A 72,089-nucleotide genomic window follows, 5' to 3' on the forward strand; every position below is an offset into this window, starting at 1 on the left:
AAGTCCAATCGGTCTGAAACTTGGGGGGGTTAGAGAGGGGTTAGAGGAAGGTCCCCACCAATTTTGGGCTGATTCAGTGGGAAAATGCCTCCCCCAGACGTCCGGGAAGACGGAGGCATTTTCCCATTGAAAAAGACGAAAGCCGAAAGCCGAAAGAAAGCCGAAACAAAGCCGAAAGCCGAAACGGCTGGCCGTTTCGGCTTTCGGCTTATTCGAAAGAGATTCTTCTTTCGGCTTTCGGCTTTCAGCTTTAGCCGAAATTTTTTGGCTTGCACACCCCTACTTGTCACCAAAATGGAGGTTATAGTATGGAATGTCTTCTAAAAGCAATCGAACCACATCAGAAGCCTGAAAGAAAGCCTTGACCACGTTGCAGTCTCACAAACATCATTACGACACCTTGAGGCCTTGGGAAAGATAGTTATCTGCCCTATAATTATTAAAATAACTAGAATTATATATTTTAAGACCTATAGCTATACTGCATTCAGTCTATAAAAGCAAGCTGTATCTCAGAGATTGGTGAAATTAAATTGCATCAGGCTGGATCTGTCATACGTTGCTTTCCTACTTGATTATTCATTCTTTATGCCTACATTAAGTTGATGGTTGTCTGCTCATATTGGATAGAAGGCTTATATTGGCTGCCTATGGATTTTCTTTTTCAATTTCTCATCTTTGCTGTTTTAAATAACAGTTAACATTTTTCCTTTCCTTTATGTGAGCAAAATTTCTGATTCTTAATTTCATATCTTTTTCCCTGCTCATACAAATTACAGGTGGAGATTTTGAGTATACTTCAGTAATTAACACTGTATATTATGCATCTATTATATATATTTATGGCAGAAACCCTATGTATAATAAAGCCATACATTGCATACAAACGTATATAGCCTGTGTTTACAATACAAAAGTATCTATAAATCCAAGCGCAAAAGTGGAAAAGCAAAACAGACATAGGAACAAAAAGTTACAAGGCAGACAATTGCCTGGTCTCTTTCTCAGACAAATGAGCAGATGCATGTGAGAAAATGAAGGACCACAGCTGGAAGTGGATCAATATTTATCTAGCATTCAGATGTATGTTGCTGTTGCTATTCCTCCTGCCGTTGCTGCCTTATACTTTCAGCAAGAATTCAGAATCTGTAAGCAGTTGGCAGCCAGGCATTCCACAGTGTTGGGAGAGCTTTGGAGAAGAAATTATCATTGGAGAATGTGTATCCACTGTACTCCTTCAAGTGTTTTTATTCACCTTTACAGAGCCACCGAAGTATGGCTCAGCAGGGTGGTAAGTAGCTCTTTATGGTCTAAAAGGTCTTCATGGAGTTTTAAAATCATTCTCATGTAATTTAGACTTGAGAGTACACAGTGGAGGAGATTATGACTGTGAAGGGTTGTTTCAAATTCAGCACTTGCTAATGGGGTCATCAAGGTGCAAAAGCAAAATTATACATCTAACACCAAAATTGGAACTTCCATATTGTCTTAGGTGATTTTCCTTAATTTTCAGTGTGTCCACAGAATCCATAAATAGTTATTTATAAAAACATAAGGAACCATCCGCCTGTCAGTCCGTATGGTCATCCATATGTCCATCCATCCATCTGTTAGAACCACTAATAATCACAACCGGGCGACAGGTAATTATTAAACACTCATCAAGCAAATGTTTTTGTTACAATTTTTAAATTTTAAGTTTGTGCAAAGTGCAAAGTGTTTTAACAGATATAATAAATACTATAAATGCTATAAATACAATAAATACAGTAATAATAAAGGATCAAGTCCATATGGTTAAAACTCCAACTGGTGGGAACCGGAGTGCGATGTCAATTCCATGGTCCATATGCTTTCAAGCCACGGATTGAAGACCATCTTTAGTGAACACAAGAGCTGGTATGTCCATTTTACACACAGCCTTTTTTTTTGGTTACAATTTTTAAATTTTAAGTTTGTGCAAAGTGTTTTAACAGATATAATAAATACTATAAATGCTATAAATACAATAAATACAGTAATAATAAAGGTTAGAACTCCAACTGGTGGGAACCAGAGCGCAATGTCAATTCCATGCTCCATATGCTTCTAACCATATGGACTTGATCCTTTATTATTACTGTATTTATTGTATTTATAGCATTTATAGTATTTTTTTATATCTGTTAAAACACTTTGCACTTTGCACAAACTTAAAATTTAAAAACTGTAACAAAAACATTTGCTTGATGAGTGTTTAATAATTACTTGTCGCCCGGTTGTGATTATTAGTGGTTCTAACTGTCCCGGGCGGTACCCCGTTGTTGTCTTAGTCTTCATCCATCCATCTGTGGCAAGCAAAAGCAAATCTACACGTCTCAAAAAGGGAGGGGGCACCTTGATAACTTCCATGAACTATCAAAGTCTGTCTTGTATAGCGGATAGAATTTTGAACTAGGATCGAGAAAATTCAGGTTAGAATCTGCCGCCCCGTTCTTTCACATAAGGTTACTGCCTGATTTTGGCCCAGTCACTCTTAACTAGTCCTACTTCAAGGGGTTATTATGTGCAAAAAATGGAGGCCATGTAATTCCTTTCATTTTAAACCCCAAACTTAATAGTATAATGTGTTATGCAATTCCATTCATTTCTGGCACTGCAAGTCCCTTGATCATCCTAAAGGCGGTGGCCAGTCTTGAACCCCCTTGTCTTTATGTTCTGGTGCTTCGTGCCTGGCACAAATGGAGTACCTTAGCTTCAATGAGAAACAGCAAGGGAGGGGCACCATAGAAATAACCTGGGCAAAGATGTTCTGGCTCCCTTCATTTTTGGCACTATGCTCATCATCACTGCACTGTAACATGGTAAACAGGAGAATGCTCAGGCTTATGGGAAGCATTTCAAAATACGTATTTTCAACCCCTGCCCCCCGCCTCCATTCAAAGTATGTTTTCCTCATACAATTAAGTTTGAAAAACAACAATCACCCACTGGAGAAATTGAAGGTTCTCTGAGTAGAGTATAAAATTCAACTTTCCCGAATTTTCAGGATACCATTACTTGTGCATGTCAGTGTCTGTAGGGCAGTGCTTCTGCTAAACTCATGGTGCCAGAATCCTGTGTGCAGAAACAAAGCGGCAGATCCCTTAGAGGTTCTTTGTGATCCATCACCTGACAATCCACCACCATTTTGTAGAGTTCCTGCTCTGCTGCGTATGCTTTGATTTGGCCAGGGAATTCGTATCAAGCAGAGCCCTTCGTATGCCTGATCTCTCAACAATCCCGTGGTCTGTTTCTCTCCTCCTGAGGCTCCCATTCTGCTCTCCTGCAAAGGCCATCAATATATTTCTTATATATATATTGATTCATCCACATTCTTATCATTCATCAGTCCTCATATTCAAAGCACTGAGACTCAGAAAGAGATCTTACTAAGATTAAAGTAGTATCTCAACTGCTAAAAGGCAAATATTCTGTAGATGGAATGACTGAATTTCTGAGTTGAAGAGAGTGGCATCAGATCAAATTCTCCTTCTTGGGGGGTGGGGGGAAGCATGGCAGCTCTAACAGGATTTGAACAATATCCTGTGTGTGCTGTTACTATAACTAGTATTTTAGGGGGGAAATAAATGTTGCTTATGATACAGGAGTGTGCAACTATACAAAATTCTCTTTGCAGGTTAATGACTAAACAATATCAGCATATCCTAGCCTTTGTTTTTGCTTTTAATGAAATCAAGAAGGATTCCAAACTCTTACACAACACCACACTGGGATCAGATATCTATGACAATGCTTTCAACCCGCTGCGAAGCTCTCAAGGCATTAGAAATATACTCTTCAGAGGACAAAAGAATTATGTCAATTACAACTGTGACAGGAAGAAGAAAGTAATGGCCGTCATTGGTGGCTTCACCTCCCAAAACTCCATCCAGATGGCCAACATTTTAACAACATACAAGATTCCACAGGTATGTATATTTATAGAGATGAAAGAATACAGACAGAAACAGAAATCCCCTCCAATAACATGTCTCTCTCAGATCACTAAATTTATTCCATTGTTTATGATCCCGTGGTCAATTCTTGAAAGCTGGAATGATACGCCAATATCTTTCACTAGGTCCATATTATCCAGTGCCATTCTTTGCCCTAGCCCTGAAGGAGCCATGATCAGTTGGGGTTATTCATTGCCCTACCTTGCTAGCATGATTAGAACTTTTAAATAATAAGGATCATTACAAATTGTAACATTTCTTAGATGACTGAACAATACTAATTGATATATTTATATTAGTATTATTTGAAGGAAGAAGTATATTTTCAAAAATAAATGAAGATTTTTGGCATATCTCACAATGTCATTATCTTTCTTCTTAGGTCACTTATGGTTCCTTTGACCCGGCAACGAATGAAAAAACTCAGTTCCATTTTCTGTTCCGGATGGTTCCAAATGAATCTCCTCAATGTGTTGGGATTGTTCATCTCCTTCAGCATTTTGGATGGAATTGGATTGGCCTCCTCACATCAGATGATGACAGTGGAGAAAATTTCCTTCAAAATCTGATACCAAGGTTGTACCAGAGTAATATTTGCATTGCTTTAAAAGAACCAATTCCGACAGCAAGAGATTACACTGCAAATACAGATCTTGGTAAAATCATTGGAAGGATAGCTCTAAAAATCTGGCTTGGCAAAATCAACGTCATTCTTGTCTATGGGAATGATCAGTCTATGGAAGGTTTACGAATAATTTTACAAAATTATGAAATTGGTTATGGACTACCAATAGAGCGAGTTTGGATTATAACTTCCCAATGGGATGTAACATCTATTATGCTAGAGAGGAAATTCACACCAAAATCCCTCAATGGCAGTTTGTCCTTTGCACTGCACACAAACAAGGTGCCAGGATTTCAGGACTTCATTAAGACCCTAAATCCATATCAATCTAAGATTTATTTCATTCAAGTGTTTTGGTTGTACATATTTCGCTGTTCACTACCACTGTATAACATTTATGGGCCCCAAAACAAAAACTGTACTGGAGAGGAGAAGCTCGAGAGTATTCCTGGAACTGTGTTTGAAACGGGTATGTCTGGTCACAGCTATGGCATCTACAATGCTGTCCATGCTGTGGCACGTGCTCTCCATGCCATGTATTCATCAAGAAGTCAACAGAGAGTGATGGAGGAAGGAGGTCTTCTGTATGCTCAGCCATGGCAGGTCAGTCATGGTTCTTCTTATCACATTTGATCCATTATGAGAGCTGCTGTAGCATAGTGGTTAAGTGGTTGCACTGTGAATCATCACACTGCTGGTTCAAATGCCACTACTACCACAAGCTCTACAGGGTGCCTTGAGTAAGCCACTCCTCTCAGCACCAGCTCCCCAGCTGAATTGTGGGGATGATAATAACACTGACTGTTCACTATTCTGAGGGGGGCACTAAACTGTCTGGATGAGTGGTATATAAGCACAGTTGTTCTTATATTATATACTAGCAACAAAGCCCATTGTGGGAAAAATACAATGGGCTCTAAAAAGGGGAGGGCAGGCAGGTGGGCATTCTGTCCTCCTCCTCCTCCATCACTGATCCTGGCTGGATGAAGGTGGGAGGGGGGTGGGCATGGTCACTTCCTCTGCACCTGAGTGAGGGGGGCGGGCATTGCCACCTGCTCTGTGCTTGATCCCAGCCAGGTGAATGGGGGTGGGTGGGCATTATCTATTGCTTTGCAACTGATCCCAGCTGGGTGAAGGGCAGGCAGGCATTGCCACCTACTCCACTCCTGATCCAAAACAACAAAAAGAGAGGCACCTCCACCCAAGAAGAGGGATGTCAAAAAGTCACGCCCTGCCGCCTGACAGTCAGGGCTGGCTCTATTGCCTGATGTTTTGTATGTCACCTCTTCAGGGTCGGAAACATATCTTTGATTTTTAATGAATAAATATATAATAAATAGCCAATAAATATATTATACAAAATGTAAGTATTAAGTCACAATTCATGAATGAGAACAGTCAAATACAACAAGTCAAGAGTTGAGAATCAAGATGGCGGCAGTTAAACACCTGGAAGCCCAAGACGAGCTTCTTTTAAAGTGCTAATTTTCATTTCCTGCAAGCGTAATCTAAAGTATTGTCGAAGGCTTTCACGGCCGGAGAACGATGGTTGTTGGGGGTTTTCCGGGCTGTATTGCCGTGGTCTTGGCATTGTAGTTCCTGACGTTTCGCCAGCAGCTGTGGCTGGCATCTTCAGAGGTGTAGCACCAAAAGACAGAGATCTCTGTCTTTTGGTGCTACACCTCTGAAGATGCCAGCCACAGCTGCTGGCGAAACGTCAGGAACTACAATGCCAAGACCACGGCAATACAGCCCGGAAAACCCCCAACAACCATCGTAATCTAAAGTACTATCACAATACATTAATTTATATTTTTAAAGTTGCAATAAACACGAGTTCATTATTCAACCCCTTCGGTTTGAGAGAACCCAAGTGATGTATCCAAAAACACTCCCTCTGTAAAAGGGTTCTCTGTAAAGGACGAGAAGAAACGTGTTGCCCAGATTATAAAACCATAAATTCAAAGTCGTCTTCCCTATGCTTCTGTTGTATAAAATGCTCCATCAATGGGGCTTCTATGATGCCATTCTTAATACAAGAAATAAGTTCAAGCAAGCGAGTCCTTAATGGTCTGGCTGTACTACCCACATACAGTGTTTCACTTCTTCCAACACGCTCCACACCTGTTGAAGAAGAAAGAAGATAGAAGCTGTTATTCAGCTTTATAGAAACTATCCTCATTACCTTCCATGGCTCACATTTGGACTATTTTCCTTTGAAGTTTTGGTCTTACTGGACTTCACCCGTTGGACTATTCACTGTTATGACATTGTACTTTAGAGTGGCTTGCCTTGTGTAGATGTTTGCTTGACTATATTGGATGGTACATTCTATCCGTGTTCACTGTGTAAAAATATACAGTGGTACTGTATTTTAACATTGTTGACTGTTTTGATATTGATTTATTCTTTCCTCCACATACAGTTCATTCTGTTGATATTTTGCTCACTCTTTTTTTTTAAATATTTTTTTTATTTTTAATATCTAAAACAAAAACCTACAAAAAAAAACTACAAAAGTACTAGGAAAGGAGAAAAGGGAAAGAAGAAGGAAAAGGGGAAGGAGGGCTGGAAAAGGGGGGGGGGTTTACATACAAACAATAAACACTACACTACAATGTTTTCCCTTCATACTGCCATAGTTAAAAATTTAAACCTTCATAAAGTAATGATGGAGTGGTTGACCTTGCAAAATACAAAATACAACCCATATTAAATTTTCTTCTTCCCCCCGCTGGGCCTCGGACGCAGTTCTCTCTGAGCAGCTACAGCCACTGCGCTCACTGCCTCCCCCCTCCCTTCAGGCTTCGAGTCTTCTTCATTTTGCATGGTATCTTGCCCGAATTCTTGATTTTTGTCCACAAAATCCCTTAGCTGATCCTCTGAGTTTATCTTGTAGGCTTGATCTTTATAATTAAACCAAATTCCTTCCGGAAAAAGCCATTTATACTTTATCCCTCGTTCCCTCAGGAGAGCTGCGAGCTTTTTGTACTTAAATCTTCTTTTCCAAACTAGAAATGGAACGTCCTTCAGTATCTTGACTTTATTTCCCAGAAAGTCCAAATCCGCATTATATGAGTTAAATAGGATAGTGTCTCGGACCTTCCTAGATGAAAACTCAATAAAAATCTCGCGAGGCAGCTGCTGCTTCATTGCATATTTTGAAAAAGCCCGACGGACTTCCAAAATGGCGCTTTTTACCTCTTCCTTAGTTGCCCTCGCGGGTGATGCCAATAATTCCAAGGCAAGCTCCCTTAGATCCTCGTTTTCCTCCTCTTTAACATTCTGGAGACGCAAAACAGTCTGTGTTCGTTCCACTTGCAGCCCGATCAGCTGGTTTTCCACCAGCTTTAGCTCCTTGTTCGTTGCTCTCATGAGTGACGCATTTTCCCGAGCAGACTTCTCTGCCCCCCCCCACTGCTTCCATAATGGCTTTCACATCGCTCTCAATTAAGCCCACCCTTTGATCTGTTTCATTCAGCTTGTCAACAAAGGGTTTTATGGCTTCGATGACCGACCTTTTCACCAATTCCTCGAGCGACTCTGTTTTTCCTGCAGGGCAGCTGAAATTGACTTGCCCAAAGCAGGACTCTGCTTTTTCGCTGCTATTTTTGGGGGGGGGGGGGGACCGCCAACCTTCTGAAACTCAGCGAGGGGGAAGAAATCCGAGTCTTCTTAACTGCAGATCCCACCACTCCTTCGCATACGCTTGTAATAACAGAAGGGATTCGCTTACTTACAGGCTTCCGCCTAGTCCTGTTCTTTGCCATTTTCCATGGCCCGGCAGCACGCAAGGTGCCATGCATGTCTGCCGGCCTCCATGGGGACAAACGGGCAATTTACCCCCTGCCTCGATTTGCCAGAGGGCTCTTCCCGCAGCGTCCCGGGCCCTGACTCCCTCCCTGGGAGTCCTGGGGGCTAATCTTTGCAGATCAGCCGCCCGGTCAGGCTGCTCGGACGTTTCCTCTCGGACCTGTGAAGAGGAGCGTCCGACATGGCCGCAAAAACAAAACCGAATCCCGATATTTTGCTCACTCTTGATCCCAGCTGGATGAAGGTGGGGGAGGGCATTGCCACCTGCTCTGCTCCTGATTCCAGCTGGGTGAAGGTGGGGATGGGTGGGCATTGCCTCCTTCTCTGCACCTGATCTAAGCTGGGTGAAGGGCAGGCAGGCATTGCCACCAGCTCCACTACTGATCCCAGTTGGGTGAAGGAGGAAGGTGGGCATTGCCACCTGCTCCGCTCCTGATCCCAGCAGGTAGGCATTGCCACCTGCTATGCTACTGATTCCAGCTCGTTGAAGGTGGGGGAGGTCATTGTAGCCTGTATCTCATCTGATGTCGGCCTCGGCTTCCCATTGTGGTGCACTCTCTGGAGGTCTGGCTGCCTCATCTGGGCTTCCCTTCACAGCAGCGCCCTCTGGTGGTGCACCAGCTTAGGACGTAAGTTGTCGTGAATACACTTAGCTTTTTATATAGTAGGATTATGAACTACTTTGTGTGCACGATCTCAAATGTCATTTTAGAGATCCAGGCTCCATTAGAAAATCGTTCCACTTGCAGTGCAGAAACAAAGATGGACACCCTGGTGTGTGAGAGAAAAAACATTGAATAACTGTTCCTCACACATGATAGATATCTTCAATTTGTGTTTATACAGAGGGCATATATCTTAAGATGGCTCCAGTCATGCATGAGCAACATGAGAGCAACCCAAATTCTCCTTTTCAAAAGATGAATCCCTGGGTTATGATTCTGGTAGAATTTCATGTTTAGGGAGTCATATAGTAGATGTCAAATCTATGAGGTTTATTTCCTGCTACATTTTTACTTACGTAAAGTGCTTCTTCCCTAACCTAGCTTTATTCATTTTTGAGAAATGTTCGCTTTAACAATTCTGCTGGAGATGAAATCTTTTTTGATGAAAATGGGGACCTGGCAGCTGGCTATGATATTGTGAACTTGGTCACATTCCCAAATCAATCTTTCCAAAAAATTCAAGTTGGTCGGATGAAATCTAAGACAACTGCAGGTGAAGAGTTTGTGATTAATAGAAGTTTGCTGATATGGAATCACAAATTTCAGCAGGTATTTATGATATTTTTTAAACTTCATGACACTTCTTTAGAATAGAGGAGAAGCTTTTTTGTTATCTGCTCTGTCCTTGAAAAGCTATTAAAGCTGCAACCAGTTGTTCTCCTCTGGAGCCATAAAATAAAAAGCACTGTTGTCAGAAATGGTCATTGGCCAATGTGGTCCTTAGTTTTATACTTACGTGCCATCGGGAGAGAGATGCCACCTGTTTCCTGTGCCTGTATTCTCTTCGATATTTATGCATACTCATGTAAAGATATAATATTTGAGGGTAGTGTAAATGTCTAACACTCACTATATATTAATTCAAATTATTATTATCAAACTATTAAGAGGGACCGTATCCCTTTTGTTGCAAAAATCCCAAGTTGTAAGAAACATGAAAATAACTGGTTTTGATGTATGACCACAGAGGTGTTAAAGAGAAAACTGACCTCAACAAGGAAGGATGGTAGAAGCAAAGTTTATAACAGAAAAAATAGTTGGCATTCAATTAGTCACTGAAAGAGTGGTAAGCTGCAGTACTGCAGCCCAACTCTGCTCACAACTTGAGTTTGATCCCGGCGGAAGCCAGGTTCAGGTAGCCAGCTCAAGGTTGACTCAGCCTTCCATCCTTCCGAGGTCAGCAAAATGAGTACCCAGTTTCCTGGGGGGTAAAGTGTAGGTGACTGGGGAATGCAATGGCAAACCACCCTGTAAAAAGTCTACCAAGAAAACGTTGTGATGTGGCGTCCCCCCCATGGGTCAGTAATGACTCGATGCTTACATAGGGGACTATCATTACCCTTTACCTATTATATATATAGGTAAAGGGTAAAGGTGCTTTACCCAGCTGGTACTTTATCCAGCTGCTCCCCCCTTCACCCAGCAAGGATCAGGTGTGCAGCTAGCAGCCCTGTCCACACACACCCCTTCACCTATCCAGAATAAGGCAGAGCAGGAGGCAATGCCCACTCCCCCTTCCCTTGGCTGGGATCAGGAGTGGACTAGGTGACAATGCCACCCCCCCCACACACCTTCACCCAGCCAGGATCAGGAGCGGATCAGGTGGCAATGACCACCCACACCTTCACCCAAGTTGGATCAGGTGAAGTTGGCAATGTCCACCACCTGCATTCACCCACCTGGGATCAAGAGCCAAACAGGTGGCAATGTCTGCCCCCCACCATCACAAGTTGGGATCAGGAGCAGAGCAGGTTGCAATGCCCCCCCCTTCACAAGGATGGACTCTGGCATGGAACAGGAGGCCATGCCCTCTCCCCCTTCACTCAGCTGTCATCAAGAGTGGAGCAGGTGGAAAAGACCACTCCCTTCACCCAGCCAGGGTCCAGCATGGAACAGGCTGCAATGGCCGCCCCCTTCACCCTGCCATCATCAGGTGTGGTGTACGTTGCAATGCCTGCCTCCCCTTCACCCTGTGCCATGATCAGGCACAGAGCAGGCAACAATGCCAGCCCCCTTCAACAAGCCTGAATCAGGAGCAGAGCCGGTGGCAGTAGCGAAGCAGGTAGAAATGCCCGCCCTCCACTTTCATCAGTTGGGATTATGAGTGGAGCATGACACAATGCCTACCCCCTTCACCTGGCTGGGATCATGCATGGAGCTGGTGTTAATGCCCTCCCTCTCTTCACCCTATCTGGTGCACTGCAGGTGGCAATGCCTGCCCAACACCTTTGCCCAGAGAGCAACAAAACAATGGCACTTCCTGTACTGTAACAGTGAAACTAAAGAGAACCCTCACGGGAAGGAACAACAATTACAAATTAATAAACAACTCTATTATAAGTGCCCAAAGGGCCATATGTATTTCTTATATAAATAAACCAATCAGTGAGATGACCAATTACAATTTATACAATGATTCTTCCTTAAACTTGAAAAATACAAAGGTCCAAACAAAATGTGTCCTGTATCTTCTTTAAATAAAGTAGCATTCATGCACAGCTATGTCCACACATGGCAAGGGAATCCATGGCTGCACACCCAATCTGGGGCCGGCTGAAAAGCTCAGATTTCGTACAGAATCTTCCTCAGGGGTGTGGCCAAACACTGCAAAACAAACATCTTACGATTGGGTGTGCAGCCGTGGATTCCCTTACCATGTGTGGACATAGCTGTGCATGAATGCTACTTTATTTAAAGAAGATACAGGACACATTTTGTTTGGACCTTTGTATTTTTCAAGTTTAAGGAAGAATCATTGTATAAATTGTAATTGGTCATCTCACTGATTGGTTTATTTATATAAGAAATACATATGGCCCTTTGGGCACTTATAATAGAGTTGTTTATTAATTTGTAATTGTTGTTCCAACACCTTCGCCCAGCAGGGATCAGGAACAAAAAAAAGTGGCAATGACCACCCCCAGCCTTCACCTAGCCAGAATCAGTCATGGAGCAGGAGGCAAAGCCGACCTGTCCACTCCGTATATATATTTAATTGCCGGCTTGCTGGCACTACTAGGCTCCCTGGCCATTGCTTTGCTTCCCAATTTCCAGCTTTAGAAGTCAGTGAAGTGTGTTTGTGCAGAACCCCAGCTACTTTGAGGGTTTGGAAAGTGAATCCCTTCATTGTATGGGATTGAAACTTAGATATTTGTTGGATTAGAAGGATGAATGCTTTCCCTGTAAGTTTGGTGGAGTTTTTCTAGATGCACACCTCTATAATAACCTACGTGCCGTGAGTTTAAATTCATTGGATTTCTTGCCTTATACCTTTATCGAGGTATAAGGTCTGTTAGAGACAGAACATTTTGGAGGTCTTTCATTTATAGGGTTGCCATAGATCAGAAATGACTTGACGGCACATAACACACACACAACTTTATCAAATATTACATAGTCTCATGGACACCAGGAGCACTTGGAAGGACCGTACCATGTAGTGATATCTAGCAATCATTGAGGGGAAAGTGCCATCTTGCTCCCTACAATGCACAGAGTGAATGTAGAGCAAATACTACACTAGGATTACAAGAAATAAGACATGTGGGTGGATACTCCATCTTTGATTTCACTTTTACAAATAGCACCCTTTCCCATAATGCAAAAAAAAAAAAGGAACATAAGATGGACACTGAATGGTTCTGAATCTATTGTGATATTTACATTTGCCACATTCCGTAGTACATCCATAATGTATCCAATGTATACAAGAATCCAGAGACTATATTATTCTGCTGAAGTTTTTGTCCTGGGCTCTATAAGCCACCAAGAAGAAATAGGAATGAGCTGGAAGAGACTGCACTGTACCACTACAGACAGAGAGTCATAGTTTCAAATGTTCCCCTATGTGAAAATTCTTTAGAAATGAAAAACTTGTATAAGTTCCACAACAACTTTCTACCTGATGTGTTTGTTTTCTTGCTTGCTGGCAACTTTTGTCTCGAAATATTCCAAACCAGTATTTCCTCAGAACAGGAATTCTGATGCAGGAATAAAGACATTTCTTGCTCATGATGAGACAAACGGAATTTTGGCTTGGCTTTTAATAATCAGAATACAGACGGCCATAGTAGATAGAGGTATAAGTGGCAGAGAATGGCTATGCAGAGGATGAGTAAGATGCACAATGAGGGGTATTTGTTGAGGGGAAGAGAGATGCATATGGAGGACAAACTTGGTCCCTCTTTTTACTTAGCTCCTTCTCTATTTCTTATCAATGTTATGATCTTTATTTGTATACAAGAAAGGAGTACATAATTCCTGATCTGTTCTTGGGCAAAAGGTTTGGAATCAAGAATCATCTTTGTAAGGGACAAGCAGTGTATTTCCCTCATCAACCCCTTCTTTTTGCTTCTCTTTAGCATGTCCCACGCAGCACATGTGTCGAGAGCTGCCCCACCGGACACAGCAGGATTGTTCAAGAGGGGAAGCAAGTTTGTTGCTACGATTGTATTCAATGCCCAGAAGGAAAAATTGCAGCCCAGATGGGTAAGTAAAAGGATACAATTATAAGAGAAAATCTCCAAATGTGTCCTATTTGATCCTACTTCCATTACTAGTCTGTGCACTGAATATACCAAGGGATTTTCCTCCACATTCTGGAAAATCGATAGTCAATGAGAGTTTTATGACCTACTTCCACTTGATGTAAATTTTCACTTTTTCCCTTCTGTTTTCTAATGTATAAACAGAATGCCCACTTAGGACAGGGTTCCATAACATACTTCAGCCCATGGGAACTGTTGGGCTTTTGAGGACAGGTTGTAGGTACCATGATAAAATTACTGTTGTGCCCAGCATGACCAAACGTAAAACATTTGGAGTTTTCAAATCGAGTGTCCTCTTGTGATAGAAGCAGTTGTTTCTGAACAATTGCTTCCGGAAGGCTGAAGGGTGGTGTCTCCAGGGCTCTTCTGAAGCACCAGCGATTAAACTGTGGGAGAGGGAAGCAAGGAAGAGTTTGTTTGCTTTGACAAAGAGATGAATTGAGGAACACTAGAAGTGAGCCCCCACCACTCTATTCTTACACTAACCTTGTTCACATGAACCATGTTGTTGTAATCAAGCCAAATCCTTGGAGAGTCTAATCAGACTCAGGCCCCAACGATACATAACAAGGGATTCTCTAAGCAGTTAGCACATGGAAGACACAATTAAGACTAAAATATATGTGTCAGAGAATGAGGGCCAGTGAAGGTAACATGTGTCCAAAAGGACTGCAAATCATCCCAGGTCCATCCAAAAGTGGGTGCAGTCCAAGCAATCAGCTCCAAGGAAGTGTGAAGACGCATCACAATGGCAATTCTCATTGGTGGGCTCCACTAATTTTGTTACACTAAATTTCTTGAACAACTTTGGGTGCAGTACTGAGAAAGTATTCTGCACTGATGTTAAACAAGGCTTCCTTGTGTAGACTCAGAAGTAGGATTGTTAAGGGGAGGGGAATTTGTTTGGGTGAAATTCATTTCCTTAAAATAGTCATAGATGGGGCCCTTTCTCTGTTACTTCTCTTTGAAAAGACATTATTGTACCCTGTTGTAACTTCAGCCCTGGCAGTTGTTTTCTCTTGTACTGGGCCTCCGCACACCAACCTTGAAGCGCCACCTGCTTGCGATATTTATCAGTAGTTTGAATACTGAAGAAGCAATTCTTCCTCCTGCCCCAAAGGCTGCAGCAATAGCAGATGAAGCCACAGCAAGAGACACCCCCCCTTTTTTCCCGGTTGAGCTGTAGTTCAAATCAGATTCCTAACAAACATCATCACTTGTACTTCTCCCCATTCGGGACTCAAAATAGCTGACATTGTTCTCCAGGATCACCTCAACACAACAGACCTGTGAGGTAGGTCAGGCTGAGAGGGTGTGACCCACCCACAGTCGGTAGATTGAAGGGGGTGGGTATTGCCACCTGCTCCGTGCCTTATCCTGGCTGTGAGAAGGGAAGAAGAGCATTGCCTCCTGCTCTGCGACTGATCCCAGCCAGGTGAAATCATGGGGTGGGCATTGCCACCTGCTCCACTCCTGATCCCAACTGGATGATGGCCGGGGTGGGCACTGCCACCTGCTCTGCTCCTGATCCCAGCAAGGTGAAGGGGGATGGACATGTTCACTTGTTCCACTATTAATACCAACTGGGTTATGGTGGTGTGTGGGCATTGCTACCTGCTCTGCTACTACCTGCTTTGTCAAGGTGAGGGGTGGGCATTGCATCCTACTCAGAAGTAGGCTTGTTAAGGGGAAGGGAATTTATTTTGGTGAAATTCATTTCATTGAAAATAGTCATAGATGGGGCCCTTTCTCTGTGATTTCTCTTTGAAAAGACATTCTTGTACCCTATTTAAACTTCAGCCCTGCAGTTGTTTTCTCTTGTACTGGGCCTCCACACACAAGCATGGAAGCTCCACCTGCTTGCGATATTTTACAGTGGTTTAAATACTGAAGAAGCAATTCTTCCTCCTGCCCAAAGAGCTGCAGCAATAGCAGATGAAGCCACAGTAAGAGCCACCATCTTTTGTTGGTGAGCTGTAGTTCAAAACAAATTTATAATAGACTCTTCTGTGTCTTCAAGAGCTGTGAGCTAGCCATCTTGGTGACAAGGGCATGGAGTGAATGAGTCCTTGTGAACTGGAACACTGATGTTTACAAGATTGAAAATCTTTCATCAACTAATATAGAACATTGGGACCAGCAAGAAATAACCAAGGAAATATGCTCTCAGGAGAGTGGCATTAACCTCGTTTGCTTGTACAGTGGTAATTTTGGCCAAAAGTGCTGGTATGAAGATTTTTGCATCGTTAATAACCCAGATATCAAACTTAGATACAAACATAAATGAAGCAGATACAACATCATCAAACAAAAAATCATTAATCAACGAAATGTGTAAACAGGGTTTAGAGCAAAGAAATCAGAACTATAGAAAGTACAGTTCGTAATACTTAAAAGCATCAAATTTATATGTAGGTTTTTTTACCTCAGTGGAAAAAATATCCAAGTGAACAACAGCTTTATGTTCAACTGTGTGGTAGTCCATTAATATATTTTTCTTCCCCTGGTGGATCTGAAATTATTTTGGGCAAAAAACGAAATCATGAGTCTAAATAAATTGGGTCTTTGAATGTCAAAAAACAAAACAAAACAAATTTATAACAATCATCATAGCCTATGTTTCTCCCTATTGGACAGCCAAAATAGCTGACATTGTTCTCCGTGGTCTCCTCAACATGACAACCCTGTGAGGTAGGTCAGGCCAAAGGGTGTGACCCACCCACAGTCAGGCAACAATGTTCCTTGGCAGTATCTCTTTGATCCTACCCCGACATTCTAACCACAGCACCAGACAGGCTCTAATCACTCAAGGAGAGAGAATATTTTCCACGCCCCTGTCTCTGCTGGCTGCTCATGCCGGTCCCCGGGAAGAAAATCTTTTCTTCCATTGCAATTACCAGACTTCATTTGGGACATAATCTACCTCCTGATATGATTCCCTTCATTTTTGTCGCTGAAAGTCCCACTATCCTCTTGAAGCAGGACTCATATTTTTAACCATCTCGCTTTATTTTCCAGTGAGTTATGCCTGCCACAGACAACCATTACATCCAAAGGAAAAACGGGGTGGGGGGGGACCACTGTGGACAATTTTGATGCTCCTATCTTTAGTTTTGGGTGAATTATGCATGCCATAGATAACTATCGCTTCCAAAGCTATAGAGTCTGGGTTTTCTCTGGAGCATGTGGGCCAGGATGCCTCAATCCTCTTTAGGTCTGGCTCTGCTATTACCATGATCATCCTGAACAACTTTGCCAGTTTTGAGGCTTCAGTCTTTATTGTTGGTTGAGTTCAACCTGCAACAGACAATCCAAACATCTGTTGCAAAAGTACCGGGCACCAACTGCACATAACCTAGGTCAGGATCTCTCCATTATCTTCCTAAGTGGCAATAGGGGGTTCCAGGGAGTAATTGAGTAAAGAGGAATGAAGAGACTTTCTCTTAACAACCCTTCTCAGCAGCATCGTTCAACTGGCACAATTAGGAATTAATAAAATGGGCAACAGTACATTCAAAAATGGTTGTAACAATTATGAATTTCAGATGCAGACCAATGTGAGAAATGCCCAGATGATGAATATCCAAACCAAAAAAGGGATCAGTGCGTTCCGAAATCCATAACCTACTTAACGTATGAGGACCCCATGGGAGCAAGCTTGGCTTCTATTGCTGTTTTATTTTTTGTGGCCACGGTTATAGTGATGGGGATCTTTGCCACACACTGGAACACCCCCATCGTCAAAGCCAACAATCGAAGCATCACCTGTGTCCTGCTTTCCTCTCTGCTGATCGGCTTTCTGTGCTCCTTCCTATTCCTCGGCCATCCTGGGACGGTGACCTGCCTTCTCCGGCAAACATTGTTGGGCATCATCTTCACTGTTGCCATGTCTTGTATTTTGGCCAAAACAATCACTGTGGTGGTTGCCTTCATAGCTACCAAGCCAGGGAACAGGATGAGAAAATGGGTGGGGAAGAGATTGGCCATGTCAGTCATCGTTCCCTGTTGTTTAATTCAAACTAGCATCTGTGTGCTGTGGTTGGCAATTTCACCCCCCTTCCCAGAGTTTGACATGCACTCCCAAATGGGCCATATCATCGTACAATGCAATGAAGGCTCAGACATCATGTTCTACATTGTATTGGGCTACATGGGTCTTCTGGCCACCATCAGTTTCATGGTGGCCTTCCTAGCCAGGACATTGCCGGATTCTTTCAATGAAGCCAAGCTGATCACCTTCAGCATGCTGGTCTTCTGCAGTGTTTGGATCTCCTTTGTCCCCACCTATCTGAGCACCAAGGGGAAAGACATGGTGGCCGTGGAGGTCTTCTCCATCTTAGCCTCTAGTGGAGGCTTATTGGCTTGTATCTTCTTCCCCAAATGCTACATTATTATATTCAAAACTCACCTGAACACCAGAGAGCAGCTAGGAAGGAAAACAAATACCTAGCACTTAACACTCAGATATTTTCAATCAGTTTCTCTTTCTTCTACCTCTTTATTAATGATTAGGAAAAAAACTGAATAGGTGCAGAATCATTGGATGGCATGGAGCCTTAACACTGTGGACAAAGCACTAACAGCAAGAGAAATTTCACCAGTCTTTCTTAATGAGTGTACTTTTTGCCTTCATAACCTCTTCCCTAAGCATTTTGACTGGCATATTTTGGGGGGATACTGGAAGAGATTATGGGTATGGGGCTGTTGCCCCTGGGTGGGGAAGTAACAATATATGTGGGAAATTAAGTCCCACCTCATTTGCTTATTTATTGCATAAGTATTCCATGTTATTTATTTTAAATATATACATAATGTATGTGTAATACATATTATTTACTGAAGCTATGTATACCTTCTTGTTATTATAGCCCCCCCCTTTTACAATCTATTCTTGTATTATGCACTTGTCCTTTTGCTGTTGTGTTTTATGCATAGTGTCTTCTAATAAATCATTTAATTCATTTCAGCAACAATTTTGACACTTACTTTCTGCTAACAGTCCTCATGTACCCACCACAAGGATAAATTCCTGGGAAAGCAGAGTCCTCCTGCTTAAAGAGACCCATTACCAACCTGTGAGGGGCAGGCCTTGTTCCACCATATACTGAGTTAAACTTTAGTTCAGGCTTCATGCCTGTAAGAGATCTTACTAAGCCTGTTCGCTGAGAAAGGCACAGCCACTGTTAATTAGCTGCACCTGCACTGCTTTCATTTCTTGATAAAGTGGCCTTGAGAAGCCCAGTGCCCATCACTGCTCTCATCTCCAAGCTATGCTCCCTAACTTTCTCACTGAGGTAATGTCCAATTAAGTCATGAGCCCTGATTGGTTCCTTCAGTGGGCTGAAGGCCCCACCATTTTGAAGAAGCTTCTCTGTTTCTAGCCATTCTACACTATTCCAGACTGGACCAGCTATGCAACCTTGTAATCACTGCCAGCTACCAGCTACACAAGAAGAGAGCTTCTAGCTTCATGCCAACTCCAGGATGCCTAGAATGGGCTGGCATGGATGGACTTTGGTAAGACCAACCAGCTTTGAAATCAACTTAGAGACTCTTTAGACAGCTAGCCAGTGAGTAGTATTTTAGCCAGAAAAATGTAGATATATTAGCAAGCTGTTATTCGTCTTTGCCTTGCCTAAATGCTTTTATGAGCGGTTTCTGCCTAGCACATGCTCCCATGTTCTTCTTCTAATGCTTTCCTTATATATTTTATCAGCCTGTGTCCAGTGTTGCTTGCTAAGGAGGTACACACACTCACAAAGAACCCAGGAAGCAGGGGTGCTTCAAACTAATGACCAGGGCTCTTAGAGGCTCATAGGGGCCTGTGTGGTCAAGAGAACCAGCAGGGATGGGAGATGAGAGGCTCTGGGTCAAAACACAACCCGTTGAGATAAATATTTGAAAATAGTAGAATAAAATCAATTTTACAAGCTCATTAAGCTGCCATTTCTTGAAGTTCGGGATTATAAAGCAAACAGTAAAAACAACCTGACAGAAGTACATCTGTGGAGGATGGAGATATCAGAAACTGTTTATTTCCCAGGGCTTTGGGGAGGAGAAAATAAAAGGGCAACAAGCAGGTATAAATAACACATTGTGTATATACTAATGAAAAAGTTGTCATAACAGTTCTGTGAGACAGGCTAGACTAAGACTGACTGGCCCAGAGTCACCAAAGGAACTTCATGGCAGTCTGAGAAGAGCCATTAAGGGACATCCAGGGGACCTAGGGTTGCCAACTTTATATTCAGAAATTCCTGGAGGTTTTGGGGTGGAGCTTGAGGAGGGCAGGTTTAAGGGATGAAAGGGGTCTCAGTGGGGTATAAAGAAATACAGGCTATCCTTACAAAGCAGCCATTTTCTATAGGAGAAGTGATCTAGAAAGAGTGTCAGGCTGAACAACAATATCACTCCTTGGTTTCCCCCTCAGTTGCAGTATGGGGGTGAGGGTCATTGGCTGGCAGGTGGGTCAGCCAGTGTTTTTGGAAGAATTCAAGTCCACTGGGCCGGATGGGGTGCACCCAAGAGTGCTGAAAGAACTTTCCAGAGAACTTGCAGAACCCCTGTCCACCATCTTCAAGTCCTACTGGAGGACTGGGGATGTGCCACAAGATTGGAGAAGAGGGAATGTTATCCCAATCTTTAAGAAAAGGAAGAAGGATGACCCAGGAAACGACAGGCCGGTCAGTCTGACTTCTGTTGCTGGGAAGATATTAGAAAAGATTTTAAAGGGATCAATCTGTAAGCATCTGAAGGACTGCTCAGTGATCCAGGGAAGTCAGCATGGTTTTGTTCCTAACAGATCTTGCCAGACCAACCTGGTTTCCTTCTTTGATTGAGTGACCAGCCTACTGGATCGGGGGAACTCTGTTGACGTGATTTATCTGGATTTCAGTAAAGCTTTTGATAAGGTCCCTCATGACATTCTGTTGTGCAAACTGGAAGTCTGTGGACTGGACGATAGGACAGTTTGTTGGATAGGGAACTGGTTAGAGGACCACACTCAAAGAGTGGTGGTCAATGGCGTTTCATCAAATTGGAGGGAGGTGTCCAGTGGAGTGCTGCAGGGCTCAGTTTTGGGCCCAGTACTTTTCAATATTTTTATTAATGACTGGGATGGAGTGGAAGGGCTGCTCATTAAATTTGCTGATGAAACCAAATTGGGAGGAGTAGCAAATACCCAAGAAGATAGAATTAAAATTCAACAAGACCTGAATACTCTGGAGAAGTGGGCAGCTGTGAATAGGATGCAATTCAACAAAGACAAGTGCACAGTATTACATCTGGGCCACAAAAATGGGAAGCACAAATACTGGATGGAGGATACACTTCTGGGCAGTAGTATATGTTGTTGCTCTCTCTTCATTTGGGGAAAATCTGTTCAGTTCAAGATATGTCAAAGATCCCGCTTTCGCATAGCAACCTGGTCTAGCTGAAAGTTAAGCTAACAGACTTGGTGGAGAATGCGGGCATATCTTGGAACTGACAGGGGAACCCGGTGGAAGAGAGCAATTTGCAACAGTAAAAATTTAACCATTAGATCAACATGGGGAATGAGACCTCTGTTGAACCAGAGTCACAGAAATCCAAATTGTTTGCCTGGACAAGGAAGAAAAGCAAACATGCAGAGAAAGATCCACTACAGAAATGGGTGGAGAAAAAAGGGAAAGATGGTTGTTGTGGGTTTTCCAGGCTGTATTGCCGTGGTCTTGCCATTGTAGTTCCTGACGTTTCGCCAGCAGCTGTGGCTGGCATCTTCAGAGGGGTAGCACCAAAAGACAGAGATCTCTCAGTGTCACAGTGTGGAAAAGATGTTGGCAGGTCTCCAACATCATGAAGCCTCCCGCCATTAGCATTCCACACCCTGGGAAACTCTTACAGGATGACTCGGCTCAACCCCACCCCTCCTGAGTAGATATAAATGACCTGCCAACATCTTTTCCACACTGTGACACTGAGAGATCTCTGTCTTTTGGTGCTACACCTCTGAAGATGCCAACCACAGCTGCTGGCAAAATGTCAGGAACTACAATGCCAAGACCACGGCAATACAGCCCAGAAAACCCACAACAACCATCGTTCTCCGGCCGTGAAAGCCTTCGCCAATACATCAAAAAAGGGAAAGTCGGTATTTTAAAACCTGAAATGCTCCAGGGAGAAAATCCTTTGGATGCAGCAAGTTTAACTTTTAAAGAACTGAAATGTTTGACCAAAAACAAACAGCAGTTAGACAAATTTGGAATATGGACACTATGGCTGACTCTCCAAGAGCAAAATAATAAACTTCAAGAGTGCAAAACTAAATTAAGTGACCAAGAGCATCAAATTGAGGATTTGAAAGACAAGCAAGATTTAAGTAATCCTAGCCTTTGTTTTTGCCTTTATTGAAATCAAGAAGAATTCCAGACTCTTACCCAACACCACACTGAGATCAAAGATCTTTGACAATTCAGCCATCCCGGCCAGTGGCAACAGCCACTCAGGCCGGTGGCTGCTTTTGCCTCCTCGGAAGGAGGAAAGCAGAAGGCACACCCTGGCATCCAGGGCTTAGCATTGGGGGCGGAGCCTGTAGCCTTAGCTGGCTTCTCCGCCCCATTGCATTCAGTTGTGCCTCATGCTCGGCCTGAGCAGAGCTCATTTCAAGCTCTCTCAGCCGAGCTCCTCTGAGGCTGGTTTTACTGAGGGGCCTCAGGGCTTGGCAGCAGCAGCAGCCTTAGAGAAGCTGTGCTATTCCCCTGCTTGCTACCATCGGACTTCATGAGGAGAGCCAGGGCCCAGCGCCAGGCTCACTGGTTTGGCAGAGACTTTTTTCTCCTTATTTACATTTGGGGCCTGTTGTCTATCAGTCAGGAGGGATAATGCAGGATTATGCCCAGCCCTTGAGGCTTCTGGCCTACCTAGGCTCCTTCCCCCTCCCCCCAACACTGTTTTACTTCGTTGAGAGAGAATACTTGCAGCAGCAGCAGCAATAGGCTTTGCTGTAGGCCACAGGGGTGAGTTGCAGCCATTTAAGGGGTGGATTAGTTCATACTTTATTGCTACTGGCCTAGCAGGGTGGATTCTAGTAGTCCCCCACCCCTTCCTTCCACCTAGGCTTTATCCCCCCTCGCCATTTACACATACTTGGGAGGGAGTATTTCTAGCAGCGATAGCTCGGCCTTGGCCTGCAGGCAGCAGGAGCCATTTTGCAGTTTATTCAGTGGGTGCAGCCATTTTGAGAGAGGCACTCAGTGACCTTCTTAGCCTGGCAGTGCAGCCATGTTATGAAGGCATCTACAATATGCACAGCTCCAAGAGTGGCCATTTTGAGTGTGGCATTTGTGTGGCCTGATTTGCCTCCTGCTTACTAGCAGTTGCAGTCATTTTGGTGGGGCTTGTGCAGCTGCCTGCAGACTCATCCTTTGAGAATGATTAAGAGACCAAAGGAAATAGGGAAATACTGGGCTATCAGTGTCCATCAGTCAGGAGGGCTGAGGCAGGGTAGGCCCAGCCCCCCTCAGGCCTCCAGCCTATCTAGGCTCCTTCACTCAATTGTTTTACTATATTGGTGAGAGTACTTATAGCAACAAAGGTGGATTGCAGCCATCTGAGGGGCAGATTGCTTCACACCTGGGCTGCTGGCACACATTATTACTTTCTCACTCATGCCACCAATGGCATATTGTGTTATTGCTTCTGTTTTAGCAAGTACTGGGTTTTGTGCAAAGAAAGAGGCACTGAAGGGTGAGAGGAGGTTAACCATTTGATTGGCAGTGTGTGGAATTTGATGAATAACATTTCATTTATAAGAAACAGAACAAATTGATGTTGGAGAACAATCATCATGGTTGTCAGGCTTTGCAGGTTGCTGTAAGAGCACGGTGGACTGCCACCAAAGAACGCTATCCAAAGCTTCTCCAAAGAAAGGGGAAGCATGTATGTGCTCCACAACCAGGAGACCCCGGAAGCAAGTTTCTTCCTCTGCTGAGTACTAGTGGCATCAGGGACCTAGTGGCACATCTAGATGCCAGGAAAGGCCCAGGCCCAGAAGAGGAAGCTAGGTGGGGAATCTTCTGGGGAGGGGGGAGTGCAGAAAACTGCGAAGTTGTCATGTGGGGCACAGAAGTCTAAGATGTTATCTGTCCTTTCTGACAGTTTAGTGCAACTGATGGACGGTAGCTGATCTGAGCTAGCCTGCCTTAACCCAATCCGGTTGCATGGCAGTGAACCGAGTGACAAAGCTGGGTCCATATGGCCTAGGAGGATTGTTCAGCACCCCCGGCAGCGATGAATCTGGCGAAATGTGAAAAACAACATGGATATGGCTGAGGGAGGCTGGTAGCAGTGGCAGTGCAGCCACCTAATAAGGAGGTAATGGGAGCATCTGCCATACTGGCAGTGAGGGAAGCGGATTCCAGACTGTAGAGTGCATGGCTGTGAGGTGGTATCTTGGCAGGTATCCAGTGGTCATTGATGGTAGGTCCATTTGGCCCTGGCTGGGGTATGCTTGGCCATTGGGGGCCTTGTGGGTCAGTCCCTGCCTCCTTACCTCATGGCTCTTTCCACCCAACATGGCCTGGCTAGCACATTCCAGGGTTAGTCCCGACTGGTTATGTGAATGGGCTTATATGGTGGGGTAGCTTAGGTGCTGTCCACTCAAGTTCCTATCAGCACACACACACACACACACACACCCTTCATTGGAGCACGGACTGGCTATGTCATGGCTATCCAGGTCCCTCAGGGATGGCTTCAGTCCACCATATCCTGCCCTAGGTGGCTAAGTGTGGGTGCCAGGTGCTGGTGGATCTGTGGGAAGCCCAGCAGTAGTCTGGTATGAGGACCCAGCCCTATACAACTGAGGGTACCTCGGCAGCATGGAGCATCTCCCAAACGTGCCAATGCCTTGTTTTGGGGAAGAATGTTCCTAGGGATGGGAAACTCCCTCCTTTCTGGCTGGTCTCCCCCACTTTTTGGTCAGGTACCAGACAGCCTGCTGTAGTTCATTCCATTCATCACCCTTCCCACCCAAAGAAGCCCAGTAAATGATGCCTGTGCGGACACATGCTTCGACTGGCCATCAGGTTATCAGTGGTGCACAGTTGCACAGAAAGGTGAAAATGAGTTGGCATTTTGCCTCCTCCGGGGCCTGCCTGCGGACTCTTTGCTTTTGGGTTGTCATTCAAGGACCATCCCTACACGGGCAAGGCTCTGCCAACCGGGTGCTCTGTCTCAGGTGGGACTTTTGGCTGCTTCAGCTCTTTTCTTGAGGGGGCATGTAACACTTACCCGCAGCTTTAACACGGCCATGATTATCCCACGGTTTTCATATCTCAGTTTTAGGATTACAGCAGGCATGTGGGAGGACCTCTAAGTATGGGGGGTTCTCAACTCCTTTACCTGAGTCACTTTATAGAGTGAGGCCTGTTGTTAGTTGGTGTGCTTCAGGCCTTCTCCGATGTCTGCTTGAAGGTCTTTGATGGTGGCCCTAGTTAGTTTGCCCTTGAGGCCGATGGATCCCTGGCCTGGATTCCTCAGGAGTTCCCCCTTCCCCAGCTTGGAAAGCAGAGGTGTACAGGGCAGTCTAGTTTGCCATTTTACTCAGCACTCAATGGGCTTTCAATACTGCTGAACACCTGTTTAGGTCGAGGGGAGGCATGGCAACTTTGGTTTAGTGTGCCCCCCAGCTTTGATGTGAAACTTCTTTCAGCTGTTCTGCCTTGTTGTGGCCTAATCCCTTAAGGATGGGTCATGAGGAGCCTTTATGGCTCATGACACAAATCTTACAGGTGTCAAGTTTGCAAACAAGCCAACGGCAATGGGGCTTAGGAGGCTATTGGGCCCCAGGGTGGTTGGGAGCTATGCCCAGGGGTCCCCTTAGTCTGTACGTGGAGGTCCAGCGATAAGATGCGACTGTTCTGACATGCATGGCACACCCCCATCTCAGAGCCCGAGTGGCCTGGTGGCTGGAAGGGAGATGTAGTTCTCTGCCTCACCTCCTGGTCATATAGGTGTGGTCCTCCGCCTCATGTTGGTCATTCACTTTGTGGTAATGACCTTGTCTCACAGGGCATGGCTCTTTCCTTACAGGCTCACACAGGCTTGCAGCACCCGGGCGAGTAGTGGCCTGAGGGTTTGAGGGGAGGTTCCATCCTCCACCTCATGTCCTGGTCATTCACCGTGTGGTGTTGACCTGGCTCACAGGGCAGGGACTTTTCCTTACAGGCTCGCACAGGCTAGCAGCGCCCAGGCAAGTAGTGGCCTGATGGTAGAGGGGAGGTGCGTGCCTCCATCTCACATGCTGGTCATTCGCCGCGTGGTGTTGACCTTGTCTCACAGGGCATGGCCCTTTCCTTACAGGTTCACACAGGCTTGCAGCACCCAGGCAAGTAGTGGCCTGATGGTAGAGGGGAGGTGCGTGCCTCCACCTCACATGCTGGTCATTCGCCGCGTGGTGTTGACCTTGTCTCACAGGGCATGGCCCTTTCCTTACAGGCTCACACAGGCTTGCAGCACCCAGGCAAGTAGTGGCCTAATGGTAGAGGGGAGGTGCGTGCCTCCACCTCACATGCTGGTCATTCGCCGCGTGGTGTTGACCTTGTCTCACAGGGCATGGCCCTTTCCTTACAGGCTCACACAGGCTTGCAGCACCCAGGCAAGTAGTGGCCTGATGGTAGAGGGGAGGTGCGTGCCTCCACCTCACATGCTGGTCATTCGCCGCGTGGTGTTGACCTTGTCTCACAGGGCATGGCTCTTTCCTTACAGGCACACACAGGCTTGCAGCACCCAGGCAAGTAGTGGCCTGATGGTAGAGGGGAGGTGCGTGCCTCCACCTCACATGCTGGTCATTCACCGCGTGGTGTTGACCTTGTCTCATAGGGCATGCTCTTTCCTTACAGGCTCACACAGGCTTGCAGTGCCCAGGCAAGTAGTGGCCTGATGGTTTGATGGGAGGTGCGGACCTCCACCTCACGTTGGTCATTCACCGCGTGGTAATGACCTTGGCTTACAGGGCATGGCCCTTTCCTTACAGGCTCACACAGGCTTGCACCGCCCAGGCAAGTAGTGACCTGATGGTTTGATAGGAGGTGCGGACCTCCACCTCACATTGGTCATTCACCGCGTGGTAATGACCTTGGCTTACAGGGCATGGCCCTTTCCTTACAGGCTCACACAGGCTTGCACCGCCCAGGCAAGTAGTGACCTGATGGTTTGATAGGAGGTGCGGACCTCCACCTCACATTGGTCATTCACCGCGTGGTAATGACCTTGGCTTACAGGGCATGGCCCTTTCCTTACAGGCTCACACAGGCTTGCACCGCCCAGGCAAGTAGTGACCTACTGTTTGATGGGAGGTGCAGACCTCCACTTCAAGTTGGTCATTCACCGCGTGGTAATGACCTTGGCTCACGGAGCCCGGCCGCTTCCTTACAGGCGCACGCAGGCTTGCACCGCCCAGGCAAGTAGTGGCCTGATGGTTTGATGGGAGGTGCAGACCTCCACCTCACATTGGTCATTTATCGCGTGGTAATGACCTTGGCTCACACATCCTGGTTGTTCATTTGGGAGATGATGACCTGGGTTTGATGAAGGGCATGGCCCTGTCTTGGCAGGTGTGGGATGACTTGCTGGAGAATAGCAAGCGTTGACCCGGCATCCTGATTTGTTGGTCTGCAATGCTTCTGTGCCGGGTGTGGCAGGATGCATTGGACCAGAACGCTTTAGAACGGGCTAGGCGAATGGCCAACAGAGCCCTATTCAAGGCTAGGACAGAGGGGTTGGGGTTTTATTTGCTCCATCCGCAAATTCGGGCCAAGTTTGCAGACCTCTACCGAGGGGATGGTGTGCACCTCTCTTCCAGAGGTAACAGCATTTTTCCGAACGATCTGCGGCAGGGGCTTAGGCTGGCTTTAAGCCATTTGTGGGGCGCTGAGGCCTAAGCAGAGGCTTGGCCTCTGCGGTGGCAGGATTTTAGTTAGGGAAAATCTGTAGCGGGCCGGTGAGCACCCTTGGCACCTCCCCATTGGTGGGGAATTGGGGTCTTTCAGGAGCGGCTGGCTGCCGTACGGCCCAGCTGCGAGGTCAGACGCCCTGGGTGGGGAACCCCTGGACAAGCCAGTCTCCCCCCGCTGCCGTACGGCCGGGTGGGGGAGCTTTACAGGGGTGAACCATTCCGCCTCCGCCTGGCCAGGCCGGGTCCCAGCCATTTTGTGGATGGCTCGCACCCGGGGCAGCGGGTGCTCGCCCAGACAGGTCAGGGCGGGGTCCAGGAGTGACCCCAGGGCCTGACCTGTACCGCTAGTTAGGCCCTTGCCGTAGTTTATATTTAATTGTTGTAATTTTAATAAAGCGGCCCATTTTAGAACCCAAATACTGTGTCTGCCTTTCATTCCGACTGAGGGGGCAATTCAGCCATCCCGGCCAGTGGCAACAGCCACTCAGGCCGGTGGCTGCTTTTGCCTCCTCGGAAGGAGGAAAGCAGAAGGCACACCCTGGCATCCAGGGCTTAGCATTGGGGGCGGAGCCTGTAGCCTTAGCTGGCTTCTCCGCCCCATTGCATTCAGTTGTGCCTCATGCTCGGCCCACCCACCTCACCCTATTGCAGTGCAGGATTAGCCGGTCGCCTTTTGGGCCAGGTAGGAATTTTTCTCTCCTTGTCCCTGATTGGCACTTGGGAATGGAGTTTTTTCGCCTACCTTGCACTGTGAGAAGAGGAAGGTAATTGGCTTGGTGGGACTGAGGTAATTCCCTGGTGGCAGGATTTTAGTTAGGGAAAATCTGTAGCGGGCCGGTGAGCACCCTTGGCACCTCCCCATTGGTGGGGAATTGGGGTCTTTCAGGAGCGGCTGGCTGCCGTACGGCCCAGCTGCGAGGTCAGACGCCCTGGGTGGGGAACCCCTGGACAAGCCAGTCTCCCCCCGCTGCCGTACGGCCGGGTGGGGGAGCTTTACAGGGGTGAACCATTCCGCCTCCGCCTGGCCAGGCCGGGTCCCAGCCATTTTGTGGATGGCTCGCACCCGGGGCAGCGGGTGCTCGCCCAGACAGGTCAGGGCGGGGTCCAGGAGTGACCCCAGGGCCTGACCTGTACCGCTAGTTAGGCCCTTGCCGTAGTTTATATTTAATTGTTGTAATTTTAATAAAGCGGCCCATTTTAGAACCCAAATACTGTGTCTGCCTTTCATTCCGACTGAGGGGGCAATTCTTTCAACTCACTGAAAAGCTCTCAAGCCATTAGGATTCTACTCTTCAGAGGACGAAAGAGTCATGTCAATTACGATTGTGACAGGAAGAAGAAATTAATGGCCGTCATTGGTGGGTTCACCTCCCAAAACTCCATCCAGATGGCCAACATTTTAACTACGTACAAGATTCCACAGGTATGTGCACTTGTAGACATGCGGAAATACAGACCTAGCTACAAAAATGCTCTCCAGTAATCTGTCTTTCTCAGAACTATATGTTCAGTCAACTGTCCTGCAGTAAACTTGCGAATTCTGAAATGCTATACCAATATCTTTCACTAGGTCCATATTATTCAGGTCTATTCTTTGCTCCAACCCTGAAAGAGCCATAAACAATTGGGGTTCTCCATTACCCTGCCTAGATAGCATGATTAGTAGTTTTAGATAACAAAGTATTCAATTTCTTAGCTAACCAAATGGAACAAACAGACTTATTTATGTATTGCCAAAGGCTTTCACTGCCAGAGAATGATGGTTGTTGTGGATTTTCCGGGCTGTATCGCCATGGTCTTGGCATTGTAGTTCCTGACGTTTTGCCAGCAGCTGTGATGTTTCGCCAGTCACAGCTGCTGGCGAAACGTCAGGAACTACAATGCCAAGACCACGGCGATACAGCCCGGAAAATCCACAACAACCACCAGACTTATTTATATTTTCATTCATTTAGACAAAGAAGTATATTTTCAAAAATAAATGAAGATTTTTGTCTCATGACGTCATGTTCTGTCATCTTAGGTCACTTATGGTGCCTTTCATGCTACAATGAATGATAAAACTCAGTTACCTTATTTACTCTGGATGGTTCCAAGTGAAACCCCTCAATGTGTTGGGATTGTTCATCTCCTTAAGCATTTTGGATGGAACTGGATTGGCCTCCTCATATCAGAGGATGACAGTGGAGAAGCGTTCCTTCAAAATTTGATACCAAGGTTGTTCCAGAGTAATATTTGCATTGCTTTGAAAGAAATTATTCCAACAGCAAGAAGTTATGTGGAAAATATCTATCTTGATAAAATCTTGGGGAAGATAGCTCTAAAAATTTGGTTTAACAAACTCAACGTCATTCTTGTCTATGGGAATGATCAGTCTATGGAAGGTTTACGAATTATTCTACAAGATTATGAAATTCGCCTGGGGCTGCCAATAGAGAGAGTTTGGATCACAACAGCTCAATGGGATGTCACATCTATTTTTTCAGAGACTAAATTCACACCAAAATCCCTCAACGGGAGTTTGTCCTTTGCACTGCACACGAATAAGGTGCCAGGATTTCAGGACTTCATTGAGACCCTAAATCCATACCAATCTGAGATTTATTTCATTCAAGTGTTTTGGTTGTACATATTTCACTGTTCACTACCACTGTATAACCTTTATGGGCCCCTAAACAAAAACTGTACTGGAGAGGAGAAGCTCGAGAGTGTTCCTGGAACTGTGTTTGAAATGGGAATGTCTGGTCAGAGCTATGGCATCTACAATGCTGTCTATGCTGTGGCACATGCACTCCATGCCATGCATTCATCAAGAACTCAGAATAGAGTGATGGGGGAAGGACGTCTTCTCTATGCTCAGCCATGGCAGGTGAGTCACAGTTCTTTTTGTCACAGTCCATCTGTCATGAACTGCTGTGTGTGTAAGAACTCTGCTGGTTTGAATCCCGCTACTGCCGTAAGCTTTACAGGGAGCCTTGGATAAGCCACTCCTCTCATTATCCAGTAGGGATAATGATAATACTTACTTTGTTCAACATTCTGAGTGGGACAGTATATAACCACAGTTCTTATTATATTGCATATTATGATGTGCTTTGTGTGCAAGAACTCAAATGCCATTTTATAGATTCAGACCGTGTAAAAAAACTGTTCCATGTGCAAAGGTGGATACAATGATGTGTGAGAGGAAAAATGCATACCTGTTGCTCACACATGATAATATCATGGATTTGCATTTATATGGAGGGCTTATCTCCAAGATACCTCAGGTGGCTCCAGTCATGTACGAGCAGCATAAGAGAATGACCCAAATGCTCTTATTCAAAAGATGAATGCTTGAGTTACTATTCTCGTGGAATTTCATGCTGAGGGAGTCAAATCAAGGAGACTGTGATGTCAGATCTATGAGGGGGTTCCCTCTGGAAATTCAGTACAATCTTATAGTATTCATTTTTTCCTCAAACCCCCCCCCCCCTTCATTTTTAGCATTTTGATCCAATAAAAATCAGGATAATTCATACTTGGTAGCATTAATAAAATTGCAAATCACTGTTGCAGAACAAGTGGTTCCATGTCAACAAATACAGAGAGATATATTCATTTGTTTCTTGCTACATTTTTAAAATACAGAAACTCTTTCTCCTCCAACCTAGCTTTTTTCATTTTTGAGAAATATTCGCTTTAACAATTCTGCTGGAGATGAAATCATTTTTGATGAAAATGGGGACCTGGCAGCTGGCTATGATATTGTGAACTTGGTCACATTCCCAAATCAGTCCTTCCAAATAATCCAGGTTGGTCGGATGGAATCTAAGGCAATTCCAGGTGAAGAGTTCAGTATTAATAGGAGTTTGGTGACATGGAATCACAAATTTCAGCAGGTATGGATAATATTTTAAAAAATGCATGCTACATTTTTTTTAAGGAGAAGCTTTTTGGGACCTCCTGATTCCTTGGAAATCCAGACCATTGAGATTACCTCCAAAAAGTCCTTGTTTTTCTGTGATGATTTCACAGGCAACTAGTGCCATCTATTCTTTCCATTGAGAGAAATTAGCACAGGGGTTTCAAAGGGAACTCTCAAACTGACCTCAACAAGGAAGGATGTGAGAAACAAACTGTGCTGCTTGGCTATTGCTTTGCTTACCAGTTTCCTGCCAGCTGAGTTAGTGGAGAAAAGTGCCGTGTGCAGAAACCCAGCTATTTGAGGGGTTTGGAAAGTGAATCCCTTCATTCTAACTGTGATTGGAACATAGGTGGTTGTTTGATTAGTGGGATGACTGTGTTCCTTAAGAGTTTGGTTGAGTTATCTTTAAAAATCGCGTATCCTAGATGCAAATACTTGTCTCCCCATTGGAAAAAAGCCCCCCCCCCAAATCTGGAGCTTGAATAATTATATGCCGAATAGAATCATAAAGCAGTAACTTCCCCCCACCAAACTTGCAAACATTGTTGTGAGGGGATCCATTCTGAACCCAACAGGGCTTTTGTGGGGGAGGGAACAGGTGGAGGAACTCTCAAGAGGGAAATGAGGGAGAAACGCAAGGGCCCCCTTACAAAATGGCCATTTCCTCCAGGGGAACTGAGCTCTGTCTGGAGATCGTGTTATATCAATATAGATAAAAGCACATGACAATAATCAATACTGAGTAATACTAGGCCAAGCTCTTGTTTTCTCTAGATGAACTTTTAAACTTTGCATGAACTGTCTGTGTGTTTTTTCTATGTGTTTGGTAATTCTAACAGGAGTGCTTTCATCCTTTGACAGTTAATTAAAATAGTGGACTCTATCGAGATTAATGTTCCTCTATCAGAGATTCAACCAATGGTGATCGCTCAGCTTAACTTTTCCTGACACTTCTCAGAGATTTGTAGTTTTGTTTTGCAGATCTGAGTATGGCGTAATTTTTTACTAATTGGAAGGTTGTACTATAGAAATTATGAATATTCAGTGAAGCGTCAAACCAATCGTTTGTTTGTGCTATCATGTGAATAGACTTTAAATATTTGCATATGATGAGGTATAAAATTGCAAACACAGATAGAATGGTAGAGCTCTGAAGGAAGAAATCTCTTGAGAGAATTTAGGTGAGAACTTATTTTACCTATGTATTTCATAGAAACTTTTATTATGTTAAACTTGGAATTTATTAAGAAATGTTAGCAAACTTATTTCTCATTGCCTTTCTGTGTTCTGTTTTTATAGGATTTATATTAATAGCCATTTATATTTTGATTACTTGCGTCATTAAAAAAGCTAGGGTGTATTTTCAATAAAGTGAAATAAACTCTAGACAAGTGTCTGTGTGTTTGATAAAGAGTTGCAAAGCAATATTGAACCCTATATAAATAAATGTACTGATAAACAGCTGGTTCAGAGAACATATCTGTTTGACAGGTCTGAGAACTAATTGCTGTAAGCTTTCCAGGAGAGAGAGACATCTTTCTCTTGGCTAGTAGAAGCTTAGTTTCAGACCCGGGCAAAAGCTCGTTACAATTGGGCAGCAAGGCCACTGGACCCATTATGTTGTGAGTTTACATTCATTGAATTTTGTACTTTATACCTTTATAAAACATTAATTTTTCACATGTATAGCAGGAACACATGGAAAGAGCTAACATATTTATATATAGTATCCTTGAGGAAAAAACAACATCTTGCTCCCTGCAATACAGAGAGTGAATGCTGAGCATTTATCATCCTAGGATTACAAGAAATAAGGCGTGTCAGAGTTGCATATGCCATCTTTGATTTCCCTTCCCACAAATGCATCCACCCTTTTCAATAACACACTAAAAAGTAGTGTGGGATGGGCACTGCGAATGGTTCTGTTTTTGTTGAAATTTCCATTTGCAAAATTCTATAGTCCATCCATTGTATAAAAGAATACAAAGACCATATTATTCGGCTGGGTTTTTTTGTCCCGAGCTCTATAAGCCGCCAAAAAGAGATTGGAATGAGGTGAGAGAGATTGCACTGTATCACTACAGATGGAGACTTACAATTCCAAAGGTTTCCCTGCGTGAAAATTCTCTAGAAATGAAAAACCAGAACAGTAAGATGCAGGTTCACGTCAACTTTCTCCCTGATGTGTTGGTTTTCTTGCTTGCTGGCATCATTTGTCTCTAAATATGGAAAAGACTCCAAACCAGTATTTTCTCCGAAAAGGAATTCTGATGCAAGAATAAACACATTTCCAGCTCATGATGAGAAGAATGGACATTTGGCTTGGCTTTTAAAATACTCCCATGGAGTGTAACTGCCAGAGAGTGGAAATTCAGAGGATGAGTAAGATGCACTATGAAGATAGCTGTTGAGGGAAGGAGAGATACGTATAAAGGGCATAAACTGGTCCCTCTGTTTACCCAGCCCCTTTTCTTTCTCTTATGGATTGTTTGATTTTGTGTATATACAACAGGGGAGCATACAATTTCTACTGTGTTCTTGGGCAAAGGGTTTGGAATCAAGAATCATAGCTGTAAAGGAAAAGAAGCGCATTTCCCACATCAATCCCTTTCCCTGTGCTTCTCTTCAGAGTGTCCCACGCAGTACGTGTGTTGAGAGCTGCCCCACCGGACACAGCAGGCTTGTTCAAGAGGGGAAGCAAGTTTGTTGCTACGCTTGTGCTCAATGCCCGGAAGGGAAAGTTGCAGTCCAGATGGGTAAGTCAAAGGATATCAAGCGACAAGAGAAAAGCTCCAGATGTTTCAAATTTTGTGCTACTCCAGTTACTATGACTTGCCTGTGCAATGAATCGCTGAAGGGATTTGCCAACCTTCATCTTCTGAAAAATGGGTATTCAGTGAGAGCCTCATGGACAGTTTCCACCTGATGTAGATTTTCAAATTTCCCCTCCCATTTTCTCATGTATGAACAATATGTTCACTTAGGACAGCGTTCCTTCACATAGTTGAGCCCATGAGAACTCTTGGGCATTTGAGGACAGGTTGTGGGTACCGTGATATAATGCCTGCCCTGGCCAGCATGGCTGTCGTGGGAACAGCTGCCAATCAGAAAATGTTTGGAGTTTTCAAACCAAGTGTCCTGCTGTGATGGAGGTGGCTGTTTCTGAACGATTGCTTCTGGAAGGGCCAAAGGGTGATGTCTCCTCGGCTCTTCCGAAGCACCAGATGCTAAACTGTGGTCAAGGAAAGCCAGGAAGAGTTCTTTGCTTTGGTGGGGAGATGCATTGAGGAACAAAAGAATTGCACACCTGCCACGTTATTCTCATACTTACATTTTTCACATGAATTGCATTTTTGCAATGAAGCCAAATCCTCAGAGTCTCTATACAGACTAGAAACCAAATGAAATGTAACAAGGCACTCTCTCTAATCAGAACACACATGAAAAACAAAATTATAATACTAAAATATATGCATTAGAGAGTGAAGGCAAGAAAAAGTGACATGTTCAGAAAAGGATTAGGAAGAATACCAGTTCCATCCAACGTGGCTGCAATCTACGTGGTCAGTTCCAAGGCAATGTGAAGAAGTGTCACAATCCTGGCACCTTTTTTTTGTTATACTGGGGGCTCCACACACCAATTTGAATACTGAATACTGAGGGAGCAGTTCCTACTCCTGCCGAAAGGGCTGCAGCAGTAGCAACAGCAGGAGGCTTCCTAGTCGGGGTAGTTCTATTAACCCACCCTTCCCCCGATTCGGTTTCATTTTCACGGCCATGTCGGACGCTCCTCTCGGCAGGTCCGAGAAGAAGCGGCCGAGCAGCCTGACCGGGCGGCTGATCTGCAAAGGTTAGCCCCCAGGGCTCCCAGGGAGGGAGTCTGGGTCCGGGATGCGATGGGAAGAGCCCTCTGGCAGATCGAGGCAGGGGGTAAATTGCCTGTTTGTCCCCATGGAGGCCAGCAGACGTGCACGGCACCTTGTGTGCTGCCGGGCCATGGAAAACGGCAAAGAACAGGATTAGGCGGAAGCCTGTAAGTAAGCCAATCCCTTCTGTTACTACAAGCGCATGTGAAGGAGTAGTGGGATCTGAAGTTTAGAAGATTCGGATTTCCCCCCCCCCTCATAGAATCTCGGAAGATTGGCGGTTCCCCCCCCTAAAATGGCAGCAAAAAAGCAGAGTCCTGCTTTGGGCAAGTCAATTTCGGCTGCCCTGCAGGGAAGAGGCGAGTCACTTGAGGAACTGGTGAAAAGATCGGTTATCGAAGCCATAAAACCCTTTGTTGACAAGCTGAATGAAACAGATCAAAGGGTGGGCTTAATTGAGAGCGATGTGAAAGCCATCAAGGAAGTAGCGGGGGGGGGCAGAGAAGTCTGCTCGGGAAAATGCGTCACTTATGAGAGCAACGAACAAGGAGCCAAAGTTGGTGGAAAACCAGCTGATTGGGCTGCAAGTGGAGCGAACACAGACCATTTTGCGTCTCCAGAATGTTAAAGAGGAGGAAAACGAGGATTTATGGGATCTTGCCTCGGAACTTTTAGCGACACCCGCGAGGGCAACTAAAGAAGAAAAAGCGCCATTTTGGGAGTCCGTCGGGCATCTTCAAAATATGCAATGAAGCGGCAGCTGCCTCGCGAGATTGTTATTGAGTTCTCATCCAGGAGGGTCAGGGACAATATCCTATATAACTCATATAATGCGGAGTTGGACTTTCTGGGAAATAAAGTCAAGATATTAAAAGACGTTCCATTTTTAGTCCGGAAGAGAAGGTTTAAGTATAAAAAACTGGCAGCTCTTTTGAGGGAACGTGACATAAAGTACAAATGGCTACTTCCGGAAGGAATCGGGTTTAGTTATAAAGATCAAGCTTACAAGATTAATTCGGAAGATCAGCTAAGGGATTTTGTGGACAAAAATCCAGAATTTGGGCCAGACACCAAGCAAAAAGAAGAAGATTTGAAGCCTGAAGGGATGGGGGAGGCAACGAGCGCTGCGGCTGTAGCTGCTCAGAGAGAATTGCGTCCGAGGCCCGGGGGGGGGGGAGATTTAATTTGAACTGTAATTTGTATTTTGTAAGATCAACCATTCCATCATTACTTTATTAAGCTATTTTCTTTAATTATGGCAGTATGAAGGGAAAGCATTGAAGTGTAGTGTTTAGTGTTTGTGAGTTGCCTTCCCCATTTTTCCACTCCCCTTCCCCCTCTTTTTTTTCTCTCCCTTCTTTCCCTCCCCTTGTACTATTGTAGTTTTTTTGTAGTTTATTGTTCTAGATGTTAAAATAAATTTAGATATTTAAAATAACCCACCCTCCCCCCATCTGTATTGTGGGGAGTATTTCCTTTCACATTTATGCTTTCACCCTCTCCCCCCCTCCAAATAATCCCACAGTGGGGTTTTGTTTAGTTGTTAGGCCGTAACTGTGGCAGTTAGTTGACGGCCAGATTACTTCTGGGCATTAATTGTGGTAAGGCTTATTTTGGGATGATTCTAGTAGGCCCGTCGGCCATATTTGGTTGAGGTTGCGGCCATTTTGGTTGCTGGGGTAAGCAGCCACTTTAGGTTTCAATTTTGGGGCACCATTTCAGTACATGTCATTTGTTTATCAGAACAGATTCATAACAAACGTCAGAGCCTGCATTCCTCCCCACTGGGGAACAAAAACAGCAGATCGTGTTCTCCATGATCTCCTCATCACAACAACAACCCTGTGAGGTATGTCAGGCCGAGAGGGTCTGACCCACCCACATTCAGTCAACAGGGTTCCTCGGCAGTATTAGGACCCAGATCACCTCGCTCCTAGGCCGACATTCTAACCACGGCACCGGACAGGTCACAGAAGCTGTTAAACCCCCTTAGTTTGGTCAGAGAAAGAATATTTTCCATCTCGCTGTCTCTGCCGGCTGCTCAGGCTGGCCTCTTGTAAGTAAAAGCTTTGCTTTCATCGCCATTCCCAGAGTTTTCTTTGGGAGATAATCTGCTCTTGGTTGGTATGAGTCCCTTCATTTTTTTACTGGAAGTCCCGCTATCCTTTTGAAGGATCTCTCCGTTCTCTTCCTTCAGGGCAATGGGGGATTGCAGGGAGGAATGAAGAGAACTTGCCTTAACAACCCTTCTCAGCAGCATCATTCAACCGGCACAACAGTGCATTAATAAATGATTATAACAATTATAAAATTTCAGATGCAGACCAATGTGAGAAATGCCCAGAAGACAAATATCCAAACCAGAAGAGGGATCAGTGTGTTCCAAAATCCCTAACCTACTTAACCTACGAGGACCCGATGGGAGCAGGCCTGGCTTTTATTGCTGTTTTATTTTTCATGGGCACAGTTACAGTGATGGGGATCTTCGGCACACACTGGAACACACCCATTGTCAAAGCCAACAATCGAAGCATCACCTGTGTCCTGCTCTCATCTCTGCTGCTCAGCTTTCTGTGCTCCTTTCTATTCCTCGGACAGCCTGGGGCGGTGACCTGCCTCTTCCGACAAACCCTGTTTGGCATCATCTTCACCATTGCTGTGTCTTGCATACTGGCCAAAACCGTCACTGTGGTGGTTGCCTTCATGGCCACCAAGCCAGGGAACAAGATGAGGAAATGGGTGGGGAAGAGACTGGCCATGTCAGTCATCATTTCCTGTTCTTTAATTCAAACTGGCATCTGTGCGCTATGGTTGGCAACTTCACCCCCTTTCCCAGAGTTTGACAAGCACTCCCAAGTGGGTCTTATCATCATACAATGCAACGAAGGCTCAGAAATCATGTTCTACCTTGTACTGGGCTACATGGGTCTTCTGGCCACCATCAGTTTCATGGTGGCCTTCCTAGCCCGGACACTGCCTGATTCTTTCAATGAAGCCAAGCTGATCACCTTCAGCATGCTGGTCTTCTGCAGTGTTTGGATCTCCTTTGTCCCCACTTATCTGAGCACCAAAGGGAAAGACATGGTGGCCGTGGAGGTCTTCTCCATCTTGGCCTCTAGTGGAGGCTTATTGGCTTGTATCTTCTTCCCCAAATGCTACATAATCATAGTCAGACCTCACCTGAATACCAGAGAGCAGCTCGGAAGGAAAAAATAACTGGCACATAACTCTTCAGATTTTTTTTTTTGAAAAAGAAATTACTCAACTCTTTCCCTTACTTCTCTCTCCATATTAATGATGAGATGAAATCTTTATAGGTAGAGCATCATTGAATAGCAAGGAGCCCTAACTCTGTGAATCAAACACTAGCAAAAAGAGGAATCTCATCAGTCACGAGGTCGAACATGCTGTCTTATTGCTTATGGCGATGTGTGCTTGGGTTTCCAGATCAAGAGACTCAGAGATGTGGTTTGGCTTTGTTTTCCTCTTCCTTCAAAGTCTCCCATCCAAACATTCAGCAAGGCTGACTGTGCTTAGCTTCTGAGATCAGGCTTGGCTGATAGATATGGGGCCTTTCGCCTGGGTGGGAAAGGAAGCAATATATGAGGGGAATTGAGTGCAAATCTCTTCCCCCCACGTCTAATGACTGGGGTGCCTCCATAATATTGGCCCTGGGAATGTTCGATGTATGAAAGACCAGGAGGCAAGAGGACTGGGAAACCAGCCTTCTCTCTTTCGGTTTTGCCCTCCTTGAGGATACTCTCTTGCTGTCTCTCGAGACCTCCACAGGGCTGTCCCATGCCTTCTCCACCACTCGTTCCAGTCCTCAAGAGACGGAGAGGCCCAGGTGCCTAGGAGGGTCCTGTCTTCCGGATCTTCCTGGATCCTTGAATGGGTAGCAGAAGGGCAGGAGGAGGGTAGAAAGGGAAATCAAGTTGTAACATTTAGCAGTCTTGTGAATGGTGGCCATACACCATTCCTGCTCTCATCTTCTGGGAACCTTTTCCAGATATATTCATACAGCATTATGCTCTGTGGGTTTTTTCTCTGCTACACAGTTTGTCATCTACTGAGGACTGGGAGAAAAAGATCCTGCAAATTCTTGCCTTATTTATTTATTTGTTTTTTGTTTGTTTTTTTGTTTATTGCCTACATATTCTAAATTACTTGCTTTAGATATATGCATAATGTACATAATATACCTATTATTTTCTGTATATAGTTAGTATATAACTAGAGTTTATAGCTACACCTTCTTGGTATTTATTATGTGCCCCGCATTTGCCATTTGTTCTTGTATCATTCAGATGATTTGAGTCATTTTTCTTCCTTGGTATTTTATGCCTCGTGCCTCCCAATAAACCCTTTAATTTATATCAGCCACAATTTTGAGATTCTTTCTTTCTGCTTGCAGTCATATATTCACCACAGAGCTAAAGTTCTGCAGTAGGAGAGGCCTCCTACTTATACTGGTCAAGTTGCCGACCAATTGAGAGAGATGTTGAAAAACAGGAACATAAAATCAAAATCTCATTAAGCTGCCGTTGCTCAAAGTTCCAAATCATAAAAAATAAAGCAAAAACAACCATCCACATGTAAGTGTACAGAGAATGGAGATTTCCAAATGGAGGCATAGCAGAAACAATCTTATTGTTTATTCCCAGGGCTTTGGGAGAGGAGAATGGAAGAGTGAGAAGCAGATATAAATAAAACAACCGACATAACTGTTGTGCAGATACTAAAAGTTCCTGACAGAGAATAATCTCTTCTTTTCAAAGATGCAGAAAGTCCAAAGTTTTGAATTCTGAGCTGCTCTTTCCCAGCAGCACCAAAAATAGAAAAACAGAATGCAAAAAGCTCAAAAATATTCCGTTCCTAAGAATATTTCAACAGTCAGTGAGATTTGTTGGGCATGTCCAGTAAATTGGGCCTCACCCTTCCCGATAGAAATTATTCTCAAAAAGGGATGATTTCATGCTCACTCTGTAAATGTAGTCTAAACTTTGATACTTTTTGTCTCTGTCGTTCGCGCCAGAATTCCAACGGGCCTCTGACCTGAGGGCAGGGCATGACCTTATATCTAACCATGCTTTCACTTAATGCTTCACTTCTGCCAATTCCACTGTCTGAGCACCCTGATGGATCTCTAATAAAAGTCACTTCAGCCAAGTGACCTGTGTTTTTGATGTGGAGAAACTTGGGGATTTACTGGCCAAGGACTGACATATAACACAATGACATGCTAATTTTCTTCCAAGCAGCAGAGGGAAGGACACACGATTCACCCTCCGCTGTTTTATCCTCACAACAATTCTGTGAGAGAAGCTAGGCTAAGAGCGACTGGCCCAGAATCCCAAGCGAGCTCCGTGGCAGAGTGGGAAGAGCCGTGAAGGAACATCCAGTGGACCCAGGGTTGCCAACCAGGATGGGAAATTCCTGGAGGTCTGTGGCTCGAACCTAAGAAGGGCAGGTTTGGAGGAGGAAAATGGGGCCTCTGTGGGGTGAAATGAAATACAGGTTATTCCCGAGCATTTAATTTCCATCCGTGGCCGGTAATAATGACTGCTAACATGCAGCTGCGACCCATTTGCCAGCTATTCGAGTCAGACACTGTCAAGGTGGCTCCTTTGTTTTGCAGTGGAAAATGCATGTGTGCAGAGGGCTTTTTCAGAGTACTTTGACCCCTACTCTACCAATCATATGCCCTACAAGATTTAGCTGTGACTTGGTTCCCAAGTGTCTGGTCATACCTACTGACATGCTTGCAGGGGCCCACGTCCTTCTTCCCCAAAGCAAAGAGCCTAGATTGCCTTTCTACCACCTGACTGGAAAAAGAGGTGTTTAAGTACCACTCTGGAGGCATCATGTTCTTCAAGAAGCAGCATTTAGCTAAAACCCATCCCCTTTCCTTGGTTACCCGCTGATGTGCCATAATCCGGATTTATTGCATGCTAACCACCGCACTTGTTCATTGGAGATGGGAGACAATAATAATCTGACACAGTTCTCCTACTATTTACATAGTATTCCTGGCTTGGTTTTTGTCAGTAAAAGGTAGGGAGAGGTAACAACAGGACCTTTTCTGGGGCTGTTTTGGCCTTTGCAGGAGGAGTCATTGTGGGCAGGCCCAACAGCAACCACCAGGTGACTTGATATCACATGACTTGCATGACCCACCCAGGCCTGGCTGCTTCCTACTGTTCAACAGCAGCCCCCTGCCCAAGCTAGAACCAGGCAGTGTAGTATTTAGAGTTTCAGAGCTCCGGAAGATCCAGGGGTGGAAAGGCACTGGGTGACTTTGATCCAGTCAAATGCTCTCTGCCTATTCTATCTCCCAGGGTCGTGGTGAGGATAATATGGAGACAAGGAGAATGATGTAAGCTGCTTTGAGTCCCCATTGTGGAGAAAGGCAATATGTAAATGGAGTCAATTGAGAAATATTGATGAAAATGGAGGCAGATAATAGAGAAAAGGGAAGAACCCCCAGCACGTCCTTGCAAGTTCTTCACCATGAAACTCAGCTAGCACTACAAAACTGGGCCACAGGGAAGATGCTATGGTAGGGGGGGAGGAAAGGGGGACATGGTGGGGATGGGGAAAGGAGATGCCTCTTTCAGTTCCACAGTTTTTACTGAAGAAATATGATGTGATGTGTGTATGTGCCATCCAGTTATGCGTCCCCTTGCCCAGGTGGTACAAAGGTTTGGACTGGGATGTCATCAGTATGCCGATGACACCCAGTGATATCTGCTGATGGATGGCCAGCCCGGCTCCGCCCGAGATGCTCTGACTGGAGCGCTGGAGGTCGTGACTGGATGGTCGAAACAGAGTCTGCTGAAAATGAACACCACAAAGACAGAAGTGTTGCACTTGGGTTGTGGGTTGTCGGTGCTGGGAATCCAGCTCCCAGCCCTCGATGGGGCGCCACTGGCTCCCAGTCTGAAGGTTAGGAGTTTGGCAGTGATCTTGGATGCTACCTATCAATGGAGGCCCAGATCACTGCGGTTGCCAGACCTGCCTTATTTCATCTGCGGCAGGCTAGGTAGCTGGTCCCTTACCTTTCAACCCATGACCTAATGATGATGATTCAAGTAATGGTCATCTCCAGAATAACTTACTGCAACTCACTTTATGCAGGGCTTCCCTTTGGTCTGATCCAGAAGTTGCAAACAGTCCAAAATGCGGCAGCACGTGTCCTTATGAAGACTCCATACAGGGTGCCCATAATACCTGTGTTGCGTCTCCTGTACTGGCTCCCCGTGAAGTTACAGATCAAGTTCATGGTATTGGTTCTAACCTATAAAAGCCCTTAACAGACTGGGAGCAGCATACCTGTGGGACTGCCTCTCTCCATATGTTCCCAGGAGGAGACTGAGCTCAAGTGATAAACAGCTGTTAGTGATCTCCAGTCCCAGGGATGCTCGCCTGGTCTCAACCAGAGCAGGGGCCTTTTTGGTTCTGGCACCCATCTGGTGGAACTGTCTACACACCTGTGCCTGCTATCTTTCCACCAGGCCTGCAGACAGAGATATTCCGCCAGGCATATGGCTGTGTAAATAGTCAGCCCTGCCCCCACCATATTTGATACAAGCCTGTGATATAAAAATCCTAGGGCCCCTGGATTAAATGAAGCCGGATCTACAGCATTGCTGAAACCTGTCTGGGCGATCAAGGCATTAATGGGATATTTATGCTAATGCGGAGTTACTGGTGGTGATTGAATTTTCTGCCTCCCCAGCAATGGGCATGAAATCGTGACAAGACAGGGTCTCGCTGAGTCACCCCACTTAACACATTCCAATACCCTCCTTCTATGATTAGATCCCCACCCTGAGATCAAGGAGCTATCAATCAGCACTGATAAGTGCTGAAGCAGTACAGGTGGCTATGCCCATCCCCATCTTAACCCAGCTGGTATCAGAAGCACAGCATGTGGCTATATCCACCCCCTACCTTTACCTTGCTGGTATTAGGAGCAGAGCAAGTGGAAATGCTCACCCCCCCACACCTTAACGCAGCTGGTATTAAGGGTTAAGCAGGTGGCAATGCCCACTGGACACTTTAGCATAGCTGGTATTAGGAGTGGAGCAAGTGAGAATGCCCACCCCCCTTAACACAGCTGGCATTAGGAGAGTAGGAGGTGGTAATGCCCACCTGCCACCTTAACCCTATTGGAATTAGGAGTGGAGCTGGTAGCAATGCCCTCTCCCGCCTTAACACAGCGGATATTAGGAGCAGAGCAATTGGCAACACCTGCTTCCCTTTCACCCGGCTGGGATCAGGATAAGAGCAGATGGCAATGCCCTCCCCCTTCTTCACCCAGCTGGGATCAGGAAAGGACAAGGCGGCAATGCCCACCCCTGCCTTAATCCAACTGGTATTAGGAATGGAGCAGGTGGCAATGCTGACCCCCTTCATCCAGCTGTCATCAGGAGCAGATGGCAATGCACAGCTCCTTCACCCCCCTTGGATCAGGAGTGGGTAGCAATGCCCACCACCCTCCATCTCCCAGTTGGGATCATGAGTGGAGCAGGTAGCAATACCCACCCTGCACCTTCAGCTAGTTTGGATCAAGCACAGAGCAGGAGGCAATGCCCTTCTTCCCTTCACCCATCCGGTATAAGGAGCAGAGCAGGTGGCAATGCCGCCCTGTTCAACCTACCAGAATAAAGCACCGAGCAGGAGGCAATGCCCACCCCATCTTTACTCTGCCGGAAAGGCACCAAGAAGGCAGCAATGCCTGCCCCCTTTCAACTTGTCAGAATCAGGAGCAGAACAGATGGCAATGCCAGCAGACCCTTCACCTAGCTCGGATGAGGCGTGGAGCAAATGGCAATTCCCACTCTTCCCTTCACCCAACCCACTGCCCTCCTTCACCTGTTGGGATCAGGCATAGAGCAAATAGCAATTCCCACACTTCCCTTCACCCAGCAGGGAGCAGGTGGCAATGCCCACCCCCTTCACCCAGTTGGGATCAGGAGCAGAGCAGGTGGCAATGACCACTCCCCTTTACCTGGCCTTCATCAGGCGTGGAGCAGGTAAAAACGTCCATCACCCTCAATGTGGCCGAGATCAGGCATGGAGCAGGTGGCAATGCCCATCTCTCTCCTTCACCAGCCGGGATCAGAGACGGAGGAGGAGGGAATGCCTGCCTGCCCGCCCTTCCCTTTCTAGAGCCAGTTGTATTTTTTCCCACAATGGGCTTGGTTGCTAGTTCATATATAAGGGTTTTGAATGTGTTTTATTGATGTTTGTTGCTCTGAGACTGTGTGCAGGTAGAGCGAGTACAAGTGTAAAAAATAATAATAATAATAAAATAAATAAGAGTCATGTCCCCCTAGATGGCAGGTTGTTGTTGTTGTTGTTCCTGCAAGTGAGTACAATATAATCAATAGTTAGGACACGTACAAAAAAATATACTATGATGAACAGTTGAGACTTTCAATGAAAACAGATACAATAGGGTACGGTCGTCATAAATTTGCAAACTAGCAGAAAGCCAAACACACAGAGGAAGCTTTTCTGAAATAAAGCATAAGTAATTAACACAACATCTTTGGCAACATCCAGCTACCCAGTAGGAACATATCCACATCAGCAGACAGTAGCCAGTAGATTAGTCAACACTCCCTGCCCCTTACCATGCTCTCTCTTTCAGCTATTTCTTCAGACACAGTCCCGTACTCAGGTTCAAAGCACTCTTGAATAATTCAGTCTTGCAGAGAAAGTACTTGTACGGGCAGTTATAGAATTTAATGGTCTTTAAAGGGTACAACTCTGCTGAGGATTGAGCTATGACTAATTAAAGAAAAGATACAGGCCAACAAATTCCTTGAAAAGGAAAATCAGGTTCCTCTACCACTGAAGTTAGTGGGGTGACTCACATGAAATATTACCACCTCTGCTACCATTCTGAAGCAGATGTACATTTCTTCTCCACTCCATCAAAATATCAGGAGTGGAACACCCATTTTTCTGCCTGTCGAGAATGTGATCTACCACTGAGTTAGAGGAATTCAGAAGAAGAGACCTGGGAACGGGTTGGCATTGGCAACTGGTATCTTTGGGCCAGCTGTGTGACCTGATGTGTAACCTGCCACCAGTTTTTGGACTGAGGGTTAAGAAACAGCTACACCACAGAGTTCATGAAAGTTAGAATATCCATCTTATACATCATGTACCTCCTGATTTCACATAGCGCTGAAGAACGACTAGCATCTCCTTTCTTTCAGGGCTTTTTCTATGAATGAGTTGAATAATATACTATGTCATACAATACCAGAATAGTTCAAGCAGGTACTGAATGGGCTTAGGAGTCCAATTCAGATCAGAGCAGGGACAGGTGCAGAAGGAGGGTTTAAAGCTCCTATTTCCCTACCTAAAACAACCATGTGGAGCCGTTGCTTCCTTTTGTGGGGGGGGGGGGATGGGAGACATGCATCTCGATATGGGTCTCCTTCAATCACCCCCACTTCTTACAAGCTGTCAAAAAATGTTTATATCATCTTAACCAGGTTTAATGTATAACAAATGATAGGGAATAAAATGCAGGCTGCATCACCAAAATGGAGGGGAGGGGGTTGAAGGTATTGTGAAGCAATAGAGCCACATCAGAGGCCTGAAAGAAAACACTGCCCATGTTGGAGCCTCACAAACATAACAATTTTTGATAAAAACTAGATACACAGTGGAATGGTGAAACCTTGAGGCCTTGAGGAAGAAGGTTACTTGCCCTGTAATTAATCAAACACTATAATTAAACTCCTTTTAAAAAGATCCACAGCTAATGAATGAATAATGATTACTTTGAATATCAATAGGCAAATTCAGCTTGAGACCTTGGGCTATCAGGCATTCATTCTATAAAAGCAACCTGTAAATCAGAGAGCTGGGATATGAAATTGCATCAGGCTCAATCTGTCATTCACAGCTTTCCTACTTCATCCTTTATGCCCGCATTGGGAAAGAAATGGGGTCAAAAACTTCTTATATTTGAGTTGATGGTTGTTTGCTGGTACTGAGCCGATGAGTTCCATTGATCATCTATGGATTTTCTTTTTCACTTTTTCATCTTAGCTGCTTTAAATAACAATTACAATTTTTCTCTTCCTTTGTGTGAATAAAACTTCTGATTCCTTAACTCCATGTTGTTTTTCCTGCCCATAATACAGGTGAGGCTTTTATATCTTTAGGGCAGAAACCATATGTATAAAAACAGCAGACATTGTATACAAAAGTGTGTATCTCACGTTTACAATACAGAAGTATTTATAAATCCAAGGGCAAAAGTGGAGAAATAAAATCGATAAGGGAAGAGTAGAAGACACATGGCAGACAATTGGCTGGTTCTTTTGTCAGACATGCGAGCAGATGTATGTGAGAAAATGAAGGGCCACCGCTGGAAGTGGAGCAACGTTTGTCTGGCATTCAGAAGTATGTTGCTGCTGTTATTCCTCCTGCCATTGCTGCCTTATACATTCAGCAGCAAGTCAGAATCCCTAAGCAGTGGGCAGCCAGGAGTTCCACAGCATTTGGAGAGCACTGGAGAGGAAATTATCATCGGCGAATATGTATCCACTACACTCCCTCGATTGTTTTTACTCAGCTTTACAGAATCACCAAAGTATGACCTAACAGGATGGTACGTAGTTCTATATTGTTGAAAAGGTCTGCATGAAGTTTTAAAACCATTCTCATGTAACTGACACATAAGATTGCACAGTGCAGTGGACTCTGACTGGAAAGGGCTATTTCATGTTCAATTAGCGCTTGCTAATTGCATCATCAAATAATGATTTCATAGAATCATAGAATCATAGAGTGGGAAGGGGCTATACAGACCCTCTAGTCCAACCCCCTGCCCAGTGCAGGATCAGCCTAAAGTATCTCTGACAAACATTCATCCCGCCTCTTCTTGAAAACTGCCAGTGAGGGGGATTTCCAAGTGTGAAATGAAAACCATATGTCTAAAACCCAAATCAGAAGTTCCATCTTGTCTCAGATAATCTCCATTTATTTTCAGTGCCGTCTGTGTGCAATAACATAAGGAACGATCCCTCTGTCAGTCTATATGGTCTTCTGTTCACAGGTCCATCCATCCATCTGTGGCAAGCATAATTCTTCCGAAAAAAAGTTCTCCAAAGTTCTCATAATGGGAGGGGGTGTCTTAATAGCCTCCATGGACTATCAAACCCTGTTTTGTATAGTAGTCAGAATCTAGGACTAGGATCAAGGAGATCCAGGTTTGAATCCCCATTCTGTTACAGAAGGGAAAACATGAGGGAATGAGAACAATGTAATCCCCTTCATTTAAAACCCCGAGCTTTGTGGTCTGATGTGTTATGTAGTTCCATTCATTTCAACAAGTCCTTTGATCATCCTAAAGAGGGTGGCCAGTCTTGGACCCCCTTGTCTTTATGTTCTGGTGCTTCGTGCCTGGCACAAATGGAGTACATTAGGATCAATGGGAAACTGCAAGGGAGGGGCATTATTGCAATAACCTGAGCAAAGATGTTCTGGCTCCCTTCATTTTTGTCACTGAAATCTCATAACTCCGAAGCAGGTGGCAAGTTTTATAACCCCTAGCTTTATCTGAGATATGCGTGCTAAAGAGAATGGTTACTTCTATCGCACAGAGCATTGGAGGTATTGGAGATCTTATCTCAGATCATTGTCCTTTATTTTCAATGGCGTGTTCACAGAATCTATAATAACATAAGGATCCATCCAACCGTCAATCCGTATGGCCGTCCCTGCATATGCCCATCTATCTATATGCGGCAAGCATAAATCTTCTGAAAATAAATCTACGCATCTCAAAATGGGAGGGGGGTGCCACAGAGATAACCTGGACCAGGATTTCACGATTCCCTTTATTTTTGGAAATACAACTCCAATCACCGTACTAGACATGATGGGTGAGAGTTATGCCTACCGTAGACAACTATGTTGTGGTGGGGGGGGGATATTCTGGTGATATCATTTGGGCTGTGAAATTCGATTCATCTGGCACTAGAATTCCCATCCCCACCCTCATTGTGACATTAGGGGCCAGTTTTGAGGCTCTTCCCTCTATTTTCAGATGAATTATACCTGCCAGAGTAAACCAGGGCTTCAATTGAACATGCAGACAGAAGGGGTTAGGGATCACTGCATGGTCATATGATTCCCTTTGTGGTTGGCACAACAACTCTCACATTCATCCTGAAGCCCGATGACAATTTTGAAACCCCTGACATAATTTTTGATTAGTTTTGTGTGTGCCACAGAGAAATGGATGCACTGACAGGTGAATACATCCCTTTATTGTTATAGATGGATCAAGTGTGAACCAACTCTAATTGAACAGAATTCTAGATTATTAACTTCACTTTAACTTATTAAACAATTGGAGAGTGCTCAAGCTTGTTGAAAGCATGTCAAAACAAGCATTTCCAACCCCCCATCAAAGAATGTTTTCCACCATAAAAATCAGTTCATGAAATAGCAATTACCCAGTGGGAAACTGAAGTTTCTCTGCACATCACAAATTGGAGTCCGGTGGAAGATGTAATTTTCCCCAGTTTGGGGTAAAATGAAGTATTTTAGCACATCGCAAATCTGAGAAAAGTTGAACTTTCCCCCAATTTTCAGGGTACTAGTATCAGTGCATGTCAGTGTCTGTAGGGCAGTGATTCTGCTAAACTCACGGGGCCAGAATCCTTCGGGCAGAAAGAAAGCAGCAGATTGCTTAGAGGTTCTTTCTAACCCATCCCCTGACGATCAGCCAACATTTCAGAGAGTTACTGGTCAGAGGTTTACGCATTGATTTGGACAGGGAATTCATACCAGGGCTCCCATTTTGTTCTTCTGCAATGGCTGTCAATACGTTTCTTATTTATATTACTCCATCCACATTCCTATCATTAATCAGTCCTCATGTTAGTACTGAGAAAGAGATGTTACTGAGATTAAAGGAGTATCTGTATATTCTGTAGATGGAGTTTCCCAGCAGTGATCGAATTCCTGCCTTGGAGAAAGTATCAGCAGTTCAGATTCTCCTGCTAGTGGTGGTACTGGTGCTGGTGCTGGAGACAGCAGTTCTAACAGGATCTGAACAGTATCCTGTGTGTGCTCTTTCCATAACAAGTATTTTCAGGTAAAAGCCACAAATGTTTCTTATGATACAGGGGCGTGAGACTACACTAAACTCTCATTGCAGGTTAATGATTAAACACTATCAGCATATCCTAGCCTTTGTTTTTGCCTTCATTGAAATCAAGAAGAATTCCAGACTCTTACCCAACACCACACTGAGATCAAAGATCTTTGACAATTCTTTCAACTCACTGAAAAGCTCTCAAGCCATTAAGATTCTACTCTTCAGAGGACGAAAGAGTCATGCCAATTACGACTGTGACAGGAAGAAGAAAGTAATGGCCGTCATTGGTGGCTTCACCTCCCAAAACTCCATCCAGATGGCCAACATTTTGACTACATACAAGATTCCACAGGTATGTGCACTTGTAGCCATGCGGAAATACAGACGTAGCTACAGAAATATACATTCAGTCAACTGTCCTGCGGTCAACTTGCGAATTCTGAAATGCTACACCAATATCTTTCACTAGGCTCCTATTATTCAGGTCCATTCTTTGCTCTAACCCTGAAAGAGCCATAAACAATTGGGGCTCTCTATTACCCTGCCTAGATAGCATGATTAGTTAATAGATAATAGATAATAAAGATCATTACAAAGTATACAATTTCTTAGCTAACCAAATGGAACAAAAAGACTTATTTATGTATTGCCAAAGGCTTTCACTGCGAGAGAACGATGGTTGTTGTGGATTTTCCAGGCTATATTGCCGTGGTCTTGGCATTGTAGTTCCTGACGTTTCGCCAGCAGCTGTGGCTGGCATCTTCAGAGGTGTAGACACTGAGAGATCTCTGTCTTTTGGTGCTACACCTCTGAAGATGCCAGCCACAGCTGCTGGTGAAACATCAGGAACTACAATGCCAAGACCATGGCAATACAGCCCGGAAAATCCACAACAACCATCATTCTCCGGCCGTGAAAGCCTTCGACAAGACTTATTTATGTTTTCATGCATTTAGACGAAGAAGTATATTTTCAAAAATAAATGAAGATTTTTGTCTCATGAAGTCATGTTCTTTCATCTTAGGTCAGTTACGGTTCCTTTGGCACTACAATGAATGATAAAACTCAGTTCCCTTATTTATTCCGGATAGTTCCAAGTGAAACGCCTCAATGTGTTGGGATTGTTCATCTCCTGAAGCATTTTGGATGGAACTGGATTGGCCTCCTCATATCAGAGGATGACAGTGGAGAAGCGTTCCTTCAAAACTTGATACCAAGGTTGTTCCAGAGCAATATTTGCATTGCTTTTAAAGAAATTATTCCAACAGCAAAAAGTTACATGGAAAAAAATATCTATCTTGGTAAAACCTTGGGGAAGATAGCTCTAAAAATTTGGTTTAACAAACTCAACGTCATTCTTGTCTATGGGAATGATCAGTCTATGGAAGGTTTACGAATTATTCTACAAGATTATGAAATTCGTCTGCGGCTGCCAACAGAGAGAGTTTGGATCACAACAGGTCAATGGGATGTCACATCTATTTTCCTAGGGAGTAAATTCACACCAAAATCCCTCAACGGGAGTTTGTCCTTTGCACTGCACACAAATAAGGTGCCAGGATTTCAGGACTTCATTGAGACCCTAAATCCATACCAATCTGAGATTTATTTCATTCAAGTGTTTTGGTTGTACATATTTCGCTGTTCACTACCACTGTATAACCTTTATGGGCCCCAAAAGAAAAACTGTACTGGAGAGGAGAAGCTCGAGAGTGTTCCTGGAACTGTGTTTGAAATGGGAATGTCTGGTCACAGCTATGGCATCTACAATGCTGTCTATGCTGTGGCACATGCTCTCCATGCCATGTATTCATCAAGAAGTCAACAGAGAGTGATGGAGGAAGGAGGTCTTCTGTATGCTCAGCCATGGCAGGTCAGTCACAGTTCTTTTTTTCACAGTCCATCCGTCATGAACTGCTTTGTGTGCAAGAACTCTGCTGGTTTGAATCCCACTACTGCCATCAGCTCTACAGAGGGCCTTGGATAAGCCACTCCTCTCATTATCCAATAGGGATAATGATAATACTGACTTTGTTCAACATTCTGAGTGGGGCACTTATCTGTCTAGAAGAGCAGTATATAACCACAGTTCTTATTATAGTGCATATTATGAACTGCTTTTGTGTGCAAGATCTCAAATCCCATTTTATAGACTCAGACTGTGTAAAAAAATCCTGTTCCATGTGCAAAGGTGGATACAATGATGTGTGAGAGGACAAAATGCATACCTGTTGCTCACACATGATAATATCTTGGATTTGCATTTATATGGAGGGCTTATCTCCAAGATACCTCAGATGGCTCCAGTCTTGTACAAGCAGCATAACAGAATTCCCCAAATGCTCTTATTCAAAAGATGAATGCTTGAGTTCCTAGTCTGGTGGAATTTCATGTTCAGGGAGTCAAATCAAGGAGACTATGATGTCAGATCTATGAGGGGGTTCCCTCTGGAAATTCAGTACAATCTTATAGTATTCATTTTTTCCTCAAAAAAAAACTCTTCATTTTTAGCATTTTGATCCAATAAAAATCAGGATAATTCATACTTGGTAGCATTAATAAAATTGCAAATCACTGTTGCAGAACAAGTGGTTCCATGTCAGCAAATACAAAGAGATATATTCATTTATTTCTTTTTTTTTAATTTGTTATTGGATTAGATTAAAATACCATTCAATACATGCATTACCCCCTTGTAAGTCTATTTCTAACCCCCTCCCTTTCCTCCCCTCTTTTTAGTTGACTTCCAACAGTTTTCCAACCCTTTGTCTATCTTATTGCTTAATTACTTAATATCTCATATATTCTATTAAACACACACTTAATACTCTTTTCTCTAAGCTTGTTAAATCTCTACTAAAATATCTTTGTAATACAAGTTTTCCATTAAATACCTCAGTTAAACCATATATTCTAAATAAGATAATGCTAGCATAATAATATATATTAGCAATCATGATAATAAAAATATAACATTATATCCATTTTACTTTCCGTTTAATTAAACTCTTTACTTTTCGCTATCATCCTGATTCTAATATTAGCTTAGACTCTAATATTCTATTACACACCCATCTTTTAATATTTCTTATTCTAAGCTTATTTTAAGTCTATAAGGTAACTGTTATACTCAAATATCCATTATATACTCTTTACTTGAGCTATATATTGTAAATAATATCTGACTTAATCTTATATATCCATAGTAAAACATCCATTATTTAATACTCTATATAATTTTTAATTTTATCATAACCCAAATGGTAGCTTAGATTTTAATAATTAAATTCCCCCTTTCCCGATAAAGTCACTTCTCTCTTCTTTTATTACATTTCAGTAATTCTCGAACTGCCACAGTTCACCTTTCACGTCCCATTTTTTTTCTAGATATTGTTTCAATTTCTCCCAGTCTGCATTAAATTGTCCTGGATCAAGATCCTTAAGTTTTCTTGTCATTTTGTCCATCTCGGCCATGAACAGCAATTTATAGATCCAATCTTCTGCAGTTGGTATTTCTTGTACTTTCCATTTCTGCGCATATAAGAGTCTCGCCGCTGTAGTCATGTAAAATAACAATGTTCTATGTTGCACTGGAACTTCTTCCATTCCCAAGTTCAGTAGCAGCAATTCTGGGTTTTTATTCACTTGGATTTATAAAATCTCATTAATTGCCTCTATTATTTCTCCCCAGTATTGCTTAGCTACCTCACAAGTCCACCACATATGATACAAAGATCCTTCATGTTTTTTTACATTTCCAGCATTTATTCGACATATTGGTATTTCCTAGCGCAATTTTCTTTGGTGTCAGATACCAACGATAAATCATTTTATAGACATTCTCTTTAATGTTTGTACATGTCGTAATCTTCAAAGTCGTTTTCCACAGGTATTCCCACGCCTCCATTGTTATTTCTTTGTGAAAATTTATAGCCCACTTCACCATCTGGACTTTTACTGTCTCATCCTCTGTGAACCATTTTAAAAGTACTTTATAAATCCTTGAAATTTCCTTTTTACCTTCTTGAAAAATTACATCTTCTAATTCTGAATTCTCCATTCTTATTCCTCCTTTCAAACAATCCGAATTATAGAGATCTCTAACCTGTCTATATTGAAACCATCCATAACATGGAGACAACTCCTCCTCTGTTTTTATTCTCAATTTTGAAAATTCTACTCGTGTTATCTCCTTATAAGTTAAACACTGCAGCTCATTATCAACAGTTCTCGGATCTATTACTTCGTATGGAACCACCCAGGAAGGAATTCCATCTTGTAGGTAATTTTTATACTTCTTCCAAATTGTGAAGAGGCTTCTCTGAATATAGTGGTGTAAAAACATAGAGTCTGCTTTTACTTTATCATACCACAAATATGCATGCCATCCAAATGTTTTTTTATATCCCTCCAAAGCCAGTAACTTGCGATTCTTCAGCGTCATCCATTCTTTTATCCATGCCAAACATATTGCTTCATGATATAGTCTTAGATTGGGCAGCTGCATTCCACCTCTCTCTTTGGCGTCCTGTAATACTTTCATTTTCACACGGGGTTTCTTGCCTGCCCACACAAAATCCGATATTTTCCTTTGCCATTTTTCAAATTGTTTGGAGTCTCGGATAATTGGGATTGTTTGTAACAAGAACATCACTCTTGGTAATATATTCATCTTTACTGCTGCAATTCTTCCCAACCCTGACAAATTCAACCTATTCCATTTTATCAAGTCTCGCTCTATTTGTATCCACAATTTCTCATAATTATTCTTGAATAGGTCTATATTTTTCACAGTCAGTTCAATACCCAGATATTTTACCTTATTTGTTACTTCGCAGTCCGTTATTTCCATTAGTTCTTGTTGTTTCTGTTTGGTCATATTCTTACATAATATCTTTGACTTCCTTTTATTTACAAAAAACCCAGCCAAGTCTCCAAATTCCTTTATCTTCTCCATTACCTTTGGCATATTCTCAATTGGATCATCCACCCTTGACATTATGTCATCCGCAAACGCTCTGACCTTGTAGGAAAACTCTTTTATTTTTATTCCTCGGATTGCATCGTCTTCCCGTATCTGAATCATCAGTATTTCCAAAACCAAAATGAACAACAATGGTGACAAAGGGCAGCCCTGTCTTGTACCTTTACCTATTGTTAATTTTTTAGTCACATCATCATTCACCACAATTGCTGCACTCTGGTCCCTATAAATTTCTTTCACTGCTCGTATGAACTTTTCTCCCATTTGCAGCTTTTCCATAGTGGCAAACATAAAGTCCCAGTTCAAGTTGTCAAATGCTTTTTCAGCATCCACGAAGAAGAAACCAACTTCTCTGTCACAACGCTTGTCATAGTATTCAATAGCGTTTATAACTGTCCTTAAGTTATCTTTGATTTGTCTATTTGGCAAAAATCCAGCTTGCTCCTCCGCAATAAATTCAGACATTCATCCTTTTATTCTCTCAGCCAAAATCTTCGCAAAGATTTTGTAATCATTGTTCAGCAACGAAATTGGTCTATAATTTTTAACATTGGTCAAATCCTGTCCCTCTTTAGGAATCAATGATATATTAGCTTCTCTCCAAGTATCTGGGGTCCTCTGATCTCACATAACTCCATTAATCACTTCTTTCAGGAAAGGCACCAGTTCATTAACCATTCCTTTGTAAAATTTAGCTGTTAATCCATCCGGGCCTGGTGCCTTTCCTAATTTTGTTGACTGAATTGCCTCTTTTATTTCCTCTTCCGTCACTTCCCTATTCAGTTTTTCTCTCCAACCTTCAGAAATTGCAGGGAGCTTCATCTTTTCCAAATACCTCATTATAGAATCTTTATTCACTTCCTTTTTTTGGTACAGCTTTGCGTAAAATTTGAAGAAAGCTCTACTAATGGCTGCCTGCTCCAAATATGTCTTGTTCTCCTCACAAATTTTATTTATGATTCTCTTCTCTTTTCTTCAGTTGAAACGCCAAATATTTCCCAGGTTTGTTTGCACCCTCAAACGACTTCTGGTTCATTCTCTTAAGATTCCATTCCAATTCTTTGTTATTCATTGCCGTCAATTGTTCTTGTAGGATTTTAATGTCCTGATATATCTTCTTTTTTCCTGGTCTTTTCTTAAGTTGTATCTCTTTTTTTGAAAAAAAATGTTATTGGGTTAGGATCAATTATTTTCACATTACAATCAATTCTCCCATTTGCCAATTTCTAACCCGCTCCCTTTCCCCCCCTTTTTGTGGACTTCCAACAGTTTTCCAACCCTTTGTTCCTTTTCCCTTACTCCTTTTAAATTCTTCTATCTAACAAATATATATTTTCCCTTTATTCTAAGCAATAATTCTTTAACTATTTTTAATACTCTGTACCCTAACTTTGAGTCCCTTTTTCCATATTGAACAAACAATTTGTCCCATTTTTCATAATTTCAAATATTTCTATAAATCATAGACCATATAAACCATACATTCATATAAGTCAACCAATTTAACTTATGCTCTATGTGTTACTCATTCTACATATCTTCTTCTTTCTGCTTTAGTTATATTTAATTACATTACTGTTTTTATTCCCCTTCGATTATAAATCTATATAACTATCATCATATAATATCAATCGATTTGACTCATATATATCTTCAAATAAACTTATTCAGTTTAGTACATTATACAATTTTTACCAAAAATAATATTAATTAGTCAGTCCTTATGATTAATCCTTATGATTGATTATTTTCTATCAATATTCTATATATTATTCTGTATATAATAATCTAATGACATAACTGCTTAGAAATTCTCATTTGCCTCTCCGCCCCCCCGGTAAAGTCACCCCCCTCTACATTTTATTATATTTCAATAGTTCTCAAACTGCCACAGTTCTCCTCCCACCTCCCATTTCTTCACCAAATATTGTTTCAGCTTCTCCCAGTCTGTGTTGAACTGTCCTGGGTCAAGGTTTCTCAATTTTCTTGTCATTTTGTCCATTTCCGCCATATACAGCAATTTGTAAATCCAATCTTCAATAGTTGGCACTTCTTGTATTTTCCATTTTTGCGCATACAAAAGTCTAGCTGCTGCTGTCATGTAAAATAACAATGTCCTGTGTTGAGCTGGAATGCCCTCCATTCCCAAGTTTAGTAGCAGGAGTTCTGGGTTCTTATTGATTTGAAATTGTAAAATCTCACTTATTACTCTTATTATTCCCCCCAGTACTGCCTAGCTACCTCACACGTCCACCACATATGATACAGGGAGCCCTCATGTTTTTTACATTTCCAGCATTTGTTAGAAGTGTTCAAATTCCCTAGCGCAATCTTCTTTGGTGTCATGTACCAACGATAAATCATTTTGTAAATGTTCTCTTTGATATTAGTACACGTCGTAGTCTTCATTGTAGTCTTCCACAAGTATTCCCATGCCTCCATTGTTATTTCTTTATTGAAATTTATGGCCCACTTCACCATTTGTACTTTAACTGTTTCATCTTCAGTATACCATTTCAACAGTACTTGGTATACCTTAGAGATTTCCTTCTTATCGTCTTTTAAAAGTGTCTGCTCTAGTTCCGAATTCTCTGTTTTTATGCCTCCCTTTGCAGAGTCCGAATTGTAGAGATCTCTGATCTGTCTGTACTGAAACCAGTCATAATTTGGTGATAACTCGTCCTGTGTCTTTATTTTAAGTTTAGAAGATTCTATTCGGGTTATCTCCTTGTAAGTTAAACACTGTTGCTCAGTATCGACAGCTCTCAGATCTATTACCTCATATGGAACCACCCACAGGGCGGTTCCTTCTTGTAAATAGTCTCTGTACTTCTTCCAGGTTGCATATAGACTTCTCCGTATATAATGATGTAAGAACATAGAGTTCGCTTTTACTTTGTCATACCATAGGTATGCATGCCATCCAAATATTTTTTTATATCCCTCTAGGGCCAATAATTTCTTATTCTTCAGCATCATCCAATCTTTCAACCACACTAGGCAGATTGCATCGTGGTAAAGTCTTAGATTGGGCTGTTGCATTCCGCCTCTTTCTTTTGCATCTTGTAAAACTTTCATTTTCACTCGAGGCTTCTTGCCTGCCCAAACAAAATCTGATATTTTCCTCTGCCATTTTTCAAACTGCTTAGAGTCCCGGATAATTGGTATTGTCTGTAGCAAAAACATTACTCTTGGTAACACATTCATCTTAACTGCTGCAATCCTTCCCAACCATGACAAATTCAATCTATTCCATTTAATCAGATCTTGCTCTATCTGTGACCATAATTTTTCATAGTTATTTTTGAATAGATCTATGTTCTTTGCAGTCAGTTCAATTCCCAAGTATTTCACCTTACTTGTTACTTCACAGTCTGTTATTTCCATTAGCAATTGTTGTTTTTGCTTAGTCATGTTTTTACATAATATCTTTGACTTCTTCTTGTTAATATAGAAACCTGCCAAATCTCCAAACTCCTTGATCTTGTCTATCACTTTTGGCATGTTCTCCATTGGGTCCTCTACAATTAACATTATATCGTCCGCAAATGCTCTGACCTTGTAAGAAAAGTCCTTTATTTTTATTCCCCGAATTTCTTCATCTTGTCGTATTTGTATCATCAGGATCTCCAATACCAAAATGAATAACAGCGGAGACAACGGGCAACCTTGTCTTGTTCCTTTGCTTATAGTCAGTTTCTTAGTCTCCTCGTCATTCACCACAATTGCTGCATTCTGGTCTCTGTAAATTTCCTTGATTGCTCTTATGAATCTTTCTCCCATTTGTAGCTTTTCCATAGTGGCAAACATAAAGTCCCAGTTTAAATTATCGAACGCTTTTTCAGCATCAACAAAGAAGAAACCAACCTCTTTATCACAACGCTTATCATAATATTCAATAGCATTGATCACTGTCCTTAGATTATCTCTGATTTGTCTATCTGGCAAAAAACCTGCTTGTTCCTCCTCAATAACTTCCGAAAGCCATCCCTTCACTCTCTCCGCCTTTCCCAGGTTTGTTGACTGTATTGCCTTTCTGATTTCCTCATCCGTTACTTCATTATTCAATCTATCTCTCCAAGCTTCCGAAATTACTGGGAGTTTCATTTTCTCCAAGTATGTCGCTATTGATTCTTTGTTTACCTCTTTCTTGTTATACAATTTAGCATAGAATTTGTAGAAGGCTCTATTAATGGCTGTCTGTTCCAAATACGTTTTATTATCTTCACATATTTTATTTATTGTTTTATTTTCCTTTCTTTTTTTCAATTGCCATGCCAGATATTTCCCAGGTTTATTTGCACCTTCGAACGCTTTTTGATTCAGTCTTTTAAGATTCCACTCCAATTCTTTGTTATTCATTGCTGTCAGCTGTTCTTGAAGTATTTTAATATCCTGATAAATTTTCTTTTTCCCTGGTCTCTTCTTTAACTGTATTTCTTTGGCTTTTATTTTCTCCACAATCTCCTGTCTCTTCTCTTCTTTCTTTTTTCTGGCTCTACCATTTAAGTCCATTAGTATGCCCCTAATTACCGCCTTGTAGGTATCCCAAACCTTGTTGGTTGGTACTTCTTTATTCACGTTATACTGTATGAAGAACTTTGTCTCTCTTCTCAACATTTCCATATTCTCTCCCTCTTGTAACAAATCCTCATTTATTCTCCATCCTTTCCTTTTGCTCCTTCTCCCCAATTTCCACATAATTGGATTGTGATCCGAGCCTACCATCGGCATTATTTCCACCTCCTTAGTCCATAACGCTAAGTCTTTTGAGGCCCGGATCATGTCGATTCTCGATAGTGTAGAATGCCTTGCAGAGAAGAACGTAAATTGTCTACTTTTAGGGTTTTGTCTTCTCCATCCATCTTCTAAAGTCTCCTGTTGTATCAGTTCAAAAAAGAGCTTTGGTAACAGTCCTCTTTTCTTTTGTGCCATTGATGATTTTTTGTCTAGTTCCAAATTTGTCACTCCATTGAAGTCTCCAGCAAGAATTATCTGGTCATATGAAAGTTCATCTAGTTGCTTCCTCAAATCCTCAAAGAAGCTTTCTTTTGCTCCATTAGGTGCATAAACTCCGACTACCAGCACTCTCTTTAGATTCCATGTACATTCCACTGCTATAAATCTGGTGTCCACATCTTTCATTACAAATTTTGGCCGCAGCTCCTCTTTTATATACAACACCACTCCTCTTTTTTTCTTATTAGAGGCCGCTGCAAAATCATTGCCCAATTTTTTCAATTTTAAATATTTTACATCCTGTTTTCGAATATGGGTCTCTTGCAAACATACAATATCACATTTTTGTTTTAATAGCCAGTGGAAAATGCTTTTTCTCTTGTTTGGTGAATTTAGTCCATTTACATTCCAAGATAAAACTTTACACTCCATATTCATGATCTTATTGCTGGTAAGTCCTTTTCATTGTCCCTTAAGAATCGCTCCATCTCTCGCTCAGATCGGATACGCTTTTTGGCCCCTCCAAATTCAAAGGACACTCCTTCTGGTAGTTCCCATCTATACCTGATTTTCATGTCCTTCAGAATCTGAATTAGCGCTTTATATTTTTTCCGATCTAGTAACACCGATCTGGGTAGTTCCTTCATAATGATAATCGTCTTGCCATCAGTCTCCAATGGATCTTGAAACTGTTTAGTCACAATCTTCTCTTTCATATTTCGAGTCATGAACTGCACAATCACATCTCTTGGTAATTTCCTCTGGGTCACGATTCTTGAATTTACACGATATACCACATCCAGAATAGCCACAACTTCCTCCTCCTCCTTTCCCAGGTATTCAGCTAACACCTCAGTAATCTGTTCTTGCGCTGTCTTTCCTTCCACTTCCAGCAAGCTGCGAAATCTCAGCTGCTTCTCCATGTGTTTACTTTCCGCAACCGCCATTCTTCCCCTCATCAGTCTCATCTCTGTTTGTTGCGTGTCAGCTAAGTTCTCCACCGCGCCTTCCACTACTTTGACTCTCTGCTGTGTCCCTTGCAATTCATTTTGCATTATTTCCATACCTTTCTTCACTTCTGACAGCTCAGTTTTCACTGTCTGTTTAACCTCCTTGATCAGCTCCGGTTTCATGTCCTTAAGTTCTTTAATCACTTCTAAAAGTTTTTTATCCAAGTTTTCTATTGCCGATTGCCACTCTTTTTTCGACATCGTGGGGCTTGCTTTAGTTCGCTCCCATGAGTCCGCTCTCTTCCTTAACTCCGTGGCGTAAAATTTAGTGTCTTTTTTGATTCAAATGTCCCGGTCTTTTTTAAAAAGTCCAAAATGTCGGGCATCTTTTCTCTATGGTTCTTCTATGATTTTTGTAATCCAAAATGGCTTACTTCCTCTTTCGCTGAAGCCGCGACCCTTCCCCTTTCAAAGATGGCGATTTCCTTCTTCCTGCCCTTCGGCAAGGGCCGCTTCTCTCCAGCAACTCTATTGTTATTACGTACTTCCTGTTTCCCGACTTCCCACAGTAGCTCTCGCGATGGTAAATTTTTCTCACAGCTCTGTAAACGCAAGTATTCAAAACAATAGTCCAATTTCTTTAATAACTTCTTAAACTTAGTCACTTTTCTAATGCAACTCTTGCCGAGTCTTCCCCTCCTTATTATTAGCCTGTTGCAGTTTGAAAATCTACTTTTATTCTTTCTTTGCTTTTAACAATCTGTCCCGTATCAGAAGATAGTGATCTTTACCTTCTCATTCACTTTCCTTGGGTTGTAATCGCTGTTTCAATCTTAATTTCTCCTCTCCACTTCTTTCCCCTGTTGAAGCTTGGGTACGTAGGTCTTATGCCAACCGCATTGGCCCCGAAACTGCCGCAGAGATCGTAGCCGACCTGTCACAGGGTGGGATCTCAAGGGTCGGGAGGGGGCCCGTTGCACAGAACCCCCCCTCGCCCGAGATCAACACGCCCTGAGGTCTTGAGCGTTCTTTGCCTGCTCTCCGCCTGAGAGCAGTCGGCCGCGGGCTAAATTTCCCCTGCCGGCCGCTTAAAACGGCAGTCTGGTCAGCTCCGCGAATGGAGCTGCGTCAGACCTCCATGAATCCCAAACCGGAAGTCTTCTTAAGTTGTATCTCTTTGGCTTTTATTTTCTCCATAATCTCTAACCTTTTCTCCTCTTTTTTCTTTCTAGCTCTTGCATTTAAATCCATTAGTATGCCTCTAGTTACTGCTTTACAAGTGTCCCATACCTTATTAGTCGAAACTTCCTTGTTCATGTTATGTTGTATAAAGAATCTGGTCTCTCTTCGCAACAGTTCAATGTTTTCTTCTTCTTGCAATAGGTCTTCATTTATTCTCCATCCTCTTCTTTTATTTCTTTTCCCAAATCTCCACATGATTCTGTTGTGATCTGAGCCTACCATAGGCATTATTTCCACATCCTTAGTCCATAACACTAAGTCTTTGGAGGACCAGATCATGTCAATTCGTGATAAAGTGAAATGTCTTGCAGAATAAAATGTATATTGATGGTTGTTGTGGGTTTTCCGGGCTGCATTGCCGTGGTCTTGGCATTGTAGTTCCTGACGTTTCGCCAGCAGCTGTGGCTGGCATCTTCAGAGGTGTAGCACCAAAAGACAGAGATCTCTCAGTGTCACAGTGTGGAAAAGATGTAGGTCATTTGTATCTACTCAGAAGGGGTGGGGTTGAGCTGAGTCATCCTGTAAGAGTTTCCCAGGGTGTGGAATGCTAATGGCGGGAGGCTTCACTGTATCCTGAGGAGGTTCTTTTGCATATGGATTCTTTCCTAATGGCTTGTTTGATTATAGCCTAACTCAAACAGGGCACAGTATCTTATTCCAGGACACCAAAATACTGGACAACACTTCCAACTACTTAGTCAGACTGCACAGGGAAGCCATTGAAATTCACAAGCATAAGCAAAACTTCAACAGGAAAGAAGAAACCTTAAGAATGAACAGAGCATGGTTTCCAGTTCTGAAAAACACCAGGTTAACAAAACATTCTATCCCCAACAATAGCCCTGCAGAGAAGATTAGCACATCAAGTACCAATCCATATGCAAAAGAACCTCCTCAGGATACAGTGAAGCCTCCCGCCATTAGCATTCCACACCCTGGGAAACTCTTACAGGATGACTCAGCTCAACCCCACCCCTTCTGAGTAGATACAAATGACCTACATCTTTTCCACACTGTGACACTGAGAGATCTCTGTCTTTTGGTGCTACACCTCTGAAGATGCCAGCCACAGCTGCTGGCAAAACGTCAGGAACTACAATGCCAAGACCACGGCAATACAGCCCGGAAAACCCACAACAACCATCGTTCTCCGGCCGTGAAAGCCTTCGACAATACGTCAAAATGTATATTGTCTACTTTTGGGATTCTGTCTCCTCCACACGTCTTCTAAAGTTTCTTGTTCCTTTATTGCAAAAAAAGACTTTGGTAGTAATCCTCTTTTCTTTTGTGCATTTCCAGATTTCTTATCTTCATCCAAATTAGTAACTCCAGTTGTTTTCCCAAGTCCTTAAAAAAATTTTCTTTTGCTCCATTAGGTGCATATATTCCAATCACCAACAGCTTCTTTAAATTCCACATTATTTCCACTGCTAGATATCTAGCTTCCACATCACTCACCACTAATTTTGGCTGTAATTCTTCTTTTATATACAACACCACACCTTTTTTTCTTTTTTTTTTGAAGCAGCCACAAATTCACTTCCCAATTTTGCAGACTTTAAATATTTTATATCTTGCTTTTTAATATGAGTTTCTTGCAAGCATACGATGTCACATTTTTGTTTCAGTAGCCAGTGGAAGATATTTTTTCTCTTATTAGGCGAGTCAAGTCCATTTACATTCCAAGATATAATTTTGCACTCCATAATCATAATCTTGTTATTGGTAAGTCCTTTTCATTGTCCCTAATGAAGTTTTCCATCTCCAATTCAGATCTGATGCGCTTTTTAGCTCCTCCGAATTCAAAGGACAGTCCTTCTGGTATTTCCCATCTGTATCTTATCTTCATGTCCTTCAAAATCTGGACTAAGTCTTTATATTTTTTCCGATCCAACAGCACCGATCTGGGCAATTCCTTCATGATAATCACAGCCTTGCCGTCGACCTCTAATGGATCCTGAAATTGTTTACTCACAATCATTTCTCTTGTGTTTCTAGTCGTGAATTGCACAATCATATCTCTTGGTAATTTCCTCTGGGTCGCAAATCTTGAATTTATTCTGTATACCACGTCTAGGATAGCCGCAATTTCGTCTTCCTCTTTCCCCAGGTATCCTGCCAAAACTTCTGTAATCTGTTCTTGGGCAGATTTTCCCTCAATTTCCGGCAAACCACGAAATCTCAGTTGTTTCTCCATATGTTTACTTTCTGCGACAGCCATTCTGCCTCTCATCGCCCTCATCTCAGTTCATTGCGTGTCTGCTAAGGTGTCCATTGCATTTTCTACTACATTAACTCTTTGCTGTGTGGCTTGCAAGTCATTTTGTATTTTTTTCATACCTTTCGTCAGTTCCGCCAGTTCCCTCTTAAGTGTCTCTTTAAACTCTTTCGCCATCTCTTGTATCATGTCTTTAACTTCTTTGTTTCCTTCTGAAACTTTTTTGTCCAAACTTTCAATTGCTGCTTGCCACTCCTTTTTCAACATTGTGGGGCTAGCTTTACCTCACTCCCATGAGTCCGCTCTTTTTCTTAACTCTGTGGCGTTTGACTTTATATACTTTTACTTTTGAAAGTCCCGAATTTATTTTATTTCTTAAAAAAACACATTTACACAGTCCAAAATGTCGGGCGTCTTTTCTCTATGGTTATTTCAACTATACTTCTAATCCAAGATGGCCTACTTCCTGTTCCGCTGAAGCCACGACCTTTCCCTTCTTCAAAATGGCGTTCTTCTACTTCCTGTCACATAGAAAAGGCCACTTCTCTCCAGCTTCTCTATCGTTCTGACGTACTTCCTGTTCCTCTGCCACACACAGCAATTCTCGCGATATTGAGACTTTCCCACAGTCCACTATCTCTTCCTCTCCACAGGTATGTAAACAATAATCAACTTTCTCTACTAACTCCGTTATACATAGTCCTTTTTTAAAAAAATTTCTTGCCAGAATTTCCCCTCCTTGTAATCAGTCTGTGGCAGTTTTTAAATTCGCTTTAGTACTTTATTTCTTAAAGTAATCTGTCCCGTTTCAAGAGATAGTAATCTTTACCTTCTTAGTCATTTTCGCGGGTTGTAATCACTGTTTCTGTATTCAATTCACTTCAAGTCCCCTTGTCCCTGTATGAAGCTTGGGCATGCAGGTCTTATGCCAACCAAATTGGCTCCAAAACTGCTGTAGAGATCTTGGCAAAACCTTTCTTCGGGTGGGACCTCAAGGGACGGGAGACAGTCCATTGCGCAGGACCCCCTTTCGCCCGAGATCAATGTGCCCTCAGGTTCTTGAGCATTCTAAGCCTGTACTCCACCTGAGAACAGTTGGCTGTGGGCAATTCCTCGCCCCTCTAGCCTCCAAAACAGCAGCCCGGACAGCTCAGCTCTTAGAGCTGCGTTAGACCTCCATGGATCCCAAACCGGAAGTCGAGATATATTCATTTATTTCTTGATACATTTTTAAAATATGGAAACTCTTTCTCCTCCAATCTAGCTTTTTTCTTTTTTGAGAAATATTTGCTTTAACAATTCTGCTGGAGAAGAAATCTTTTTTGATGAAAATGGGAACCTGGCAGCTGGCTATGATATTGTGAACTTGGTCACATTCCCCAATCAGTCTTTCCAAAAAATCCAGGTTGGTCGGATGGAATCTACGGCAATTTCAGGTGAAGAGTTCAGTATTAATAGAGGTTTGGTGAAATGGAATCACAAATTTCAGCAGGTATGGATAATATTTTTAAAAATGCATGCTACATTTTTTTACATTTTTTTGTTTGATTAGTGGGATGACTGTGTTACTTAAGAGTTTGGTTGAGTTATCTTTAAAAATTGCGCACCCTAGATGCAAATACTTGTCTCCCCATTGGAAAAAAGCCCCCCAAATCTGGAACTTGAATACTTATATGCAGAATAGAATCATAAAGCAGTAACATCTTCCCACCAAACTTGCAAACACTGGTGTGGGGGGATCCGTTCTGAACCCCACAGGGCTTTTTTGGGGGGGGAGGTGGAGGAACTCTCAAGAGGGAAATGAGGGAGAAACATACGGGCCCCTTACAAAATGGCCATTTCCTCCAGGGGAACTGATCTCTGTCTGGAGATCGGCAGCAAGGTCACTGGACCCAATATGTTGTGTGTTTACATTAATTGAATTTTGTACTTTATACCTTTATAAAACATTAATTGTTCACATGTATAGCAGAAACACTTGGAAAGAGCTAACGTATTGATATCTAGTATCCTTGAGGAAAAAACAACATCTTGCTCCCTGTAATACAGAGAGTGAATGCTGAGCATTTATCTTCCTAGGATTACAAGAAATAAGGCGTATTAGAGTTGCATATGCCATCTTTGATTTCCCTTCCCACAAATGCATCCACCCTTTTCAATCACACACTAAAAAGTAGTGTGGGATGGGCACAGTGAATGGTTCTGTTTTTGTTGGAAGATTTCCATTTGCAAAATTCTATAGTCCATCCATTGTATAAAAGAATAGAAAGACCATATTATTCGGCTGGGTTTTTTTGTCCCGAGCTCTATAAGCCACCAAAAAGAGATTGGAATGAGGTGAGAGAGATTGCACTGTATCACTACAGATGGAGAGTTACAATTTCAAAGGTTCCCTTGCGTGAAAATTCTCTAGAAATGAAAAACCAGAACAGTAAGATGCAGGTTCGCGTCAACTTTCTCCCTGATGTGTTGGTTTTCTTGCTTGCTGGAAGCATTTGCCTCTAAATATGGAAAAGTTTCCAAGCCAGTATTTTCTCCTAAAAGGAATTCTGATGCAGGAATAAACACATTTCCAGCTCATGATGAGAAGAATGGAAATTTGGCTTGGCTTTTAAAATACTGCCATGGTAAACCAAAGAGTAAGTGCCAGAGAGTGGAAATTCAGAAGATGAGTAAGATGCACAATGAAGATAGCTGTTGAGGGAAGGAGAGATACGTATAAAGGGCATAAACTGGTCCCTCTGTTTACCCAGCTCCTTTTCTTTCTCTTATGAATTGTTTGATTTTGTGTATATACAACAGGGGAGCATACTGTGCATTTCTACTGTGTTCTGGGGAAAGGGTTTGGAATCAAGAATCATAGCTGTAAAGGAAAAGAAGCGCATTTCCAATCAACCCCTTTCCCTGTGCTTCTCTTCAGAGTGTCCCACGCAGTACATGTGTTGAGAGCTGCCCCACTGGACACAGCAGGCTTGTTCAAGAGGGAAAGCAAGTTTGTTGCTACGCTTGTGCTCAATGCCCAGAAGGGAAAGTTGCAGTCCAGATGGGTAAGTAAAAGGATATCAAGCGACAAGAGAAAAGCTCCAGATGTTTCAAATTTTGTGCTACTCCAGTTACTATGACTTGCCTGTGCAATGACTCGCCGAAGGGATTTGCCGACCTCCATCTTCTGAAAAATGGGTATTCAGTGAGAGCCTCATGGACTGCTTTCACCTGATGTAGATTTTCAACTTTTCCCTCCCATTTTCTCATGTACAAACAATATGTTCAATTAGGACAGCATTCCTTCACAAAGTTGAGCCCATGAGAACTGTTGGGCATTTGAGGACAGGCTGTGGGTACCATGATATAATGCCTGCCCTGGCTAGCATTTAAGCAAACCAAGGGAATCCGCCCGGATAGTAATTAGCTGCAACCAACAATTCCGGGAATATGTATTAAACTAACAGTTCTTTATCTTCAGTGCAAAGGTGCAAAGTGCAAAGTACAAATACATAAATATACAAATAAATAAATGTACAATAAATAGTATTTTAGATGTATATAATGGAAACTTAGCAGCGTGCAAAATTGCAAACAGAGAGTCCCGATGTAGATAATGGGCTTGTCCATTATATTATGTATTATGTATTATGATTCATGCTCGTTATGTATTGAAGTTGGGAAGAGAATGTATAAGCAGCTATATTTGAGTTACCAGTGAATTGGGGACCATCCACGATTAATTGTGCCCAGGAAAAACTATGCTTTATACGAAACGGGAATTGTATAATATGCACGCATAATCCTATCGGCACAGTTGGAACAGTTTTCAGTTTGTACTGGGGTCACCCATTATCTACATCTGGACTCTGTTTGCAATTTTGCACGCTGCTTAGTTTCCATTATATACATCTTATGGATACTTTCATTGATATTGAAAATTTTTTTCTATAACGACTTGAACACAAAATTAGTAATTTTTATTGTATTTAATGCATGTTTGGACAGAGGAATCAGATATTCTCACACTTACATTTTTCACATGTATTGCATTTTTGCAATGAAGCCAAATCCTCAGAGTCTCTATACAGACTAGAAACCAAACTAAATGTAACAAGGCACTCTCTCTAATCAGAACACACATGAAAAACAAAATTAATACTAAAATATATGCATTAGAGAGTGAAGGGAAGAAAAAGTGACATGTTCACAAAAGGATTAGGAAGAATACCAGTTCCATCCAACATGGCTGCAATCTACGTGGTCAGCTCCAAGGCAATGTGAAGAAGTGTCACAATCCTGACACTTTTTTTTTGTTATACTGGGGGCTCCACACACCAACTTGAATACTGAATACGGAGGGAGCAGTTCCTCCTCCTGCCGAAAGGGCTGCAGCAGTAGCAACAGCAGGAGGCTTCCTAGTCGGGGTAGTTCTATTAACCCACCCTCCCCCCATCTGTATTGTGGGGAGTATTTCCTTTCACATTTATGCTTTCACCCTCTCCCTGCCCTCAATCCCACAGCAGGGTTTTGTTTAGTTGTTAGGCCGTAACTGTGGCAGTTAGTTGACGGCCATATTACTTCTGGGCATTAATTGCGGTAAGGCTTATTTTGGGATGATTCTAGTAGGCCCGTCAGCCATATTTGGTTGAGGTTGCGGCCATTTTGGTTGCAGGGGTGAGCAGCCATTTTAGGTTTCAATTTTTGGGCACCATTTCAGTGCATGTCATCTGTTTATCAGAACAGATTCATAACAAATGTCAGAGCCTGCATTCCTCCCCACTGGGGAAGAAAAACAGCAGATCGTGTTCTCCATGATCTCCTCATCACAACAACAACCCTGTGAGGTATGTCAGACCGAGAGGGTCTGACCCACCCACATTCAGTCAACAGTGTTCCTCGGCAGTATTAGGACCCAGATCGCCTTGCTCCTAGGCCGACATTCTAACCACTGCACCGGACAGGTCACAGAAGCTGTTAAACCCCCTTAGTTTGGTCAGAGAAAGAATATTTTCCATCTCGCTGTCTCTGCTGGCTGCTCAAGCTGGCCTCTTGTAAGTAAAACCTTTGCTTTCACCCCCATTCCCAGAGTTTTCTTTGGGAGATAATCTGCTCTTGGTTGGTATGAGTCCCTTCATTCTTTTGACTGGAAGTCCCGCTATCCTTTTGAAGGATCTTTCCGTTCTCCTCCTTCAGGGCAATGGGGGATTGCAGGGAGGAATGAAGAGAAGTTATCTTAACAACCCTTCTCAGCAGCATCATTCAACTGGCACAACAGTGCATTAATAAATTATTATAACAATTATAAAATTTCAGATGCAGACCAATGTGAGAAATGCCCAGAAGACAAATATCCAAACCAGAAGAGGGATCAGTGTATTCCAAAATCCCTAACCTACTTAACCTACGAGGACCCTATGGGAGCAGGCTTGGCTTCTATTACTGTTTTATCTTTTATGGGCACAGTTACAGTGATGGGGATCTTCGGCACACACTGGAACACACCCATTGTCAAAGCCAACAATCGAAGCATCACCTGTGTCCTGCTCTCATCTCTGCTGCTCGGCTTTCTGTGCTCCTTTCTATTCCTCGGACAGCCTGGGACGGTGACCTGCCTCTTCCGACAAACCCTGTTTGGCATCATCTTCACCATTGCTGTGTCTTGCATACTGGCCAAAACTGTGACTGTGGTGGTTGCCTTCATGGCCACCAAGCCAGGGAACAGGATGAGGAAATGGGTGGGAAAGAGACTGGCCATGTCAGTCATCATTCCCTGTTGTTTAATTCAAACTTGCATCTGTGCGCTGTGGTTGGCAACTTCACCCCCTTTCCCAGAGTTTAACATGCACTCCCAAATCAGTTACATCTTCATACAATGCAACGAAGGCTCAGAAATCATGTTCTACCTTGTACTGGGCTACATGGGTCTTCTGGCCACCATCAGTTTCATGGTGGCCTTCCTAGCCCGGACACTGCCCGATTCTTTCAATGAAGCCAAGCTGATCACCTTCAGCATGCTGGTCTTCTGCAGTGTTTGGCTCTCCTTTGTCCCCACCTATCTGAGCACCAAAGGGAAAGACATGGTGGCTGTGGAGGTCTTCTCCATCTTGGCCTCTAGTGGAGGCTTATTGGCTTGTATCTTCTTCCCCAAATGCTACATAATCATAGTCAGACCTCACCTGAACACCAGAGAGCAGCTCGGAAGGAAAAAATAACTGGCACATAACTCCAGATTTTTTTTTAAAAAAAGAAATTACTCAACTCTTTCCCTTACTTCTCTCTCCATATTAATGATGAGAAAAAATCTTTATAGGTAGAGCATCATTGAATAGCAAGGAGCCCTAACTCTGTGAATCAAACACTAGCAAAAAGAGGAATCTCATCGGTCACGAGGTCGAATATGCTGTCTTATAGCTTATGGCCAAGTGTGCTTGGGTTTCCAGATCAAGAGACTCCGAGACGTGGTTTGGCTTTGTTTTCCTCTTCCTTCAAAGTCTCCCATCCAAACATTCAGCAAGGCTGACCCTGCTTAGCTTCTGAGATCAGGCTTGCCTGATAGATATGGGGCCTTTCGCCTGGGTGGGAAAGTAAGCAATATATGAGCGGAATTGAGTGCAAATCTCTTCCCCCCACGTCTAATGACTGGGGTGCCTCCATAATATTGGCCCTGGGAATGTTCGATGTATGGAAGACCAGGAGGCAAGAGGACTGAGAAACCAGCCTTCTCTCTGTGGGGTTTGCCCTCCTTGAGGATGCTCTCTTGCTGTCTCTCGAGACCTCCACAGGGCTGTCCCATGCCTTCTCCACCACTCGTTCCAGTCCTCAAGAGACGGAGAGGCCCAGGTGCCTAGGAGGGTCCTGTCTTCCGGATCTTCCTGGATCCTTGAATGGGTAGCAGAAGGGCAGGAGGAGGGTAGAAAGGGAAATCAAGTTGTAACATTGAGCAGTCTTGTGAATGGTGGCCATACACCATGCCCGCTCTCATCTTCTGGGAACCTTTTCCAGATATATTCATACGGCATCATGATCTGTGGGTTTTTTCTCTGCTACACAGTTTGTCATCTACTGAGGACTGGTAGAAAAAAATCCTGCAAATTCTTGCCTTATTTATTTATTTATTTATTTATTTATTTATTTATTTATTTCCTACATATTCTAAATTATTTGCTTTAGATATATGCATAATGTACATAATATACATATTATTTTCTGTATATAGTTAGTATATAACTAGAGTTTATAGCTATACATTCTCGGCATTTATTATGTGCCCCCCGTTTGCCATTTGTTCTTGTATCATTCAGATGATTTGAGTCATTTTTCTTCCTTGGTATTTTATGCCTTGTGCCTCCCAATAAACCCTTTAATTTATATCAGCAACAATTTTGAGATTCTGGCTTTCTATTTACAGTCATATATTCACCACAGAGCTAAAGTTCTGCGGTAGGTGAGACCTCCTGCTTAAACAGGTCAACTTGCCGACCAATTGAGAGAAATGTTGAAAAACAGGAACATAAAATCAAAATCTCATTAAGCTGCCGTTGCTCAAAGTTCCAAATCATAAAAAGTAAAGCAAAAACAACCATCCACATGTAAGTGTGCAGAGAATGGAGATTTCCAAATGGAGGCATAGCAGAAACAATCTTATTGTTTATTCCCAGGGCTTTGGGAGAGGAGAATGGAAGAGTGAGAAGCAGATATAAATAACACAACCAACATAACTGTTTTGCATGTACTAAAAGTTCCTGACAGAGAATAATCTCTTCTTTACAAAGATGCAGAAAGTCCAAAGTTTTGAATTCTGAGCTGCTCTTTCCCAGCAGCACCAAAAATAGAAAAACAGAATGCAAAAAGCTCAAAAATATTCCGTTCCTAAGAATATTTCAACAGTCAGTGAGATTTGTTGGGCAGGTCCAGTAAATTGGGCCTCACCCTTCCCGATAGAAATTATTCTCAAAAAGGGATGATTTCATGCTCACTCTGTAAATGTAGTCTAAACTGTGATACTTTTTGTCTCTGGCGTTCGCACCAGAATTCCAACGGGCCTCTGACCTGAGAGCAGGGCATGACCTTATATCTAACCATGCTTTCACTTAATGCTTCACTTCTGCCAATTCCACTGTCTGAGCACCCTGATGGATCTCTAATAAAAGTTACTTCAGCCAAGTGACCTGTGTGTTTGATGTGGAGAAACTTGGGGATTTACTGGCCAAGGACTGAC

The 72,089-nt window shown here is 43.2% G+C and overlaps 2 protein-coding genes across 2 annotated transcripts; both read left to right on the forward strand.

Annotated features, from left to right (window-relative positions):
• The first annotated feature begins 1,840 nt into the window (after window positions 1–1,840).
• LOC129327964 (vomeronasal type-2 receptor 26-like) lies at window positions 1,841–18,137 on the forward strand. Its single transcript, XM_054976712.1, has 6 exons — window positions 1,841–1,899; window positions 3,659–3,869; window positions 4,360–5,205; window positions 9,462–9,689; window positions 13,502–13,628; window positions 17,233–18,137. The coding sequence occupies exons 1-6, from the start codon at window positions 1,841–1,843 to the stop codon at window positions 18,135–18,137; spliced, it is 2,376 nt and encodes a 791-aa protein (XP_054832687.1).
• A 12,313-nt stretch (window positions 18,138–30,450) lies between these two features.
• Window positions 30,451–38,609, forward strand: LOC129327965 (vomeronasal type-2 receptor 26-like). The gene is made up of 4 exons (XM_054976713.1): window positions 30,451–30,489; window positions 31,274–31,501; window positions 34,157–34,283; window positions 37,711–38,609. The coding sequence occupies exons 1-4, from the start codon at window positions 30,451–30,453 to the stop codon at window positions 38,607–38,609; spliced, it is 1,293 nt and encodes a 430-aa protein (XP_054832688.1).
• The last annotated feature ends 33,480 nt before the right edge of the window (window positions 38,610–72,089 follow it).

This window comes from Eublepharis macularius, chromosome 4 (assembly GCF_028583425.1).
Source record: "Eublepharis macularius isolate TG4126 chromosome 4, MPM_Emac_v1.0, whole genome shotgun sequence".
Lineage (NCBI taxonomy): Eukaryota > Metazoa > Chordata > Lepidosauria > Squamata > Eublepharidae > Eublepharis > Eublepharis macularius.

Excerpts from the sequence above, each read along its gene's own strand:
- LOC129327964 (XM_054976712.1), top strand. The coding sequence starts at position 1,841 with ATGGTCCATATGCTTTCAAGCCACGGATTGAAGACCATCTTTAGTGAA. Across the intron at positions 9,690-13,501 it reads GGAATCACAAATTTCAGCAG|CATGTCCCACGCAGCACATG; the intron begins GTATTTATGATA and ends GCTTCTCTTTAG. Across the intron at positions 13,629-17,232 it reads AAAAATTGCAGCCCAGATGG|ATGCAGACCAATGTGAGAAA; the intron begins GTAAGTAAAAGG and ends TATGAATTTCAG.
- LOC129327965 (XM_054976713.1), top strand. The coding sequence starts at position 30,451 with ATGGGGGAAGGACGTCTTCTCTATGCTCAGCCATGGCAG. Across the intron at positions 30,490-31,273 it reads TCTATGCTCAGCCATGGCAG|CTTTTTTCATTTTTGAGAAA; the intron begins GTGAGTCACAGT and ends CCTCCAACCTAG. Across the intron at positions 31,502-34,156 it reads GGAATCACAAATTTCAGCAG|AGTGTCCCACGCAGTACGTG; the intron begins GTATGGATAATA and ends GCTTCTCTTCAG.